The sequence below is a fragment of the Chenopodium quinoa genome, unplaced genomic scaffold, assembly GCF_001683475.1.
Source record: "Chenopodium quinoa cultivar QQ74 unplaced genomic scaffold, ASM168347v1, whole genome shotgun sequence".
Taxonomy (NCBI): Eukaryota; Viridiplantae; Streptophyta; class Magnoliopsida; order Caryophyllales; family Amaranthaceae; genus Chenopodium; species Chenopodium quinoa.
Genome location: NW_018743828.1, coordinates 592275 through 664002, shown reverse-complemented (window position 1 = coordinate 664002; position 71728 = coordinate 592275). Strand labels below are relative to the sequence as shown.

Sequence of the window (71728 nt, the reverse complement as noted above, 5' to 3'; positions counted from 1 at the left end):
GAGTACAGGATCTTCCCTCCAATCTGAGAATTTTTCTTCAACAGCATTGACCGATCCTTCATCATAGCGGGACCTCTGGTACGGTTTGAACTAATGGTCCCTCCTGGGAAAGTTGTTCCTTCTTGACGAGCGATCTAGATCGGGAGTTTTTCTTGCGTACACATCTTCTTCAAGCCTAACTTGTGCTGGCCTTAGCTTGCACATCTTCAAAGGTTGCACAGGTATACTTTGTTAATTCCTTATAGAGCTCGCTATGATCCAGCAGCCCCCTCATTAATGCTTCAATTGTTGTGGGAGCATCACATTTATGTATCCCGTTTTTCTCCCTGTTGAACCTGTTAAGATAATCCCTCAAGGATTCTCCGTGTCTCTGCACGACACGGTACAGATGTGAAGATTTGCTTCTCAATCTTTCTGCTGCTTACGAATTGGATCTTGAATAGGTTCATCATTCCTGCAAAAGATCGAATTGTTCCATTTTCTAAGTTAATAAACCAAGTTAAGGCTGGACCTGACAGAGTGGCTCCAAAGCCTTTGCACATGATAGCCTCCCTGATGTCTCTAGGGATTGAGCTGGTCATCATCTCTTGTTTGTAGAAGGACACGTGCTCACCTGGTTCTGTTGTTCCATCATACATGGGCATATTGGGTGTGCTGAACCTCTTTGGCACTTCCACCATGGTGATCTCCTCTAAGAAGGGTGACTCTATGTAGCCGTCTGCTGCCTCTTCCTCCATGGGCTTTGGCACTCCATGGATCTTTGCAATTTTGGCTTCGAACGCCTTGAGGTACTCCTTGACTACCTTCTCTATCTTTCCCTCCTCTGTTCCTTCCTGCTTGCTTTTCTTGAAGGTTCCAGCATCAATGAAATCTAAATCCACGGTGTCTTCCCTGATGTTAGAAACTTTTTCCCCGTTATTTAACGGGTACGAAAAGTTCCAGACACAAACTGCATGGCTATGCTTTCAGTGCTCTTTCGGGTGTTAACAGTTTTGGATGCAACTGACTGTATTTGGCTACGGAGGGCTTCATTCTGTCTGGTTAGGCTGGTAAACTTGGCTTCGGTTTGGACTTTTTAGGCTAACAATGTTTCGATTGGGCTTTTTGCTGGTCTAGGATTTGACGGAATGCATTCATTCCTTCATTGATTTCGGCTATAGTGAAGGCAAGTGGTTGTCCAGTCATGGTGATTGTCTTGGTTTCGATGAGTTTGGCAGGTTAATTGATTATCAGCCCCACGGTGGGCGCCAAATTGTTTAGGCAAATCTTAGTAAGGTCATTTAGAAATTTGCTTAGGGACCTAGGGGTAATAACAATCAAGCCACAAATATCAAATACAATAACCAAGAATGATAACAAAGCATTAAGTAAACGATTATATTAAAAGAGATTAAGTTTAAAGATACAATACTGAGAAAGGATAAGCTTCCTTGTTCAGCAAGGACACAGTTCTGAGAGAATAAGTAGAGTAATCAGTTTATATTGATGTATGAGTGCACGTACATGAGTATTATAATATCTAGCTATACTATTTATACCTAGGAACATATAGGGTTACAATTCTTACAAAGATATCAAATATATTCAAACGTGAGAGATCCTCTTGATTTTATTCTATTTCCCTGTTCAGCAAGTGTATTCTTGGCAAGTATCTTCGTGATTGATATTCTGATCTCGTTTGCCATACTTGTTCCAATCAGGCCGTTTTGCTTGATTTGGTGTATTCTTTGATCATAGGATGATTCCCTAATTGTATTGGGTTGCTTGATAATACGGGCCCAACAGGGTCATATGAATTTCCACCCCATCCCATGCTATCCTACAACCCCTTGGTATCCAACAAATCTAAGCTAGTTTGAATGTAAAACTCAAGAAACAAAAACAAAATAAAGATGTGGGTAAAATTTCATCATATATTCCTACGCTATAATTACTCATCTTTAATTTTTAATGAGGTTTCTTCATTTGCTTTGCACCAAAAAAAACTACACATGTATCAGAGAATGCTTCTAATGTGTGTATACATCAGAAACACTTTGTACATTTCAAGTGTTACAGATTTAGTCAGAGTCGCCGTCCCTAGAAATCTGAGATTGATTTCTCTTGGCACTCCTTTCAGATTCTTCGCCCCTCTCATCTTCAAATGGTGAATCCTCTATTTCCCGACTCTTTTTCCTTTTCTTTGACGGGTCTTTTTTCTCGTCGATCAAGGTTATAAGAGTTCTGAGTCGTTGCAAGTTGGAATTACTACCCTGAAATTCTGAAACTACTTGGTTTCTAGAAGCATGATGAAAACGGCGACAAATTCTTGTGAAGTATATACAAAGAGCAACAATACATGCTATCCCACAAAGTAGAAAGAGACCCAGGAAACTTTTTAGGTGGAGTTGGCTCGATTCGATCTCTGTGTTATCTTGGCTGCAGCTGCTTGTTGTCAACCACTTGTCATGTATTCGCTGCAGATCCCCGTTTTCAGATAGCTTCAAAATTGCAGTGGACATGTCGGGGGCTAGGGGAGAATCCCGCGGAAATGCCTATAAATACAGATTTAAGTGAGACAACTTCCATCACATTCATGACTCGACATACAGTTCAGAAGTTTTGGCTTATGTATGCGCCTAAAATTTCACCTAAAAATATCTATACGTGCATCAGACAACATTCTCGACAGGCTATCAGTTAAACTATAGACACCTGGGAGCCTGGGACAATTGTGTATCATGCTTTTGAATTCTAAAACTCAGCTGAAAACTCAAATGTCATTTAAAGTTCAAAATTAATCTTATCATTCAACTAGTACTTGATCATCTGTTAGCCTTATATTATAGGAAACACAACCTAATACTATTCACTCTGCTTAATCAAGACTGGTTATAATACTATTTCAGACATTACCATATAAGAGACTTGTGTGACTGAACTTCTCAATCCTTACCAGACTTTAACACTAATTACGAACAGAATCCCAACTAAAAGAGCTTAGCACTTCATCTAAGCTGATTAAATGATCGCTAAATTATCTTTTGAAAATAAATTGGCCATTACTATACATTTTTTTTTTGGTGTTTAGAGAGCCACAAGGGCGGGGGTGAGAATCGATCCCAGGATCTCCTGGAATCGGGAGGGAAGCTCTAACCACTTGAGCTATCCCTCACTCTCGGCCATTACTATACATGCCAAAGCGGAAACACATGAACTTTGACATAGCACCATTCAGGGGAGGGGGGGGGGGAGGGAGGATTAGGAGATACTTACAAAACCCCAGCCGCTTCTTGTGAACTCTGGACCTACAATTCTATAATCACACTGGCTCGAGAGGAAGAGCTCCACATATGGAAGTTCATCAACCAAAGCATCAATACGACCAACTCGTAGAGCTTCAGCGTATTCTTCAGGTGAAGTAAGTTCAACAAGCCTAGATTTGGATATATTCAATTCCTCTGTCAAGTACATTTGTGCAAAGGATCCAGCCTGGTATCCTATACGTTCATTACCAGCTACCAAGGAGTCAATCCCCTTGATAGCTGATGACAATTGTTGCACTGTAAGAATTGAGGTTAAGCTCGCAGTATAACTTGAGGTGAGTATCAGAACCACAAAGAGCCATATGATTACTACCATCCGACCAAGGCAGCTAATAGTATTCTCCTCTGCAATTAAGCATATGATTAGTTACACAACTAGCTTATATAACTGAAACTAGCAAATAAAATTTTAAAAAAACACAGCAGACTTACTATGAGAAAAAGTCAATGTTGAAAAACTGAACCTGAAAGTACACAAGAAGTGAGATCAGAAATTAACATTCAAATGTTCGAAGTGTGCATCCTTTTCAATGACAGACAAGATACAAGAATATCATCCTCATCAATCACAATCTCAATCCCTAACAAAGTACACCATAATTAAATAATGCATACTTTCATGCCATTAACCATAACATGTATATTATGAGTATTATGACCAAACCTATGCCCTGTAGAAAGTTATACTGTCTTCAATTATCCAGATCAATCCACAGCTACGTTGTAAATATCTTAGACTATACCTCCCCTTTTTCTTAGACACGCCTTAAAGGATTACTCGTCAAGGCCTACCTCAACTACGTAGTATATAATATATAGCAATTATGACACTACAAAACCTAATGTATATAAAAGACCAATCAAACTAACATTTCTAATATACCATGTATACATTTTTTTATCGACTCATTGGACTCACCATAGAATAGTTATGAACTGCCTTGTGGGAGAGCCTCTGAACTCATCGTTTATCCTGTGCTCTAAAATCCACACAACCACACCAACAGTAAGGAACGAGAGAACAATGACACCCCACATTAGCGGTGAAAATGGCTCTAGAAAAGCCCAAGCTCCTGAATTTAGCTTCTTGAAAGGCGCCACCACCACTAGGCCAGATGAAACAAATGGTTGCGTAAAATCAACTATTTTGGTCCTGCTTGTGACAATAGCAATATCACCAACTGCAGCATCAAATTTCTAAAGCAACAAACATAATATTAGTTATACTTGTATGTGTTAGAATGAAAATGAACTTTCAACATTAACAGAACATAATGACACTCACACCAGCTAATATCATATTCACTAGGTCCGTGTAGTTTGGGTTTTTATGACCATCCCCGAAGGAAACAAACTCGTATGGAACAGGATATGGTAGCAAATTGACAGCAGATTGAAATACATCAATGCAAAACCCCTTGAACATATCATTGGTTCCAGGCACCCGAGAAACAAACTCCTTGAAACTAACCCGAAGAGGAACACCGATTTTCAATTGTGTACCACTATTTGGGAAGACCCAGCCACGAGGTGGAGTGGTAGACCCATCTGGCCAAAATACAGGGTGTAGGTGTTGATTTGCACTTGAACGATTAGGCGGTCTGCTATAGAGACTTTCTGGTAAAGTAGTAGATAAACCTGAATAATTAGACCAATAGCCAACTACCCGATATCCAGTTCCTATTACATTGATTATATCATATGCAGGGTCAACCAGAGACCTTTCTGAATTAAACTTTAATGGACCTGTCAAGCCCGTGATATTGGTCTTCAGTATACTGCTCAACAATGCTGGTCCTCCATCAAATTTGCGCATTCCTTGAAGAAAACGTTCACTGCTATTTGATGAGTGTAATTTCGTATCACTGGAAAATGAGACATTTCCACCTTGATTTAAATATGCATCAATTGCATGTGCAAGGATCGAAACTGAATCATAAGCATATAGAGCAAATGCATTCAATCCAGGAGAACCACCAGTAATACTTTTCCACCTTGAGGCAAAGGCTTTCTTTCTATTAGAATCTCGTGTGTGAGCACGCATGACAAGGAATCCTTGCATCGAATTAATCATGTCAGAAGGAAGGGGGGAATACGAATCAAGAAGAGAAGAAAGCCAATCAGTGGATATCCAAGCATATCCATTGCCTATCATCCCCAGATAACTGGCCACGTTGAATATTATACGGCCTGAATGAGAATTTACATGCAGGATAATAACCCGAGATTCAAGCATTGCAATCTTAACGAATATGTCCATTATATCACTCCGAGTAACACTAGTGGTTGGTGGAATCGCAGCTTTATACGAGATCCTGCCAAGTTTGTCAGCAAGAGCATCATCAAGAGCTGCGATACCATTCCTTCCATAATCATCATCATCGAACACAGCAACAACCTCCCTCCACCCATAATAATCAACCAATTCAGAAATTGCTGTCATCTGATAATAATCACAAATTGTGGCTCTGACAAAAAAGGGAGAGTTTAAGGGTGTAAGAGTTGCATCAGTAGCAGCAAATGACAGCAAAGGAGTTTGAAGTTCTTTAGCTATCAAAGTCACCATATGAGCAACTGCAGAAGACTGAGGGCCTATGATTGCCACGACTTCTTTCGCCATCAGTTGCATTGCTGCAGAACCCAAAATTGTCAGATAACACAATCAGGTGAATCTCCCTAACACATCAGTCTCCAAATAATTGAAGAAACAAACTTTCAGGGGTTGAAATACCTTGAATAAAGCCCAAAAACCCGCTGCAGACGGATTCCTTCATTATCAAATTGAGCTTGGTTCCATGTAGGACACTGGAATCGGAGTTGACATCATTAACAGCTTCCTGAAGTGCAATTTTAGCAACTTTGCCAATGCTAGAGTTGAAGTTAAACAGCGCCCCAACATTGATGACAGCAGGTCTTGCTGCATCATTACCAGCGCCATTCGAAACCACAAACAACAAGTAGATGAACAGAACACGAAATCGGTATATATTCATCTTAAACAATCAGGCATTGCATAATGACCTCTTCTCCACAAATTAAGAACCTCCAGAATCCAGAAAGCAATTTACTATTGAGACATGTAACTCAAACATCTGAAAAAATATAATAATCAAACAGCTAAGCAGATGGAACATGCAATACTAAACAAAACATAAAAACAATAAAACCCCACATCTTAATCAAAGCAAATAATAACAAGCATAAATGTACCAGAAAGTTAACATATAAGCATATAAATTGAAAGCTTAAACAAAAATTAGAAATTTCCAAGAATAGTAAGAGTTTGTACATACTTTAGAACATCTTCTTCAACAGCATAGTAGATTAATTTCCACTAATTATGCTCAATTTTCTTCTGAAACCCAGATTTTCTCCAAAGTATTAATAAATACACATCAATTCAAATGACTAGATTCTGATTTAAAAGGGGGAAGAAAGGAAAAAGATGATATTTTGTCAAGAAAAAAGTGGTACCCCACATCAAATTCCTAGCCCAGAAAGAGAGTACAAGCATCTAATCTAATCTTTAATAAGAGTTTAATATAATATAGTATTAGATTTCTTGGAGCTGAAACCCAAGTGGGCAGGTAATCTAACTACTGCCCACATGAAATAAAGAACATATGACAGGAAATTTAAAATAATTATTGAAGGACAAATTACAATATGCTTCCTCTATTGTTCTTCCTATGCTACTCTATTTCAATCTTGACTATCCAAACTCCCATCATTATACCATTTTCAAAACTAGCTCTTGTTGATTGGTAAAGTCTTGGGACAATTGAACCCAAGATCGAACCTTGTATACACCCAAAAAACCAAACCCAAGACCTCTTTTCGAGTTCAATTTAGTTGTCACGTTAATTAGCAAGTGAACTTAAAATACGACAATACCTATTCAAAGTTTAATTTAGCTGTTGCCTTACATAGTTAGTGAAGTTAAATTAAAAATTGGTGAAAAAAACAAGTGGGTCAATAAAGTATACAAAGAAAACTTACCAATAGTAGCTAGTGTTATAAACGGAACTGCGGGAACAAAAACAGTAAGAACAAAGTTACCGAAAATTAGACTGAGTCGCGGACTATGTCGCTCTCTTTAGAACATTCACGGCACTGCCCTGAAAATGTGCAAGCAGTTCGTACTAAACCGGATGTTCCCCAGGATAAAACAGCCTTTCTCTATTGTAATTATACCGGTGGAACTGCACAAAACCACCGGGCAACTAAACACCAAAAAGAAAAGAAACTGCTCGAGGGTTTTTTTGTTGTGAGGAAAAATAGAGAGGAGAAGAAGATTGCTTTCTGTTTTTTTTTGTCACTTAAAAACAGGAAATCAACACGCCTTTTATAGGCAAAATTGCAACGTAACTGTTGCTGTTTAATTAGGCACTAATCACGCAATTAAAACGGTCATAAGTTGAACGTTCAAAACGGTTACAGAAGATTAATGCGTGGCAAAACGTTTAGCAAAAATCAGTGAAAACGTGGAAAAATCAAGGAACTAATCACGCAATTAGCCTTGTCCAAAAAATAAGTTTATTTAATAAACCCGACCCAACCCGGCTCGGTTTGGCGCGCGTGTGTGTGATAGATGGTTTACCATATAGGTCCTCCCTCTCCACAAAATGTGGGTAGCCCAAGGGCCACACCCCTTTAGCCCACTCTCTATATTATAAAGAGAGTAAAACTCTCATTTCCCACCAATGTGGGACTTTGAGTTTTTTCACAAAATTCACACACTACACACTTGTTGTTCCAACAGCTAGAAGTTTCAAAGGGAGCAATCCAAATTCCAAACCCAATTTGGTCCCACAAATAATAATAATTGCATGGGGTCACAAAAAATTTAATCTTTACAAAAATGACATTGGATTTGAGATTTTTGAGAGGAATGTATAAAATGAAAAATCACAAGAAAAACAAGGAAAATTAAAAAAGATAGAAAGAATAATAAGGGGTTTGAAGGAGACAGACGAAAGAGAGGAGAGGAGGGGATAGCAGGCCCCACGTGAAGGGGGAACAACAAAAAATTAAAGCGCAGGTGTAATTTCTGGTGTACTGTGGTCTGTGGATGATGATTTTTGGTGCAGCACTGATTCATTTTTGCTAGATCTATCTGCCTCATTTCTTTCTTTATCAATATTTGTTTGGTTTTTTACAATGACTAGAATAGACCTGGTCTACTGTAGACCCAGCCTTCTTGTATATCATACAAATGTTATTATATCATACGAGATGTGATGATTATATTACTACAAAAGTGATTATATCATTTTGATACTGTTATGTAAATGTATAACTCAAAAAGTGAATTTATCATTATAAAAAGTATCAAATAGTAAATTACATCATTCAAAACATGATTTTTAAATTTTTTCATCCCAAAGATAATTATATAATCTCATTAAATGGTTTAATATGAGATTATATAATTCAAAATATGACTCACGAAAAGATAATTATATCATCTAAAAAAGTGATTATATCATCCAGAATGTGATTATATTATTTGAAAGTGTCAAATTTTAGGTCTACAATAATTTATTATAGACCGGGTACATACAAGACCAATTGTTGATTTTTTACCTCACTTGACTTAACTCGACTATGACTAGTGTTGAGGTCTTGAGGACAAGGCAACAGGATGCCCGTCGTATTTCATACAAAGTACAGAGTATTGTAATTGTGGAGAATTAAATCGGGATTTATATTTACTAGACTATATTAAGTACCAAGCCCCATAAACAAAACAAACGTTTTATGAGTGCAGTTTTGTAAATAAATTAACAACATATTGTAATTTTGGGGTCGTTTATTAGGCGATTAAAATGACATTATCGTGATAAAATTTTAATAATTATGGCCTCATATTTAATGAAAAGTGTTGAATAATTTACGAAGTTGAGCTAGTAACAAAAGTTAAATAATTTTTGTAAAGGATAAGATAGAATGTTCATAGTTGTTAGCTTGTCATTCTATTACCAATGGTTAGCTAATTGTTATTGTTGGTTGTTAGTGTTACATACAATATCAATTTTTCTAATTAATTATTGTGAAAGTGTGACATTTGGGGTTTTTTTTTTTATTTTTTTTTTTATAACAAAAGCTTTGACTTCTCATTAAGAAAAGAATCCTTTGCCAAAAAGGCAAAAACCTATTTCCTTGCTTCTCCCTTCAAGAGTATGTGATTCATTTGTTCTTTGCTCTAATTTAGTCACAACTTTTTAACTTTGCACTATTCATAACAAGTAAGGGCCTATTCTCTTACGTTGAAATTAAGTTCAGTTCAATTCAGTTGAGTTCAGCTCCTAATTTCCTTCTCTTATAAAATATTCATTTCAGCTCCGCTCAGTTCAGTTCAGCTGAGTCCAGTCAATGAGAACATGCCTTAATTTTTTGTTTATTACTTTTTTTGGCTCTAATTTAGTCACAGTGTTATAACTTTGCACTATTATGAAAATGGATGTTTTGTAAAATTGTTAGATTAGTAATATACCTTCAAACTTAATGTTATTTTGTATTATTTTTATTAAATACTAACACATGGTAAACATAAATTAGCAATACGATAAATGAAAAAGGTTTAAAATGTTTCAAATTAAATAAAATAATAAGTAGATTTGATTTGTAGAATTAGTTCTTCAACGTTCATTTCGAGACATTCTGAAATCTCGACCCAAAAACCCCAACAATAAGTTAAACATGAATATACCTAAGTGTGGACTAACAAAATTTGGAGATAAATGGCTCTATCAATTAAAGAATGTGCATAAGTAAGTCAAAAAGATTTTAATAAACTCTATGCTAAGAGTTAAAAAAAGATTTATAGAGAGCAATCCAAGAGCTACTCAAAAGCCCTTGTTGTAGGGGATAGAAATGGTTCTTAAAATCATGAGTTTCTCTCTTCTTTTCAAAGAAACTCGTAGATCACTCTTTTGTGTGAACATAACCTAAAGCCAAAAAATTAAATCAGAGTCCAAAAAAGTGAATCGTATATCTGACTGTAGATAGGAGTTGGACTCAGGTATGGACCTTGGTTTTGGTCCAACTCGAGTCCATAAGAAAGATTCACATTCCCTAACAAACATGGACTCAAAATCCACCCTATCAAACTAGAATTTGATCTGAAATCCGATTTTAGAATCCAATTAATTTTTGGATTGGACTTGGATCCGATTGTTAATATTGCCAAACCTTAATCCAATCAAAAGAATTTTCTCCCCAATTTGTTCATCCCGCTCTTACTCTCCCTTGTTCAGAGTAAACCACTACCTTTCTATTCACCTCTTTCTTTCTCCTCTCTCTATAAACCCTACAATTTTCACTGTTGCCCCAAATCATGGCTCTGGTATGCTTATGCTTTCTTCTTCTTCTTCCTTGCTCTATTGTAGTTCACCATGCTCATACTAATTCCTAATCAATTAGATTGTTTTTTAATTTGATTAGGAATTAGTACTTTAACTAATTTGCTGTTTTTGGGATCCCCATTTGGGTCTATGATTGCTGATATTAGTGCTTTACTTGCTAATAATGTTGAAATTACCCAATTTTAATTACTGGGTTTTGCTGCTAATTTATGTTTTCTTATGAATTTTTAATTTGGGTAGATGATTGTTGATGTATGGGAAGCTTTTGGAATTAGATGATGACAAAAATGGGGTTTACGTGTAATGCTTCTAATATGATAATCTTGAAATTATACATTAATTTATTTTGCCAATTGAATTCACATATTTGATTGGTCTAATTTGAATGTTAATTTGGTTGCTACCAAACAAAACATGCTTGATATTTGAGTTGCTATTTCTTTTCGTGATTTAGTTTCAACTTTCAAGTATGCAATTGGCTTATAATTGCCATATTATACTATTCTTAGTTAGTCCATGATATTATGTAGTTTTCACTCACTTTCTTAAGATATTAGCTTTACTAAGTGTCCTAGTAATGTTACTATCAATACTCTTGTCCTTGTAATTTCTACGTTTTTGTGATTTGGTATGAGTAGCTTCATTTTTATCCACCATTTGCCAATGTCGAATGTCTATTCGAATACTTACTGACTTCAAAATAGTATAGATAAGAGTTTAGGTATATTGATTTAAGACTATTTTTCTCTTTTATTGGCAAAACATTACAGGGAAGATTAGTGGGCAATGGTCTTTTTCTAGTACAAGCCACTAGCTTCTGGGCCGTTTCCACTAGTAGTCCATTGTCTTTATTAAATTCAAGGACATCGTTGTAGCTTTGATGCTGTTTATGATAGGAACGATCTCCTTCTTGCTTCTCATGAGCAAGGGCTTTTACTTTGTATTGAATATGTCCACATTTCCATCAATACACGAGCAGAGCTACTTTTTTTTTTATATCATGCAAAATTTGCATAGGCTTTTTCCTGTAATGCTGTGGTTGCAAAGATTATTACTGAAAATTCTTTATTTGGTAGCTCTTTCTGTTTCAAGATCCATCCTAGATTCCTAGTGCTGATTTCTAACGATTACCTCCTTTACATGGTCAAAATCTCTAACTTTCGTTGACCTTCAATTGACAACCTCAGATTCTGAAGGAGGTTTTTTTTTTTTTTTTTTTTTTTTTTTTTTTTTAAGCTGTAGTTCCCGTTTGTTTTTTCAGTTCTTAAAGCTTCTCCATCTCTTCTTCCATATCTCAGATTGTTCCAAAATTCTGAGACCTGAATGGTTGATCCTTTGAATATTAATTCATTTCTGCAGACCAATGTGCTCCACAAATTGGAAATGAATTCCACAAGCCAATATTTGTCTTTACCATCTTGCTTCTTAAAGTGTCGCATGGATATTTTTTTTGTTAAGAAAAAAAAAAATCATACAGAGAAGCTTTTTGACAGTCTCTGATTGCTATAAGTGCCTAAAGTGCAGGATTGCAATGTTTCAAAAACAAAAAAAAAAAAAAAAAGAGTGCAGGATAGCAAAACCTTCCGCAATACCCACAGTCCCTGGATAAGTGAGCTTGAGTTTCTCTGTCCTTAGAGTGCTGATACTACTGCCTACATCTATCTTTTCTGCTCTTTTAAATAATTTGATTTTAGTCACTTCACTTTAACCTTTTTTCAACTTTGAACTTCTTTTGTATCAACTAGAGCCAAAGTAGTGAACAATGCTCACCTGATTGCTTGCTCAGTCCATTGACTCTTGGTTGGGAATTTAAGTTTATCTTTCTTATGACAAAAGTTTGTTTTTTCTCAGGTCTTGCATGCAGGGAACACAAATAAAAATGCCTACAAGGCTCTCATCGCTGCAGAATATAATGGTGTGAAAGTCGAGTTGGTCAAAGATTTTGAGATGGGTGTATCCAACAAAACGCCCGAGTTTCTTGAAATGAACCCCATTGGGAAGGTAACCTTTCTACCATGCAGAATTTTGCTTTCATTTCTCTTAAGGCCTTTCCTGATCATAGATTTACTTATTGTCATTTGGTAGGTTCCAGTCTTGGAAACTCCTGATGGCCCTATTTTTGAAAGCAATGCCATTGCAAGATATGGTAAGGTTAACGTTGCCTGTCTCTAGTTAGGGTCTTGGACTTATTTGCATGTGCTTGTTTCTTATTACTTTAATCTATATCTTGCAGTTACACGGTTGAAGGCTGATAGTCCACTCTATGGCTCCTCACTGATTGATTATGTAAGATTATTTGTGGCATGATGAATGTTTTTGTGATGCTTATGCCAAATGCGCGCATGGTGCTGCTTCAGTGCTTTGCATGGTTAATTGAAGTTATCTTCTCTTATAGTTTGTTTTTTGTCTTCTGCTTGTCAGGGCCACATTGAGCAGTGGATTGATTTTGCATCTCTAGAGATTGATGCTAATATATTGCGCTGGTTCGTTCCAAGGCTGGGATTTGCTGTATATCTTCCTCCGGTTAGTCAAGAATTTGCTTCCTCTCTCTCTCTCTCTCTCTCTCGATGTATGTGCTGTATTAGCCTGTTAGCTTATTTCATTGTTCTTTATATTGAAGGCTGAGGAAGCTGCCATTTCTGGAGTCAAGAGGGGCTTGGAAGCCTTGAACGCACATCTTGCTCTAATACCTACCTGGTTGGACACAATGTGACATTGGCTGATATAGTCATGACATGCAACTTGGTTCTTGGTTTTAGTCGGATTATGACTAAGACATTTACCTCTGAATTTCCTCACGTTGAAAGATATTTTTGGACTATGGTTAATCAACCAAATTTCAAGAAGGTTCTTGGTGAAATTAAACAAACAGAATCTGTTCCACCAGTTGCAAAGAAACCTTCTCAGTCCGTCAAGCCCAAAGAAGAACCAAAGAAAGAGGTCAAGAAAGAATCGACCAAGCCCAAAGAAGCTCATACACCTGTAGAGGAGGAAGAGGCTCCCAAACCAAAGCCAAAGAATCCTCTTGATCTTCTGCCTCCCAGTAAGATGATACTGGATGAGTGGAAAAGGCTCTACTCTAACACCAAAACCAATTTCCGTGAAGTTGCAATTAAAGGTACTGTGTCGTTCTCTGTTAAATGTTTTTTTTTTTTTGGAAATGCTTTTAAACAATCCCTCCCCCCCCCCCTCGGGGCTCTTCTTTGCTTTATTATCTCTTCATCGTTACTGTATTCTTTATAAATTCATCAACTATCCGTTCTCTTCTGCCTATAAACAATTCCCCCTCCCCTCCACCCCCCTGCAAAGTTCTATGATTAGTTCATGACCAACACTCTTTTTTGAGCTGTAAAACAATAGGATAAGATTGGTTAACTCTACCCTCTTCACAGTTAACACTCCCTTCTTTTCTTTGTTTGGTTGGCTGGTTTCATAAGCTTGAGTGGGATGCTTAATACCTGTGGACCTGTGGTTGTAGTTCTCGTGTATGAAGTCTAAACTATTTACCTGAACTTGTACTTTAAGCAAGTTCTGCCGCCACATTGGTTTTAAAATCATAATTGGTTCCATGATGCTGTGATTCCTGTGAATTAGAATAAAAGTTGTGAATCATAAATCTTTATTGCATATGGAAAACACATTTGGGGGCGTTTGGTACGGGGTCTGCAGTAAAGGGTAAGGGAATGAACTAGCTTGATTCCCTTAGTTGTTTGTTAGGTCATTTTCTGCATTCCCTTCCCCCTCTTGTATTCCCTACTTCCCTCCACCGTGATTCCCCACTCCCTCCCCCTCCCTGTTAATTCCATTGGTCCATTCCCTTTTTTTTAAGCCACCCATGCAACTCTGCACAACCACACCCATGGACACTACCACCAGCAATAACCACCGCAACTGTTCATCAACTTCCGCCACCACCACCTTTATCACCAATGCTAGTAGCCTAGTACCACCACCCTTAACAAATCAAACTGCACCCAAGTACCCAACCACCTAATACCACTTTCACCACCTCGTGACCACCCCTTTAAACCACCCAAAGCCAACCTCGCCCTCCCCAAAACCACACCCACCCACCCTCACGAAACCGCACCATCCACCCTCACGAAACTGCACCACCTTCCTCCCCCTTCCACAAAAAAAGCAACCAACAACCATCCAGAAACCCACAACCCTAAAACAATTTAAATAAAAGAAGAGGTTAAAAATGAGTAACTACCTTTTCTTATCTTCAAATATGGCTTTTAAAGGTCAAATTTCACTGTGAGAACACTAGATCTAGAGTTTTATATTTAAATTTGACCATTAAAACCTTGAATTTGAGCTTCAATGGTGGTGATGAAACAAAAAGAGAAGGGCTGCAATGGCGGCAAGAAGAGGGCAGCGAGGAATGGCGACGATGGCAGGGAGGCAGCCACAAAAGGAGGTGGCAGCATATGAATGACAGATAAGGTCTTGGTGCAATAGTGAGAGGATGAAGAGAAGTGAATGACCAAATATTACCCAAACAACAATTTAAATCAAAGGGTTTTGTTTTCCATTCTCTCTTACCCTTTCTTGATCCCATTCCATTTACCCCCTTCTCTTTCTTGATTGGTGTAACAAGGTTTTGAGCCCATCTGCTATCCTTAACCACCTGATCTACAGAGGTCCTTCCGTATAGGGTTACTGTTAGACTGAAAACTATGTAAATCTAGCCTTTTGCAATTTGCATGTTCTGATAAAAATATAGCTTTTATTTATAAATTTTTTGGCTGTTGTCGATTCTTCTTAGCGTCCGACTGTCACTCTCTCATTTCTTGCTCTGCAGTAAGCATTTTTCTGTTGTCATCATAATCTGCTCTTCTTTTACCGCCTATGTACATATCAATTAATGTTCACGTCTAGACTCCATAGCAGACGTCGTTCTAGTTTTGTGAAGAGTTAGCTTGTAGATAGGCAATTGCCATATTCAGCTTTTCATGCTCTATCTTCTGAATGTTTAAACTTGTAGACTTGTAGTAGCAGATGAGTTTGTCCAGTGCAATAAATAGCATATGGTGATTAGTTTTGTGTCATTAGTTCTCCTTTTTGTATGAGGTAAACCTGTTACATCTAAGGATTTCAGTATGTGGGCTTATGCTCAATGGTTGCCCACTAAGAGACATGTTTTAACTCTCATAGAAGTATCAGATATACAATCTGTATAAAGAACATAACATCTTAAACCACCACTGGTGAAGCCACTTTTGATTTTGTTGAAGTACGGTGAATCTTAGAACAAAAATGTCAATTCATGAATGTTCTTATCAAGAAGTTGAAGACTCGAAGCTCTATATCTTATTTGTTTCTCAGAAGAGGTGTGAAGTATGCATGGATTAATGCAATCTAACTTTAAAATCTCTATTTTTTTATTTGCAGGATTTTGGGATATGTATGATCCAGAGGGCTACTCTTTATGGTTTTGTGACTATAAGTACAATGAGGAAAATACTGTCTCATTCGTGACCATGAACAAGGTTGGTGGATTCTTACAAAGAATGGATCTTGCTAGGAAGTATGCATTTGGCAAGATGTTGGTGATTGGATCAGAACCCCCATTCAAGGTCAAGGGTTTGTGGCTCTTCCGTGGACAAGAGATCCCTCAATTTGTGCTTGATGAATGTTATGACATGGAACTTTATGAGTGGAAAAAGGTGGACATCAACGATGAGGCTCAAAAGGAGCGTGTCAGTCAAATGATTGAAGATTACGAGCCTTTTGAGGGAGAAGCTTTACTAGATGCCAAATGCTTCAAGTAATGGGTGTTTTATGGCTAGGGAGGCTATGTAGTGGTGGTTTGGTGATGCATACACATATCTGCTACCTCACACTTTCAACTTTAGAATTTGGAGGAATTAATGATTTTCCAAATATTGCTAGAGTTGTGCTTTTAGACGTTTTCGCAGGAGTCATCTGGTTGACAATACTGGCTTTTAGATGGTTTTGCAGGGTCAGGATCTTAGTCACCAGGTTAACAATACTATTCCTTACTGCTTGCTTTTCTAGGTAACCCCGAGGAAAATTTGATATGATAAACGTAATAGTGTGTGACTTTGCAGTATAACTAACATGTTATGCTTATTATTTTACCTGAGAATGGTGATACATTGGGCATTCTAGTTGCCATGTTCCAAGGACTATAGTTGATGTATACATTGATTAGCAAGTTTTAAAAATAGTTCTATAAGTAAATAATGTACAACCCAAAATGGTTTCGTGTTTGGGGTACAAGAGCAAAGAGTCGGCCACAGTCTAATGTTTGAAAATTGAGGTATAATTTAAAAAAAAAAAAAAAATTAGTTTTTTTTTGACACCAAAGTTAATAATTTCTTTTGTTACATTTGGATTTTTTATTTATTTTTATTTTTATTTATTTTTTTATTTTTTATCCAAGAAAATCAACTAAGGGTATGTTCACTTTAATTTCAATTCAGTTTAGCTCTAATCAATTCAATTCCTAATTTTCTTCTTTCATAAACAATTTATTTCAATTTAACTCCAATTAGTTCAGTAGATCATGTCCTAATTTCTAAGACATAGTTAAATTCCTATAAGACAAATTACACTGATTCCATGATAAAATTAATGTCATTTGATTAGTAAATTTATAAGTAATGGTGTTAAGAACTAGGTAATAAAATAATAATCGAGCAATACTCTAGTTTGTTTAATAACAAAAAAAAATGGCTATAATATCGAATGATGCTATAATTTGTATTTTAAAATGAAGCATGAATCAACAAACTAATTTCAAATGAAATAATTATTTAAATACAAATATTACCTCCGTTATATATTATTTACAACGATTTGATATAAAGTAGAGAGAAAAATTATCTGATCGTTGTAAATAATATATAACGGAGGTAGTAGTTATATCATTTAGACATTGTTCGTAACGATAAGAAAGAAAAAAAGGGGGTTGGTGGAAGCGGGAAACAACGAAGACCGGGTAAAGTCGTTTTCCCGCTGAGAGAAAAGAATTAACTGTCAACTTACTCCGACTATCCCTTCTTACAGCTGTCTTTTTTACACCTACACGTGTCCACCTCACACCCGTCGATATTCTCGTTCACATTAACGGCCAATAACCAACCTAACCAAACATTTTCAATTTCCTTTTTTTTTTTAAATTTCAAAAAGATCCAACGGCCAGGGACGCTTGATGTGGACCCCACACATCCTCCCCACTGTCAACGGCTACTCAACCAATCCCATTTCGACGCGTGTCATGCCTCAACCACGTCTCCTACCTCTTCCTTTTTGTCTCTGGCCTGGTTTTTTTCTCTCTCTACTTTCTCTCTCCTATTTTTGTGGCCGACCTCTCGCTTTTCCTCTCTCCTCTTCTTCTTCTCTATTTTCGATTTTCCATTTTTTTTTTGGGTTTGTTCTTCCCTTTTTAATTTTGATTTTTGTTGAATTGATTTATTTATTTATAATCATTTCTTCTAACTACCTATGATTTTCTAGGGTTTCCTTTCGATTCTATCCTTTTCCCCCTTTTTTTAAGGGGAAATTTAACTTTTCATTGTTTTTTTGATGTTTTGTGTTGAGTTTGATCATCATCAATTTCGGATTTGGAGGCTGGATTTGGTTAATTAATTTCCAATTTTGGAAAATTTGATTAGGTTTTGTGATCTATTGTTACTGATTGATTGATTCTGGGTTTGAGATTTGATTGTTGGAGTTAAGAGCTGAGTGATCGTAGTTTAATTTTTGGTGGAAATTGATAAATTGGGGGTTGATTTTTGTATGAAAGAGGAAAGAGTGAATTTATGTTCGAGAGAAGAGATCATGGCAGCAGGTGCTGAATTTTCACCAACATTTACAATTATAGAAACAAGTTATAATAAAGAAAATAATGCATCCAAAATCAAGGATGATGAGTGCTTGGATGATCTCAAGCAAACTACCAACGCTAAGCCTCCTAGGCACATCTCTGTCGTGCGCCATTCCATGAGCTCTATCACTCTTTCCCCGCCTGCCGCCCTCGAGACGGTATAATCCTTACTTTCTCTCTTATGTGCTTAGTATCATCTTATTCAATTAAGCATTTCTTGTGTATAATAATATGCTTTGTTTGTGGCTGCTCAATGTTATGCTTAGTGTGATTATGTTGGTTATTACTGCTTAAGATGCCTTTGTTTGTATCATTGAATGGATGATGTTGAATACGGAGTGATGGAACGGAAACAAGAGTCTACTAAATGTGGAATTTATTGCTAGATACCCGTATTCCCGTAATTGAACAGATGATGTTGAACTCGAAGCAATGAAATGGAGATGAGAATATACTATATGTGAAATTTAGTTATTGGAGAATAGGATGAATTTTTTCGATGGCGATGAGCACATAATTGAGTTACTTCTGTCATTAAAAAGAAGAAATACCATAGAGTTGTAAGAGACCTAGGAGTAAGATGGTGGGAATTGATTTTGAAGATTAATGGTTCTTTTGTTTTGGATAATAATGAATAAAATCAAAAACGATTGTAAAACCATTTACAGCTTCGATTTTAGATTAAGGGTCTGGATTGAGCAACCTTTGATTTTTAAATTTAGTAAAGGAGTTATTAGTATGGCTGCATTAATTGGACCCACTAAGCCACCTTCAAACAGTTTGTTTCTTTTTCCTTCCTTGAGGCATTTAGGTAATATTGATGTATATTTTGTAGTTTATGACACTATATAACAACATATACAAATGTTTGGATTTGAAGAAAGGATAGGGTATCGTGAGTTGAACTAGGGAAAAGGAGGGAATTAAAATAGGACTGAGCCTTTTCATTATTCTTTAATGAACAAAATGGTTCTATAATTGGGTAAAGTTAGAAGGAAATGGACCTGGAGTTAGAACGGTACCACCCAAATCTGATTGGTAGGAATTAAGTCTGAGGTAACTCTTTTTAATAACAGCACTTGCAAAATTGAGTAGTGGCTTTTCCCCATCTCTTCATACAATCTGCGTCATCTGATAGGCTCAAAAGGACTTGGGGGTTTCATTGTGACCAGTTGGCTGTTGATTACGATCTGAGAATGAGAACAGCATCAGGAAGCAATTACTCCATATTACAAAGTCATTTAATTGGTTAACAAGTTTAGAATCTTGATAGTCTATCTCCACTTGTAATGACAGGATTTTTGCTGCTAGAACTGATTTATATTTGTTTAGGATGTATGTAGTTCTCTATTGCTTTATCTTAAAAATGCTATATACTTGCATCACCTAGCAAAGGCATTTGTGCCTAAATAGCTCAGACCTGAATAATATATTGAAAGACAAGCTTCTTTTTATTTTATTTAATTATTGGAGGAGATACAGGGGGTAGGGGAATAGATGATTTGGGTTTGTTTAGAGATGAAAACATAAGGCGTGCCAAAGTGGGAAATATATAAACATTTTTAGCTTGAAACTAAGATTTCTGGAAGTTTTTTTTTTTTTTTTTTTTTTTTTTTTTTTTTTTTGTTATAATCTTATAGAACTCCTAACATGAACTCTATATATTTGTTCCAAATCAACATTTAATTTCTTACATTTCTGTTTATAGGACTCGGATGATGGGTCTGTTTGCAGTAAAACACCTTCCGATGAAAAACCTGGGTTTCTCCCTGTATATCGCTCTGGAAGCTGTGCTGAAATAGGGCCAAAGCAATACATGGAAGATGAGCATGTTTGTATTGATAATCTCCGCGAACATCTAGGTGCATCTGATGATTTTCCTTGTCCTGCAGCATTCTATGGGGTTAGTTGCTTTTTCAAAGCTGTAAAATTGTTAGATTTAGCATAACAAATTGTTATCAGGTTTAGAAAAGGAAAGGGTGGGTGGGGAGGCTTTGGATGATTTTAAGAACCTGTATTTCAGGTGAAAGTGGGTTTGTTGACATCGTATGAAGTCGCTTGCTGTCTGTTCCTGGTGCAGCACCTCATGTAAGAATGTGGTTCAAATTTTTGGGAGCCACCTGCTATTGGCTGCAAATGCAGCTCCTGCTTATGAAAAATGAATCAAAATTTGTTTCATAGTTAATTATATAGGTCTTTTTACATAAAGTAATTGTTCTGAAGGAAAATCTATTACCTTTTTCATGTTCTTTGAGAAAGTGTCCTTGTTGCCCATCTCAGAGTTTCGATGCATCAATAGATAAATTTTTACAGTACCACTTTGAGTTTTTTTTGCTAGAATTTGTACTCCTGAAATTTGCTGTCCGTGTTGAACTTTCATTGTGACACATGGTGTAGTCTTATCAATCGAGTTTTAAACCATCACTTGAACTCATGAAATGTGTCAGACTTGCCATAAGTATTTTAACCCTTCTACTTCTTGGATCTGTGCCTTATTGCCTTGGGTGTGTTTACATAAGAAGAACCCAATTTAAGAGACCCATGCCTTTTCGAAGTTCTTACACCGGGGACAAATGATTAATTCAAGTATTTGAACTTCTTGGAGATCTTTGTTTAAATTTAGTCCTGTTGGAGCTTGGCTTGTTCTCATTTATACAACTATCATCTTGCTATGGTATATGTTGCTGTGTTAGTGGGATTTTAGAAGTAAATCTACTCTTAAATATTATGAAATTGATAATATTTTCCTATATGAATAGGTATTTGATGGTCATGGTGGAACAGATGCAGCTTCCTTTGTTTGTAGCAACCTTCTCAAGTATATAATTGATGATCCACAGTTTTCAGTTTCTGTGGAGAAGGCTGTTAAGAGTGCCTTCATTAAAGCTGATTATGCGTTTGCTGATTCTAGTGCTCTTGACATTTCTTCTGGCACCACTGCCCTGACTGCCCTAATTTTCGGAAGGTAAGCTACATTTATGTTCTGGTACGGGGAATCGCGTATGAAATTCACTTTATCATTCTGATAAGTTATGATTGTAGAAAAAGCGGCACAAGTACTTGGTTTGTTACTTTCTATAATATGCCTGCCTTTGTGAAACTGATTTATTGTATTTATTTCTTTGTGAAGGACGATGCTAATCGCTAATGCTGGTGATTGTCGTGCTGTGTTGGGAAAACGAGGTAGGGCAGTTGAGCTATCTAAAGACCACAAACCAAATTGCTCATCAGAAAGACTTAGGATTGAGAGACTTGGCGGTGTAGTATATGATGGCTACCTCAATGGCCAGTTATCTGTAGCGCGTGCTCTTGGAGATTGGCATATGAAGGGCACGAAAGGTTCCTCTTTCCCCTTAAGTGCAGAGCCTGAATTGCAGGAACTGGTCTTGACTGAAGATGATGAATTCCTTTTATTGGCCTGTGATGGCCTTTGGGATGTGATGAGCAGCCAGTGCGCTGTAACAATTGCTCGGAGAGAACTCATGCTTCATAATGATCCTGAAAGGTGTTCTAGAGAACTTGTCAGAGAGGCACTCAAGCGCAACACGTGTGACAATTTAACTGTTGTGGTTATTTGTTTTTCGGCAGATCCTCCTAGAATTGAAATACCTCCCACTAGACGGAGAAGTATATCAGCTGAAGGGCTGAATCTATTGAAGGGTGTATTGGATGGTGTCTCTTGAGTTTTTGGGTAGAAATTGTGAAATCTTTACACAAAGAATGGAGGCTGCTTTTTATTTGAAGCAATTATAAACTGTGAAATGGATTTAGGCCTGTCTATTAAGAAGCAGGTGCAAAGAACTAAGGATATGCAGCTATACAAGCTGACGGAGGGCTGTTGAGGCAGGGCAGAGTGCTTGGGAATCTGGGAATGTTGTAGATGGGCCTATTATGAGGATGAATTGTGTTTCAATTCATTTAGAATCATAGTTATGTAGGATGTAATTATTCGGCGATCATTTTTTTGTGCACCAGGAAATAGTAGCAAGAGTTTATTTATGTTGTACGACCAGGATAATTGTTTAGTGCTTGTAGTTGAATAGAAACATTATTTCTTTTGCCCCCATTAATGTACGCAGCAGCTGGATTGGGGGGTATATCACTTGTTTACTACTCTCTTTGTACGAAAATTGCTGTTACATTCTCGTTCAACCCATTGAAATTAAGAATATAACATGATTTTCAGATTGACATATGATTCAAAAATTAAAACCAAACTCCCAAAAAAAAAAAAGAAAGAAAATATTTAATAACTTTATATTGTGTCTAAATTAAGCAATTACAGCTATACTCCTTTCCTTTTTTTTTTTTTTTTTTTTTTATAGGCTAGATATGAAATTGCGTGGAGTTTTAAGTTGTTTAATAAAATTAGCAACTTTTGTGTGTGTGGTTGGTCACACCGTATAACCAGTTAAAACATGAGTATCCCCTGACCAGGTAACCCCTAATCGGTCGAGTTACACCTGATCGAGTGACCCCTAACCGACCGAGTAACCCTTGACCAAAAGTAATCAACTATTCTTTCAAAAAAAATGTGGTTGGCCATACAGTGTCATTTTGTCATATTGCGTGGTTAATTATTACGATATGCTAAGAATTAGTTTTCTTATTCAATCAATTCTGGTGTAATATCTATCTTGAAGCCAAATATAAATTGAATAATTATCAATGACTTATCATACCTATGTACATAAGTGACACGATTAGCAATAAACTACGGGTCAAATCGGTTTGATTTGAATTCATAGCGGGTCATATTGGGTTCAGGTTGAGTTCAAGTCAGGTCAAATCGGTGTTGATAGATTTGTCTTGATTCTTAGTCTTCAATTGCGTAATTTTTGTAATGCATAGCTTGAAATATTTTACCGAACACATCCCAATGACCTCATAGGCTAATATTGTGGCTAACCCATAGTTAAAAACCTTACATCTTAATTAAATTTCTAATCGACCCCTTAATTAACACTCCAGACTCCACCATCACTACACGTGTAAACCATCATTGAAAACCTAACTCCCTTTGGGTCCAATTTTAAAAGTTGAGTCATAATAAATTATCGTGTCCACGCGAGTTGGAATTTGAATCGGATTTGTTACAACGAATTGAACGGGGTCAAAGGACTTGTTCTCTTCACCTGAAACAAGGAGGTCTTGCCTGATTTTCAGAAGGTATGATCTGAATTTGTATAACTGATCTGATTTAATAATTTAACTAAATTTTGACTGCATTTCAACACTAATTTATAAAGAAAAACATTATCGATCAAAATGGAACTTGTTAAATTCGTTTCATCCAAAAAATGTTGTTCCGAAAGTAAGTCACTCTACCCATCCCACATCATTTTCCTCCCTCCCTTTAACATATGTAGTACATGTTAATATGTTATAATATAAAAGAAAACACATTACACAACTCACCCCACTAACTCCTCCATTTATCATTGATTTCTCTCGATTCTAGAATGACAAATGTTATTGATGACGATGAGATAATGAACTGAAATTGACTAATTGAGCTTGTTAAGAGTTAATTTGTCCGGATTAATATGTTTGATTGATTTTATAGTTCCAGGTACTTTTGATGCACCTGATTCAGCATGATGGTGTTGGCGAAGTTAACATTTTAGAGGCACAATTTTTGGTGACCAGGAAATTCTGGAGGTTCGAAAACAATGACGATTATAACATTTTATATAAGTGGGTTAAAATTAAGTCAAAATTAAATAAATTATATTATAGTTAATTATAAATTAACAAAGTACATGAAACTACGTATATATTATTGACACATGCAATTATGGTTATGGCTATTAATAGATTTATCATAAATTTATATCACTCTTCTCATCATATAACTAATATATAAAACTAAACTTTTAGTACAAATTGAATTTTAATGTTATTCAAAATAAATTTTACTTCATCCGCCCACAATTATGTGCAACAAAGGAATATTTTATATCTCACAAATAATACCTCTTTGTTGCACATAATTATGGGCGGAGGAAGTAGATTATAATTCTCAAAATTATCATATAATTTTTTTTAATCATAATATGTTTTGGAGTGGTGGAAGTACTTCAAAACGTAAAATATCCATTTTTAATATATACTAATCAGTTAAAATAGTATACTTTACAATCTAATACTTCGTATAATTTTATTACTATGTAGACTTATCAATCATGGTCGAGTAAGGTCATGAGTCATTTCGGATTGGGTTACTTTAGGTTACGGGACAAGAAATGTTCAACCCTTGCCCAAAGTTTTGAGTTCGGGTCAACCCTACGGACTTTGAACATTTTTTTTTATTTAATTTACTTTTTGCTAATTTGTTTTAATGTATTTAATTGAACATTTTCACCAATATTATTATTAGTCATTACATGGCTACTAGATAGCAAATCATCACAAAAGTATATCAATTGCTAACTAATTTTGTATCAATGATATATTTTAAAATTTGACAAATTGATAAAAAATTTATATTAAATTAATAAACACAGGCATCGCACGGGGCACAAAACTAGTATTATATAATTCTATATTAAACAACTTATTATATCTTATCATTCAAATATTTGTAACAAGAATTTTTTTACAAAATAAGAGGGGTCAATTGACCCCATTATATTGAACATAGATATGCTCTTGTTCCAATAACAAGTCCTGAAATATGTTGTCAATTTGGATGCATCTGATCTCTCAAATTTTTACATTATTTGCTTACCTAAGTCATTTCACGGAGTAATTTACATAACAATTGCATAATATAAAACTTCCCACGAGGTCACCCATCCCAAGACTACTCCCAGCCAAGCACGCTAAACTTTGGAATATCTTAGTATATGAGCTCCCTAAAAAGAAGATGCATCTTGTTGATATGAGTAGTATATCAAATCTTTTTAAATCAATCATGAGGGGTATTACATGTGGTGTTTGGGTCCAATTAACTTCAATTGGGTCAATCTATAAATGTGTTAATTACAAAAGCCCAAAGCAAGGTTCAACTCTCCATTCAAGTGCAAGGTCAGTCAGAGGTCCAGTTAATGTGGCTAGCTCATTTGATTTGAGGCTCATTTATCTATTGGGTAAGGTATAAAAACCTTCACTCTTCTCTCTCTACATTCATTCACATTAAGCTTCAAGCAATTAATTCTCTTGCATAGCTTTCTCTCTCTAGAAACATTGAACTGACTTCGACATCGTAGGGGCCTTGACACAACCCTCTTTACATGTGTTTGCCCAGTCATAACCTTACATGTGTATTTCAGTGAATTATTGTGCTGCAAACTCTTTTGCATCCCATTTATGTCCTTTTTAAACTATACAATCATTGCTACAGGGCATTATGACTTATGAATATGTTATTGCTATGCAGACTCAAAGTGATGAACCACCCAGACTAGTGGCGGATCTTGGATTATTTTCTTTTGAGGGCCAATAATATTTAACATAATTGAAAGATTGTTTTCGTCATATTAAGTCAATGATATATGACAAAATCAATAAGTAGACAAATATAGTATTATATATGATTGTGATTTGTGAGAGTAGTTGTAAATAGGAAAAACGTCAGACTTTTAAAGGGATTGGAATGGGGTTTCTAGGTAAAATTAAAAGAATTCAGTTATATTTTGTAAGTAGTTTATTGGGCTTTTACATGTTCATTTATTTTATTGGACTCAGCTTATATATACTTCATGCTTTTACGTTACAAATTTTTCCCTAGACTCTAATTCAGGGAATTATTCCTACAACCCCCCCCCCCTCCCACCTTACTACATCGTTTCATCCCCCCGCCATTTTTGTAATTTTTTTTTTATCTTTCTATTCAAGCAATTATACAATGATTTCCTTAACCTAATTTCCTTTTTTATTTTCTCTCTTCTTTTACCTATTTCATTTTCTCTCTTTGTTTTCATGGAGATTTGTAGCTCAATTTCATTTGATCGTGACCATGATTCTAGCTCAATTGCTTTCGATCGTGACTGTGATTCTATTTTTCCGCCTGGAGTTGGTTAACTCGACTCTTTTACTAATCAATGTGAGTAATTTTTCATTCAATCAATCAATCAATTTTGATTATGCTCTGTTTTTCGCGTGTAATTATTCGATTACATTTTTTATTTCATTGTTTTACTAATTGTATAAATTATAATTTATGTAAGTTCTGTTTTGCTAGTTGTTATTGATGTTATTTTTTGATTCATAGTTTGGTTGCATTGTTGTTGTATATCAATTGTTATTTGTTGTATAATTTTTTGATTCATAGTTTTGGTTGCATTGTCGTGATTTTATTTTATTTTATTGTGATGTTATTGTTTTATTGATGTTTTTTCCAGTTTTGTGCATTTTATATGAATACCTATATTTTTATTCAACTAATTTCATCAGTGTTTTGCGTCATATAAAAATATTGCAAATTGATTTAATGCTCATGTATGTCAAATTATATGTTCATTTACGTTTACATATGTGTAGTAACGTAATTCATACTTATGTAATTATAAATGTTCATTTATATGTTTTATTATCAGTTTAATTATTATTTTTTGTTCAAAATAGATGTTCATTTATGTAATGATGAATAATCATTAACATTTTACATGTGGTTATTGTATTGTTATTTATTATATTCTTTAATGTAATTGAACATTATTGCTATTGTATGTGTTCATTTATTATATTTTTTATTATTACAGTGGAAAAAAAAATTAAAGGATGCTATTATTTTTCAAGAAGCAACTAGTTCTGAATTTTTTGGGAAGCAATTTCCTTTTGAAGATGTGGCTTATGAATTATTAAATGAATATGCTTTTAGAAAGGGCTTTGGAATTAGAATTGGAAAAAGTAAGAGGCGAAGAGATGATTCATTCTCTATCAAAAGATTTGTTTGTACTAATGAGGGTTTTAAAGATGATAATTGTAGGAATAAAATATCCTATGAGAGACTTGACATAAGGACTGGTTGCTTAGTTTTTATTTAGTTTAGTATTGATCATTTAGGTGTATATACATGTACAAGACATAAGATGGTCCATAATCATGAAATGATTCTTGTTGACAAGAGATATTTAATAAGGTCTCAAAAGGATATTTTAAGGAAAACATTAATTTCATTTCTACACTTAGATTGAGTGTAATTAAAGTTTCTGATTCTTTGAGAGCTTTGAAGAAGGAGGTTGGAGGTTCTCCTAACCTTTGTTTTACCGCTCCTGGTCCTTATAATGCTATTTCGGCTGAAAAGAGAGCTAAACTTGAGGGAGGGGACAACAATCAACTATGCAAAAAGACAAATTGATGAAGCAGATTTCTATTATGACTTTGAACAAGATGAAAATGGTGCATTGGTTAGTTTTTTTTGGAGAGATGGAAGGATGATGAGAGATTATCATTACTTTGGTGATTTGTTAGTCTTTGATACTACTTATAGGACCAACAAATATGGGATGAGGATTATTAGGGGGTTAAGAGGGATTTAACAAGCCTTCTATTTGTTTAGAGGGATGAGGATTATAAGGGGGTTAGGAGGGGGATAAAAAAAAAAAGGAGTTATCCCTCCAAATTAATGCAACTAAGGGGGTGATATAAGGACTGGGAATTAAATTTAATAGGTAAAAGACTTTTCTACCCTTAATGAAAGAAAAAGAAGAGAGTGAAGAGGGTTAATAAGGGTAATTTTGTATTTTTATTAATATTTTAATCTAATCCCAACCTATACCAAACAATGGAATACACTATTTTTATCCTTATCTATCTATTAATTTCACCTTATCCCATTTAATTGCATCCCTCCTACCAAATGCCCCATTAGGGTATAAATGTCCTCACACTATTTTTAAGAGTTCAAAAGAAGTGGCAATTAACATTAATAATGACAAATAAGTAAATATGCAACTTATGATCTTTTGAGGCAAATAAGTAAATGATGGCAAAGTTAACGGGTTGTCAAAGGTAATTCAAAACCATAAAACGAACTTTCACTCTATATACTAGTCAAGTACTCAAAAATTCAAATGGAGAGAAAAATACAGGCATTTGATTCTGCAAAAACACAGTGAAATGATCTGAAAGACAGTTAACATTAGGGTGTACGACCGTGACAGTACAGACATCGCTTGAATGTTTCTCTCATTAGAGGATAATGTTTCTAAGAATCCTTGTCATACAAAATTTGTACTACCTCCGTTAAATGTTATGTGTAACTTTGGAATATTTTATATCTCACAAATAATACCCCAAAATTACACATAACATTTGACGGAGGTAGTATTAAACTTTTTCTTTGGGGACCGGAGAAAAGCAAAAGGATGACACTATTTGTACCACTATCTAGCCCTATTGATGTGATGGAACTCTTGAATATAGCAGCGAGAGTTCATCGTTCACGAACGTTTGGATTGTATCAGAGTAGTAATGTGACACAAGATTAAAAACTGTGCTATAGAAGCTTGGAGATCGAAGGCTTCAAAGTTCATCCTCTATATCATCATCATCGTCACTTTCAGCTTCCTTTTTCGAGCCACTGCACAAAACAGGAAGATTAAAAAGGTTTCAGGAAGATGTAATAGAAGCACAGTTCCAGCAAATTTAGATAAGGGTTACCAAGATCTTACTGATAAAAGTCAAATATAGGTAAGTTCAGGTAATTCCTTATAGGGCCACTAAGTTCGAATATGTTCCAATAAGTTCATACAAATTTAATTTACTTTTAAACTTCAAATAATAGAATTAAACATAAATTGGGAAACGGACAGAGGAAGACTTGGTCCAAAAGTTCAATAAGCATCATGACAAACACAATAAGTTAACTAAATAAAGATGTTGACTATAATGGAAAGAAAAATTAGTTAAAAAGAAAAAACTAATTGAAAAAAAAGGGTAATCAATATTCATCTAAGATAATCAATTCAAGGATAAAGAGCAATTTGTTCTCTTTAAGTAAGAAATGTGTGAGGCGAAGAATCAAATAGCCATTTGCAATGCACCACCAAGAACCCCCAGACAGGATGTAGTGTAGTGTAGTGATTTGATTTAACAATTAGCTTCTAAAAGAAGATCAGGAGATTTTGTCGCACACCAGTCATCATCATTGCTGTTCTCTCCCTTCCTCACCTTCGGTGCCAATTACCCTGCAACCTTCCTAACCAACCGCACAGCATTTTTGTTTTACTGTATAGCCACCATTTCTACCCTTGTCATTCTTTCCTCACCCTTCTTAGGCCTCACTGCCTTCTCATGCAATGTGTTGATCTAGCACAGTGGTTTATGTCTGGAATTCTAGTGGTTCACTGTAGCCTATGAGTAGAGGTGTCAAAAGCACACCCGACCCGACCCGATTCGAAACCGATCCAAAAATTATCCGATTCAGATTTGAACTCGCATGGACATAATAATATAGTATGACTCAACTTTGAAAATTAACCCGACCTGACTTCATCAGACCCGATCCGATCATCCGAATTGACACCCCTACCTATGAGGCACACAGTTATTGGCAAGGAGATAAAATTGAACCACCAAATGCCTAGAATAGGCCATTCCAGTCTTCAGCAATGATGATGTGAGCAAGACTGGCCATGGACACACCAAGAGAGAGGCATATCAGTGACAAGAATGAGGTAAAACATGGGGAACAGGAAGGGAAGGTGCCTGCATTCTGGGTGATAAAATGTAGCTTCATAGCGAGTAGGAATAGGATGACAGAGAGAACTTGAGAATACGGTGATGATGGGTTGTGGAGGTGGGATATCCCTAGACAATGAGGGAAGTGATCAAGGAAGAGGAATAAGAAAGACCGAAAAGGGTGGGGTGTTTTTTTTTTTGTGGGGGGGGGGGGGGAGGGGGTTACCATTTCCAACTGTTACATTTGTATTTTTTTATTCAGCTACACTCCGGATGAACACGCAATATCATTATCGTCAACCATAACCTTAGGATTCTTCTTTTCCAGATATGTTTCAAATTTCCATCGATACTTTAAATAAACAATAGTACACGGTCCAAACAAGCCTATCAAATCTTCTCCCTCTTCCCTATAACAACCACCACCTGGATTATCCTAACCCCTCACATAGTCACATCTCTAGCTATGAAGCTTTTGATTGATTGCCATCATTAAGGTTTTGTCTATTCTAAAATGAAGCAATCTGGGCCTTGGCAGCTAGGCTAGTCCAGAGTTCCCATAAGAAGGAAATGGCAGTGAATTTTCAATACTCAAAATCATAATTGACTTAAGTGACGAAAAAACACAAGGAAAATCCCAGATGACTTTAGTTTAATTGTATAGACATGGTCATCTTGAAGTCTAAGTGACTCCTGCATAGTACCACAACCCTTTTATAGCTATTTGTAGGGATCTTCGATGGAAATGTTACAAAAGTCCATCAGTGTGAAAATTGTAGACTACAAAGAGCCCTAGTGACTCCATTATGCTTCTGATAGTCACCAATTTCTTAAAATAATAGTCAATCTCCACTCTCCAGGGTCATATTTATTCAGCTCTATTTACACAGAGTTGCAAATAGCTAGAATGTGCATCACTAGGGTGTATTCAACAGTCAAACTAGATACAGAACCTATCTCCAAGCAGGAAGAACCTTATTAGTTACCCGTCTAGGCTAATACAAATGTTTCTCATTAACTACTTCACAGTTCACACACATGCTGCTATAATGTTTCAGATATTGGAGGGATAAAATTATTAATGTATCATAGAAGAGTGCATGGGTACAATTGCCCAAATATAAACCACTCCAAAAGGCTGCTTAGGGGATTGATCCTTGTGGTAGCTGGCTTGCTGCTGTTATCTCCGGCATCATTGTTTTGAAATTTTACAGCAGATTCTAATCTGATAGCTAAAACACCCATTCTCATATGACTAAATGGTAGGAATATCTTCTACAATGTATTTGGCCTTAATTTTTAAAAGTCAAAAGTGTGTGAAATTTGAAGCTGGGTAGCCTTGCTAGAGATCTTCAGCTGGTGCTTGAATAGATTGAATAATATACAGTATAAGTTACTAATATCTTTATGAATAAGACCATAAGAGTAAACCTGCTGAATTTTGACCACTAGAAGACTAGAACACTGCTTGCAGCTTAGATGTTATTTGTTGTTATTGTTGCTGTTTGTGCATTAAAATTCAATGTTTTATTTCACTCCAAAGTTCTCAAATCTTATCTAAGAACAACTACACCATTCTAGTACTTGTTAAAATCTAATGCACTCAGCTTCACTTCCAGAAAACTCCAAAGTTATTTTACTTGAATGGATGAAGCTGGGCAGCCTGGCTTGAAATTGTTAACTGTTAAATAAATATATAGATAAAAATCCCTGCCCAAGGACTACACTCCAAGTTTTCCTAGAACCAGGACTAGGATATCCTACCACTATAGCAGTACACTTATCAGCACTCTTTTTGACATTCTTACCAAAAATAAATTTTACTACCTCCGTCCCATATTTCAGTGCCCGTTACTCATATTTCACAGTTTTTAATGCAAATGAAGGAAGTATAAAAAACATGTGTGAAGAACATGGAAGTAATATAAAAATTACTACATTTTGTTTTCTAGTGGAGACAATAATGAAAAAGCATGAGTGAAGTACATGTGGGCACCAACTATGAAGGGTATTTAGGAAAGTTTAGTATGCTAAAAGGTATAAAGTGGAGGAATGTAGGTAATTGTCCATAAAACAAAAACAGAAATAGGCACTCGAGTTTGGGACACTAGAAAAGGAAAACAAGCACTTAAAAATGGGACAAAGGGACTATTTACTAATGGTACAAGATATATCCAGATGACGATAGCATTTAGTTCATAATTACCTAGTCTTTCTGCAGTGTTGGCTAAGATCCTCGCATAACACCTTGCCCACAGCTCCAAGTTCAACAGACCCATTTTTTATCAACTCTGCCAACTGCAACACCAATGAAAAGTCAGAACGATCAATGTACAGATATTCCACATGAGTGGATTCAGAAAGAAGTGAACCAGAAACTTGCCTCATCTTCAGTTTGCTCCAGCAACCTACTCCATTATAATATACAGAAATTAGAAATCAATTTCCTTAATCCAACAGAAAATAGGTAAAAATGTTCGTGTCACCGGAACTAACCTTCCACAGTAGGATGATATATCTTTAGAATGTGCTCGGGCTTCTTGCTTGCCTAAAAGCACACATGAAAAATCCGGTTTCATTAATAGTAGTTTAGAGACCATATAGGACATATACTGAGATATGCAGGTTTAGTTGACATCCACAGAGGCACACACCATTGAGGGATGAGGATACATGCATAGGTCCACAAACTAATTTTATTTCATGTTTATCTAATATAGTAATTTGGCATAAGCCCACACAACCCACCCCCCTCCCCCTGGGGTTTAAAAAACACAGCCAAACAGAGAAGACAGATCCGCTAATGTGAAAACATTGCCAAATTCTTGCCCTGTATCACTCTCTTTTCCCTTTCTTCTAGACCTAGTCACAAGAATTAGAATTATATGCAAATACACTACTCAACAAAATTCTTTAACTGGGTTGAAGTACTTCAGAAATATACAAAGTACGAAAATTACATTAGATGCAGTGACAAAACATGAAAACTGCTGCTATTTTTTAATATTGTTCCTCTTGTAAAAGGTTTTGATGCTCTGTCCTTGAGGAAGATCCTGATACTATTTATTCAACTGTTGTTAAAAATGTTGATAATGAGAAAGGGGATGTAGCTCACCCCCCTTCACTCAATGGGTAGATGAAAAAGTTGGAAAGTATGGTGTCATAACTCATAATAGCCACAACAAGAATGCAGAGAAAAGGAAGTTGATTGTTGTTCATTCCAGTGGCATAGTGGTAGTTAAGACTCTTGGAGACAAAGGTTAAGGAATGGAGCTTTCATACCAATTACCAAAACCTTTGTCCTAGTTGGGGGTCAACTACCAACTATCATTGCTTAGATAGAGATAGGATACTATTAACTGTGTGGATGCTCAACATTGTCTTTTTTTTAAGTCATTTGGTGCAGGGTTTCCTCACTTCAAAAAGGGGTTGGGTCCTTCAACTCGTTTTTCTTTGGGGTGCATTTAGCCTCTTTCGCTATGGGACCTTGTAGTGACATTTAGCTTCAAAATGTCTAGGGAAAATCTATGATCCTATGAAATGGGATTTCTTAGAAGATAGATGCCTACCCAAATTCACTTGGATTATAACCATTAAAACTTCTCTTTCCATTCCATATACCAACTCTGTAAGAATTCTTCTCTGGAAATTGTGGCTTAATATAAGGTAAGGGGGCCCTCTTTCTCCCTTGTCCATTGTCATTGCTATGAAATTTTGTTTAGGCTGCTTGGATATGTTGGTGAAAATTTTTAATCTTTCTTTTCATTATAGAGAGATGTGAAGGTCTGAATTAGAGCCATTTGCACTTTGCTTATAAACCTTCAATGTTCTTCCATGGAGGCTTTAGTCTCTTTGGTGGATGCTTAGAACCACTGCTTCTTCCTTTCATGCTTCTGGTCTCTGTGCTTAAATTAACTCCAAGCCTAACATTGTTCTAATATATCTCATGAGTTGATCAATAGGGTTGTTGATAATTTGATATATTTGGAGACTCTGGGTTCTCTACCTTTTGGTTATCTCTATATCCTCTAAGCAGCTTCATGTTGCTGATTGTGATATCTTTCCTGAGAAATAATCTCTAGAATTAGAATGTGAGGTTCAAGGCACATATTTTATTAGCCTTCAGTGTTCACTCTACCTAATTGTGTGCAAACTAAAGTGGTGGCGGTCTGCAGGCAATTCCTTTGGAGTGGTAAAGTCTATTATCCTAGTTGCTTAGGAATTTATTTGTAACTTTACGATTTTTATGTGTGTGTGTGGTGGTGGTGGTTGGGGGGGGGGGGGGTATGATCTAGGTGCTTAGGGAATTGGGTATATATGTCTAATATGTTGCAGGTAACTTGATAATCTATAGGTCAAATGAGTAAGCATGTTATCTTTGAATAATTTCAATAGAAGGAATTCTTGTGCTCCCTTTGATGCCAGTTGATATTGGAAAAAAGTTGTAAGATCATATAGAGATTGTTAGAAGAAATAGGAGATAAGGAATAAGAGGGTCCGGATATATATTCTAGGCACGTAACATAGCCGCTTTCCTAATAGATTATTATCAACCCTCTACAAAACAATGGGGATATCATGATAAACCTATTGGGATACAAAGAAGAGAATTGATTTTGGTTGTTTAACAAAATCAATCAACAAAAATTTTGCATACAAGTCTTTGTCAAACCAAGGGAAAATACTCTAAAAGTATTTCACTCTAAAAAAAAGGAAGCCCCAAAATTATTTTTCTCGTAATCATCCATCATATATGTCACATAAAATCTTTATTTTAAAGAGCATATGTGAAGAGCAGTTGATAACCAACAGACATGTCTGTTCACAAAGAAAACCATTCAAAAATCACTGGTAACAGTCAAATTTGAATATTGCCCGGTCGGGCACGCAACATATCATGGAAAAACTTGTTATAAGCTGTCAACAACCCGCCCAGTCATACCGGGGGTGCGCATAATCTTAGTAAAACTAAGATGATAGGCGAAATCCTAACTTGTGCTCGCCTAACCGGACAAATCACAAATCAATTGATTTTGCCTTTTGTTGCCACATTTTGCGCAATTCTCTTTTCATTAATACTATAATTATTATACTAATCCTTCTCAACTCCTGGTAAAATACAAGTCTCATATATGAACCATAAGCACATTTATCTATATATATGTTCCAACAGAAATTTGCACCAAGTTACTTGGCAAGTTATGGATTACTTATCCTAGGGGGTGCACTATTAAAACTTTAAAGTAGATGCTATTGGCTTAAACCTCAAGTGCAAAGAGTTATCTGGCATGTTCAGGTTTGGAACAAGTTTAATGTCCCTAAGCATACACTTCATGTGTGACTGCATTTATAGTCAGCAATGTTCAACTGCTGTGGATGATAGGCTGCAGATCTGAATTGAAGTTCATGCTTTAATGATTTGAAAATATATCAAGGTATTAGAATGCCAAGAAAGTGATGCTGTATGCCATAGCTGCTATTGTTTAAATGGTTTGGAGATCTAAAAATAAGGCTTCTGGGATTTTGGTCCGACTAAGGAAGAAAGGACAGCTAAAGATGTATTATAATTTGGTCATTAATAGAATTAGAGCTATCATTCTCCATTAAAACTACAAGGGTTGACGGAGAGTGGTTTGAAATGTTGTAACATTTCCATCCTATGAAAATTTAGTCTTTTGATGTTTGAGTTGAGTTGATCCCTATCTAGTAGGTTCCTCCCCCTCTTTAATCTTGGTTTGTTTAATGCATGGTTGATTGAGAAGAAAAAAAAAATCCTATAGTGATACTTATAATAGAGCAGAGGGAGAGAAAAGGATGGAATGACACTAAGCTAGCAAGTACTGATACATACTAACTGTGAGTTTCTCCCAGTTGTTAACTTTGATCCACTCTTGTCTTTTGGAATCAACCTGCATCGAACAAAAGTAATAATTTGCAATTAGCCCTAGTCTCATTGTGCACCACGCCAAGCAAAATCATCCTCAAGATAACATACAAGTATGACTGGAAACTTTGATAAAGTGAAATAAAATAACAATAACATTGATTGCTTAATGGAGCTGAGTACACAAATCGCATTGTGGATGGATTTGTTGAAAGCAAAAAGGGTAGATTTCCAAGCCAATCCAAGACTCACCTTTTGAAGAGTGTAATCCTGCATCTTTTCACAAAGGCCATCCAGTAGTTCAACTACTCTTAGCTCGCTTACTCTAGAAGAAATTGCAAAATATAGATCATGCAGTTAGACATCACTTGCAAATATAGAGTAAATGGCTGTGAGCATAAGCATGGTCCATTAATGGAAAGAAACTTTAATCCCAAATTTCCAACCCTGGAAAAGAGGCCAATTTAATACCAAACTCAATCTAGATTGTTCATGTAGTTTGGCTACTTATGGCTCGACAATGGGTATATCTCTACTCTCTCCTCATCGCATGGGTCTATCGTTTTATCTCAATTTATCTCTCTTTCCCTAAGATACCGTGCATCCCCTCCATGTTGCAACTAAAAGAGAACAGAGGTAGTTTTTTTTTCTGAAATAATATACATAGCCTCATGAAAGTACTTAAGATAGATGATATGTTCAATAAACAATACATACATTTAGCAATTATCCTGATGAATCCTTAACCATATCCAAACTCAGTTTGTAGCACAAGCTTGAAGATAAAATTTTAAAGTACAAGGGTTAGTTTGGCAAAGAGTCTGTGGGATAATACCTGTAATCAATCACTTTTCCTCTACGTTGTCCCTTTGAATCCAAACGATTTCTCAAATCCAAATGATTCCTTGGTTTCTCCTGAATCATTTTTTTAAAAAAAACATTAAGTTTCATAAAAGTGAATATTCATTATAATTTATATTATGCAAAGCAATACTTCCAAGATATAAAAGTGTCATGACAAGCAATGAAGCTTGTATTAATATGATGTTGAATGGTGAACTCTCAACAATCAATCAATTAAACACATTTAATACTTCGTAAACCTCAAAAGTCACGATACACAAATGTACTTATTTTTTTGCAACTGAACATATTTAAATACATCTGAAGTGTTTTGATCACCAAAAAATGACAAGGAAGCAATCCAGGAGATTGGGTGGAGAGAACTAATAATTAACTACGAAAAATTCTGTACGTGCATACCATTCCATCTGAAGACTTTAAGTCAAAATAATCAAGTGGTAGAGGTGAAAGGGGATAGCAATGGTTCTGCAATTACCCAATTTTAGGTTTAATAATTTTTTATTTTAAAAAAAAAAAAAAAAAAGAGCATATTTTTGTTGTCAAACTTAGATGCAAGGAGTCAAGCAAGAAATGCATTGATAGGAATATAGGTTGCACGTGAATTATGGTGTTATGCTAAAAATTGAGTTACCACAACTGAGGATATGGATGGCCAACTTGCTTCTTTGCACCCTATATCTCATATATCTGCTCTGGAGATCTTGTAATCTGATAAAGTTCATGGAATCATATGGTTTCCAACAATAAGGGCATGCTATATCATATCATGTGTAGTCATAAAAATGCTACAGGTGTAAAGGGCACGCCTAAACATACAGTCCAAGCACTTAACACAGACAATATTAATAATATAGATAATCTCTATCAAAAATTCTTGTCCAGTTTAGAGGAATGTTTGTGCTTGGAAACCGTCTGTGCCTTATAACTTCAGCAGAGTTTTTTGCACGGATTGTAGATGCTAGGATCCTAAGCAAGAATAATTTATCTAATTTCCTAATACTCCTAAGTCCTAACCTCGCCAAGACCATGCCATGGCCAGTTTCATTAATTGACAAATGACAGCGAACATTTCATGACTTTCTTATAGGAAGCTGCAAAAGCTTCTAAGCATATAGATATGTTGTTCACTCAAACTTACAAGTTAGACAGCTGCAGTATGGGTATCCCATATTCTCTAATCTTCGGATAATATCATTAAGGAAGCTACATCTGTTTCTTTTGTCCATAAGAAACATACATCTATGACAATATTTCAAAAATGAAGCTCCAAAACACCAATCAATTACGATAGCCACCACTTGCACATATATTTCTTGAATTCATCAATACAATTTAAGACAAGGCCAACAATTTAAACTTCCTCTCCTCTCATAAGATACATCCAACATAATATATTATAATGCCAATCAAAACAGCCAAAATTCGATTATAGCAAGCTTCATAATTTCTGTTACAAATCCCTGACCGATAATTTCGCAACATGAGTAATGGCCAACTGAGATTATAGAGAATAGTATTCACATAAAACCAGAGTTGAATAATGAAATAAAATTGAAACATAATACTTTGCAACAACAAATTATGAGCACAAAAGTAAGGAATAATAAATCAAACAAACAAGAAATACAATAAAAAAAATGTGAAATTGCTGGTGCTTACATTAGCAAGCCCATGCTCCAGCTCTTCCTGCAAGATTGAAAAAAAAAACAAAATTCAGAGAACAACGAATCATTTCAATTTCTCAAATTGAAAGGAAAATTTCATTGATTGAGACGAATTATCAAATGCAGAATTGCAGATCTACAACACTATCAATTGAAAGAGATGAATGAATTGAATGAGAGAGAAAGAGACCGCAACAGCATGGCAAGCAGCGCATTTGTCGTCAATGGAAGCAGCGAAAGTTAAGATGGTGAAGAATGTGGCAAGCCATAACCAGGATGCCGCCATTGTTGTGTAAGCTTCAGATGTTCTGCTCACCAAATGCTATATTGTTGGAACTTGGAAGACGACTCGATCGACTCCACTCACTAGTCGTCTAGACTTGTACTCCGAATGCAGTGATCAAAATAATTGAAAGTTGTTGAACGGCAAAAGGGTTAGAAAGGTCCTAAATTAGATCGGACTCGAGTCGAATCTAATAGGGCCGTATACAGCCATACAGGTCCAAAACTAGACTGGACTAGATTGAATTGAAGTGAAATTGATATTGGGTAGGGAAAGAAGGTTGGAACTATTTGTCTCGATGAATTGAGGACCATATCGGCATAGTTTTCAACGGTTTGGACAATTTATCATGAAATATATTGTTAACTATCAACTTTGTTCATATTCTTTACTATTAATCATATATGTCCAATATCAAACTAATACATTGGTACGCATGTAAGTTTGACAATGTCAATTACTTAATTATTCAAAAATCGAGGAAATAGAAAATAGTTTATTTATTTTTTAAAAGAAATACAATTCTTCGACAAAATAGTAGTCTTTCGTATATTCTAAGCACAATACAAAAGCAAATGATGTATAAAACATATCCAAATTTGAAATAACCCTTAGGCCTTCATAGATCATTGAATAAGAATCGACATTAAGGTGTCATTCAAGTGATGTCATGGTGTCTTTGTCTAAGGCTAACTAGATGGTTTGGGTGACACAGCCTGACACTTAACTAACTTGTGCTTTTTAGGGACCGAGATCTCACCTTATTGTTGGAAAGACTTGCATATTTAGGTGTTGTCTCAACAACTCGTATTTTCTGAAAGTTGAGCGATCCACCATACCAAAGTTCTTAAAGATAAGCTTGTTAAGTGTCCATCATCACTTTTTCCCTACACATTTTAACAAGTATAGTCTTGTAATTATATAGCTCAAATCCTAAGGCAAACTTCGTTGTAAAGATTAATCATTAACTTGTGAAAAAAAAAAATGCTAAAGATTAATCATTAACTTGTGAAAGCAAACATATGTTGAATGTTATTACGAGTAATTTGTTATTATAGCAATCGAGATTCAAGGGATTTAAAGGCTATGTCCTCAATAATATTTCAATTGAGAAAATATTGTGTTAATAATGATTGATAATGCTTTACTTGAAGAATGAACTTCCAAATTTCAATAATATTTTATCCATTTACAACAAGGATTTCCTTTCAAAGTTTAAGAAAGCTATCTCTATAACCAAGTCTTAGTAATAATCAAACTACTTTTTGAGGTTGAAGAATTTTCATTTTGGTGGGGTAAAAATTAATGCTTCAATATTTTACTTTTTACTCAAAAATTGAAAATTGAACTTTCCACCATAAAGCATATCTATAGACTTTTGTATATAACTTAGAACCATAAATAAATCTTTAATATGTCATCTTTATGAGTTGGTCAGATGTATATATTTCTCAAAACTTCAATTCCTTATGAGATGAATAATAATGGAATTTTGTTGTATGAAGTTTAAACAATATATGTATGAAAGAATTCTAAGATAGAAATTAAGATCAACATTTAGACAAAGTGGGAATGCCACAATTAGTTGGTTTGAATTATATATATTGTGAAATGCCTTATATAGGAAGGATTGAATTTTCCAATCATGATTTGTTTGAATTTCTTCAACTACTTTTATAAAAGAACAAACAATATATGTACATGTATAACAATAATTCATGTAGTATAAGTTTTAGCAACTAAAACTTTGACTCAATTAAATACCTTAAATGCTAAAGACTAGGCCAAATGAAAAGATTTGCATTTCATAACAATAATGTTTTGAACTTGTGACATGTGAGATCAAACTCTACTAACGAGCTGAGCCTATTGGTTGGGAACAGAGTTTTAACCTATAATAAATATTACACTCAAAATCTTAATTTCAAAAAAGCCCCCAAAAGGCCCATACTTTGTACATTTAACCACATTATATGAGATCAATCAACTTGTTGATACTCAAATGTTACAAGTGTAACCACCCATAATCATAATCATGCCTTGTACCCACAAATATTTTTTTAAACAAAAAACAACACATGATCATGTCTTAATGAATATACTTTAGGAAAAAAAAAGTACATAAATCAATTAATAAATTATACATACTCCGTAACTTCATTTCATCGAAAAAGAGTTACATTTAGTATTGTCTTAAATAAGTATTGATATCAAATTTCATTTCAAAGGCGGTTGAAATTAGAGAAAATACAAGTTTATCACGTCAATAAACAAAATGACAAAATTGTAAATAAAACAATTTTTTACTCTGTATCAAATATGAGTCCATATTTGTTGATAGAAGAATTACGAAATAATCATGCTAAGTGGACGTTTTATTGATTTATTTACGATTTAGCCCATGATAATCAATGTGATAAATTGAGGCTCCGTTTTCAAATTATCAATTTAATTTATTTCGCTTTTTTAGAAAAAGTAGAGTGTGGAGAGAGAATGACATATGGGATTGGATAATGGGAAAGAGCAAAAAAAAGAGTCGCTTTTGATGTTGTTAAGCGTATTTATCAGTGTGTCCTGTCTCAATTTTTTTTACTATGTAAAGAAAACAAAACAAAAGAAATTCCACTTCCTATTATTATTATTATTATAAAAAGAAAAAGAAATTGTGTGTATTTCTACTTTTCCCACCTCCTCCCATTTATCATCTTACATCTCTTTTGGATCTTCTTCTTCAACACTGACATAACCTAATAATCTTACTCAGATTTCATCATCTTTGTCTTTTTTTTTTTAATTTTCAAATTCTCATTTTGTTTTTTCCCATAAAATTTATACACCCATTCTTTGTATTTTTATCAGAGTTGCTGATTTTTTTGCAAAATGCTTGGTAAGCTTCTCTTTTTAACTTTTTTTTTTCTTTCTTTTCTTTTCATTTGTACTGTGAATTTGTTGAGTTTTGATTTGGAAATTTGTAGTGGGTCTGTTGTTTTTAGTTGGAATTATAATGGGTTATAAGTTGAATTTCACATGCAATTTAAATTGATGATTTTTTTCACAGATCTGGTAATCATTTCTTGGTTTATTTGCTGATTTCTTATATGATTATGGTTAGATTATGTCTTCATTATTCTCATGCTAGTTATATATTGAACTTTCAAATGCCAAATTGTTTCTGGGTTTCATTCTCTTTTGAATTTTGCATTGATATGAAGAGAAAAAAGGATTGAAATTTTATTTTCCTTTTTTTTTTCTGCTGCTAATTAATTACTGTAATTTTTCTGGGATTTGATGATATGTAGATATAGTATGTTTTTTTCGAGGTTTGATGATCCCATATTACGCAATGTATTTGTAAAATGTTTCATTTATGATCTAAAGGGTTCATGTATTCAAAACTTTTATTTTTTTTTCTAGTCACTCTTAATAATGGTTCTCACATCTTCCCAATTAGGAATTTAGTAAATTATAATTCTTCTTTGAGTAATTAATCTAATATCAATTCTTTCTTATCAACATAGGTCTGTAGTCCTTGTGGCATGCTTGATGTGAATTGGGTTGAGATATAAGGGTGGGCTTAAGAAGGAGACTGATGCAAATTGGGTTATAGTAGTAGCTGGTACTTGGCATTCATCGTTGAAATGACTGCTGATAGAGATATTGTCGAAGACGGTCTTTGCCAGGATTTGGAGTCTCTGAGTGTGTCAAGAAAGCTTGTAAGAAGTGTCAGCCAGAAATTACGGAAGAAGAGAATTCACAGAAGTGCCGGGGATGAAGAGGAAACTGCTAATGGGTTTTCTTTGAGATGCCTCACTTTGTATGGAAGAGGTGGAGGTTGTAAAGTAGGGGCTGACACCAGTGAAGAGTTTGGAGACTCAAGCAATAGGAGGAGGTCAAGTGCTAGTGAAGAAGGGAAAGGATTTAAACCCATATGCGGGGCTGAGGAAACTGGAGTTGACTGCTTCTCGTATGGAAGGAAGGATCGTTTTTGGAAGCGAAGTAATAGAAAGGAGTTAGAGTACGAGGGATCTAACAGAAACAGCAGAATAAATCTATCACTTCCAGATGATATCTTAGAGATGTGTTTAATGAGACTTCCTTTATCAAGTCTCATGAATGCCCGTCTTGTGTGTAAAAGATGGAATAACTTGACAACAACTCCTCGATTTATGCAGATGCGGAGTGAGGGTCTTTATCAAACTCCATGGCTATTTGTTTTTGGTGCTGTTAAAGAAGGTTATTGCACTGGGGAGATTCACGTGCTTGATGTATCTCTTAATCAGTGGCACAACATAAATGCTGAAGTTCTCAGAGGAAGGTTCATGTATTCTGTTGCCAGCATGAGGGATGAGATTTTCATTGTTGGAGGCTGTTCCAGTCTGACTAGTTTTGGAAGGGTAGATAGAAGTTCTTTCAAGACACATAAGAGTATGTTGGTTTTTAGCCCCTCGACAAAATCTTGGCGTAAAGTTGCGTCTATGAAGTATGCTAGGTCATCCCCCATTCTTGGGATTTCTGAGGTAAGTCTAGACTGTCCAGTCGTGCATAGTCAGTCAAATCGTCAAGATCGGCGTTTTCCAAGGTCAAGGCTTGGTGGGGTCTCCGATGTATATGAGGATCCCCACCGACTCTCTGTCAGACGACAGCTGAGAAACTTGTCTGATGAAAATGCTGGTTTTTTGGCTCCAATGAAAAAACAATGCAGGCCTTTGAGACATAGGAGTGAGACTTCAAGCCTAAGGGAAAGTAAGAGGTTTGTGCTGATTGCTATTGGTGGTCTTGGTTCTTGGGATGAGCCTCTAGATTCTGGAGAGTTATATGACTCTGTATCAAATAAATGGATTGAAATTCCAAAACTTCCTGTAGATTTTGGCATTGTTTGTTCCGGAGTGGTTTGTAACGGGACATTCTTTGTCTATTCAGAGTCTGACAAGCTTGCTGGCTATGATGTAGAAAGAGGATTCTGGACTGTTGTTCAGACAACCCCTTCACCTCCTCGTGTTCATGAATATTACCCCAAACTTGTTTCTTGCAATAGCCGTTTGTTCATGCTTTCTGTTTCATGGTGTGAAGGAGATGGTCAGATAGGTAGGAGAAACAAAGCCATTCGAAAGATGTGGGAGCTCGACCTTATGTATCTTGCTTGGATTGAGGTATCAGTACATCCTGATGCCCCTATGGATTGGAATGCTGCATTTGTTGCTGATAAAAACCTCATCTTTGGAGTTGAAATGTTCAAAATATTTGGGCAAGTTTTGGACTTCTTTACCATTTGCAATGTATCCGACAAGGTCATGAAATGGAGTCATATATCAAGAAATCGTGTGGCTCTTGAACTTGATGCATCTTCGTGTGTGACGAAAACTATCATGGCTATACATCTCTGACCCTGCTTCAGAGTTCAGCCATATAAACAATGCCAGAAACATATGAAAGAATTGTGCCAAAATTGGCCCGATTTAGGTGAGTTTTATGAAAGTCTTCGATACCCTGTAGACAATTACATTGTTTGGCATGCTTAATATGCAATTTACATGCCCATGTATTGTAGTATGTTACAGTTTGATCAGGCACAGTTTTTTTTTCCCCTTACAAAAGTGTATGGTTTTTCCTATTAATACCAATCAAGCTGGATCCTTAGTGGAAATGTATGTTGGTTGAATTATGACAGAAAGTGGACAGTTGTTGGTATTAGTTTTGTTATTATGAAGGCCTCAAATCATAATTATTTACTAATTGAATGTAAGATGTCCTTTCCTGACCCACTAACTGTACCTGTTCTGATTTTAGTATTGACTGCATTTGACAGCTCAACATACTATTTCTTGCTCACTTTGTCTTATCGAAGAAACTCACAAAAACCAATTAAGGCAAATAAATTGACATTTAAATAAGCAAGCAATGAACGTGGATGAATCATGTGCATGGTACATTTTTACATTTGAATGTATAATAGACATCCACACTATTGTTGCGTACATATAGACATCCACAATATTGTTGCGTAAGACATCTGCACTTGAATAATCTAGAAACCGGGCCACGTATGAGCTTCGTTTGTGAAAGATAGAGATGCCACAACTATTCCTAGCCCTGTTCCAGCCTCTAATTTACTTGAGCACAAGGTTCGCTGGCTTGCACTGCATCACCATCTCTAAGTGTGCTCTTTAAATTTACTCAACTAACAGTCTACCACGGCTATAAATATTTAAAAGGTTGGTTCATTTGTTGGTCAGTGGTCACATATTCATAAACCCATAAATAGAGAGCGAGGGATAGCTCAATTGATTAGAGCTTGAAATCGATTCTCATCCTTACCTTTGTTGCTCTCTAGCACCAAAAAAAATAAAATAAATAAATAAATAAAAAATAAATAAAAATAATAATAATAAATGCAAAAGTAGTCTTGTAAACATTTCAAAACAAAAGATTTGACATAATGGACTTTACAACAAATGTTAAAACATACTACACACTTGTACATTTTCGCCACCCTTTCCTATAACACCCATAACGCATTGTACACACTTTGCCAATTTTCTGGAAAAAATATCGGAAGAAAATTGCAGACTATCCATTGTTGGGGAATATCCCTGAGAAGTTCGGCATTCTATCAACATGCTTCAATGCACGCTCAGCTATTTGTTTAGTGCGGTAGTCTCCATGCTGGAAGGCATCGACAAGCGCTGTTCCAACATTCTGATCATTCGAAATTTCATATGCTATTAGATCGATCCGTAGGAGCCTCTCGGTTACCCAAACCGCCCTCTTCCTCAGGTCTTCTGTTCGTTTTTCCACCAAAATATCCAAGATGGGTTTGGTTCCATCCGCCTTGTGCAATGTAATAACCCCTTCTTCAATGTTAACTCCATCATCCAACAAGGTGGATAGAGCTGCAAGCGATGCCTCGACAACATTCTCATTCGTGTGATCTAGAAGTGCCACCAACTTTTCAACAGCGTGACCCTCCACTAGACAAAATGTCTCCTTCAAAGAACAGAGACCCTGATGAACTGGGCATAATCCAGATATTGAGGGTGGTTTGCTAAAACAGCCGAAGATAATTGCCAAAATACCAGGTGAAGGAAGCTCGGGCTTTTTGGTCAAGTTTTTGGATTCCGATGAAAGGTTCTGCAAAGCCCAAGCAGAAGCTATTTGCACAATGTCAGTCCCATTGGCCTGCAGCAAGTCAGTGAATAGCCATCCAAGATGTTGCTCACGACAAAAAGCCAATATCTCGGGATCTTCATCTAACACATATGTAATCCTTGCAAGAGAACGAACCAATCCTTCTAGGTATGGAGTCATAAAACGACCACCCCTTGCCTCCCCCTGCCTTATTCTCTTTACTCTAGATATAATCAGCCCGAAAGCATCTTCTTTAAGCATTCGCCTAGTGAGTGCAAGATCTCTTTCAGGGAGTTCAGCCAATAGGCCAACAGCTGCAGCTTGCTCTTCAGTAATTCCATTGTTCTCTGATATAATTCTGATAAGAGCCCCAAGCTGGCCAGCTGCGAGTAAAGCCTCAGCTAGTTCTTGGGCCATAAAAAAAGAGAGGTTATGCAGAAGCTTCACGGCAGCTAAACGCAAATCCCGTTCCTCAATGAATTGGACCAAACTGATGGTAGCACCAGAGCTTTTGATGGCAGCAACCACATTAGGAACAGTTTTACGGTAACTGGTCAATCCAACAAGGACCTGGAGGAGTTTGCACTCAATTGATGGACCAGTGTTGCTAATTAGTTGTAGGAGGTTGTGTATTATGTCTTCAGAAACTAATGTCTGGTTTTCAGGCCCTATTATTACTGAATCAATGTCATACCCTGAATTCACCACATGTGAAAGAATAGTAGCTGAAACCTCTTTTAGTCGCATGGGAAGCTGTTTCACACCAACACCAAAAAGATCATTCACCAAAGGAGGAAGAATTCCTGCTTCAATTAATACCTTTGCACTTGCATCATACGATGATATCTGGTTCAGGGCTTTCAATGAAGCTTCTCTTGATTGTATGTCATTATTTTTCATGAGATCCACAAGTGCTGAACCAACAGTTTCAGCGACCAGAACCTTAACATCATTGTTTAAACCCAGGTCACCAAGTAATGAAGCCATGGATAATTTAGTTTCAAGAGGTCCTGCAAAGATATGCATGCAATACAAAGACTTCAGTGAGTTTAGTCTAACCATGTAGTCATCCTTATCAAGGACATAGCAGGCTAATAAACATGCTGTTGCAAATTCAACACTTCTAGGAGGTTTTTTAGGGACACTTGAAATAACAAAATCTCCGTATCAGGAAGGGTTTCCTATTGACTTTTAGATTTGCCCAGATGGGATATAGGTTGGATACTTTTTATTTCGGTGTCTGATTTTTTTAGTACTGATAGAATCAATTGATTTGATGGAATAAAATGTTTCAAGGAATTCGGTTTTTCTACAATCTTGGGGAAAAAAGGAATTTCACTCTTTTTAGCTTCAGTGTAGACTCGAATAGTCATTTTATGAACTGAATCTCCTTCATATAAATAAATATACTTAGATATTGACCGCTCTAAATGAGCCTATACATGATGACCAATGACATATAAATCAAGCAACCGACACAATTATCTATCTCAAGCCCAAATTCTCTATACAGCTTTGTCTAGTTCCTTAAAATTTCCTCAAATTGGATATAGTCTAAAAGCACCAGCTGCCAAAGACCATAATTAACGTCAACAAAGTTATTTTATGTCATAAATTGTCACGGAAAGAAGAAACTTCGTATAAGATCTACCATTCTGTTACAGCCAAATGATCCACAGGATAGCCATCAATGCATTTCGCCACAACCACCTTTTCTACTCCCTTCCAAACCCCACAATATTAGTTTGCGACCCATATGTTATACTTCTTATTCAAAGGACTTAAACAAACCCTCTTCATGCAACACAAAGAGCATGCCAGCTCGCACTACTGAATAAAATAATGTGAGCAATATTCACTGTAATCTTGGCAAAGTAAAAAAATGTCAGGTACAACACACCTCAATCTCCATTTCCTCTGTTCTTTTTATGTTACAACACTTCCCTAAATTGGATGTTTTTTTAGTTGCAACATTACTAAATTAAGCAAGTTGCAACATCTATCCATATAATTTTAATATAAGAGAAAGGTTCACTTCAAAGTTAAGATTAAATTATAGTCCATATAAATTCTAAATCAAACAATCTGATTATAATTATATAATCCATATAAATACGAAGTACTCCCTCCATCCCATAATATAGTTTATGTTTTCCTATTTTGGAGCTCCAAAATGTTGTTCCTGTTTCTATTATTGGATGGTATGTAAACACCATTATACCCTCACTTTTTTAACTTTTTTTAACTTTATTCATTGTACTCCCTAATTTACCCTTGAATTTTGCACATGTCTTGTACTTTTCTCCACTTTTTCTAACTTTTGTCTATGATTGTACTTTTCACCTTTATTAATGTACTTCATCCATTTTCTCCTCCTATTTCTTAAATATCGTGAAAAAACACATACAAGAACTATATTATGGAATGGAGGGAGTATATATTTTGTTGCATATGCTATTGTAAATAATAGCATAAAATTATGGTTTCCTTGTAGTTCCCACGGCGATATTGCAGAGCAAAGTCAACTTAGATATACTCTGACAAATTCAACAAATTGAAGCCCACTCATCTCTTATTCATTTTATTAACCACTTACGCCAACTTGATAAAGTATGCGCATGGTATATAGAGGGATTGGAGGCCAATTCCTTTCAAGAGGTGCTCAAATTATGAAAATATTAACAAGGATCCTCGGACTATTGTGTATGCTTTTGACATCAGGATAGTTATACTATTCCTTTCGCTCTTTAAAGACCTTCTTACTTAACATTTCATCGTTCCACAAATAAATCTTACTATTACTTTATTCCAAATCTGGCAGCTCCCCCTCACCCCCTTCCCCTCCCCCCCTTCTCTTTTATCCTCCTCTACTCCAAATAGGTCAACTTATTTTAATTGATAATACTCCCTACCATAAATCTAAACAACTTTCTTTTTCTAACCCAATAACAACAATATTTGCTTAAATCCCAATGATAGGATCTGCTACAAAAACCAAGAGTTTATAACTTGTATTCATCAACCAATATCCTCTCCCTCCATGCCCCTCAATCAAGTACTTGAACTCAATTTCTTTATATAATTCTTATATCCCTTCATCCAAGTCATCTTTGATATCCCTCTTCTAAAGAGAGCACATGTGCTCTCAGCAATACTTTCCTTACAATGCATCTTTGGTCTCCATCTTACATGCACAAACCAACTCAGTCGATTCTCCCTTATTCTCTTTCCTACCCTAAGAGTCTTTTTTCATTTAAATTAAAGGTATAATAGCAAGTGTAAACTAAATTTATGAAAGTATACTAACAACAAATTATTTATAGATTTAATGTAACATGTCATCATCAAATAATTAAGGCTTGGATCCTATATAGTCCATTTCATATAATAAATTGACAAGCTAATATAGTAAGCTAGGAGGTCAATTTCATAAACAATAAGTAATGGGGAAAATTTGCAACTCCTCCCCCCCCCCCCCTTTCTTTTATACTCCATACATCTAGATTAATTTTTTTACTTCTATTTCAATCAGGTCTCACTAATATTTAATACTTCCTCCGTTTTGTTTTAATTGCAACATGGAGAGGATGCACAATATTTTAGGAAGGGAAAGAGATAGAGAGAGATAAAGAAAGGCCCATGTGATAAGGAGAGAGATAGAAGGCATTATTGGTCAAATAAAGTAATTTTCCAATTAATTTGCAACGTCCCAAAAAGGAAAATGTTACTGTTAAAAGAGAACGGAGAAAGTAAATCTTTCTACTCTCACATTAAATAAACGAAGGAAACCCATTGTCTTCAATCACATCTACTTCTTTAATATTTAAATAAAACCACTACATCATACAACGTCTACTAAATCATTAAAATAGCAAGTGATAACCAAACTTGTCACCTAAAACTTTATCATGATAGATGTTTAAACTAATACGGGAAGAAGGGAGTTATTCTTTCACTAGGAATTCTTTCTTTGTGATACACTAGAAAAAGCCTCCCTAATAGTCTTGCAAACATCATGAATCTCATGTGTCAACATGATAGAACAAATTTAGGTTTTTATTTATGACCTCTGACAAAATGCAATCAATAAGATCTGTACACATGTTCAAGAGTATAATTCCAAGACACCAATTAAGTATAAAATATTGCAATTAGAAAACAAAATTGGTGAGTATGTATAGAATAACTACCAAGGACAATCATTTAACTAAGGAATAATATCACCAAAGTAGGAAGAAAGACAGCCATTCAAGGATGAAAGGAGTCTTTCAAACACAAAGACGCTTCCCAACAACAACAACAACAACAACAACAACAACAACAACAACAACAACAATAATAATAATAATAACCAAATGGCAGAATGACATCTAGGGTCACAAGGGTATGGGAGCTTCATTGACGGGGAAAAGGGGGGGCGGGGGTGAAAATATACACTCTTTTACCAGAAAGTTAGTTTTATATATTCAAAGAGGAAAGTATCCCAAACAAATCTACCTTAAATCATTTCTCAAATAATCCACAAATGTTCACCTCTTCATGAGGCAATTAGAAAGTAAGAAAACTTCATTAAAGATGACTGAAAAGCTAACACTGTTTATAATTATGATTATTTTGAAGTTTCACCATCCTCTATTTATCTCTCTACCTGATCCAACCTTCCTTTGTCCCCTAGAGCACCACAAGCTTCGTCTTAGAAAGTAGAAATTAGTTCACCACTCTAGGACACCACTGCCTCCCCTCATATTCTCCGCCCCCTCAAAAATCTTGGCCACCAGCCCACCACCACTTATCTTCATGTCAGTTAGGCTCATTTTTAGAAACCTTCAAAGACATAAGCTCATTTTGTTGCCCAAGTGTTTGATCGTTTTCACTGCATTCAAGTGATATTTTGGTGGAGCAGTCCAATTTGGCCAGATTATTATTGTTTTAGTTATTATTATTATTTTTTACCAGATTTTAGGTAAGGTTAAGTGGGGACAGTGGTTGTAGGAGGTGTTGAGGAGAGTAAAGAGAGCAGGGACTGAAGTGCATATATATATATATATATATATATATATATATATATATATATATATATATATTTAAAGTGAATAGCATGATGATGACAAGGATGAGAGATAGTAGAGAGGTATACAAGGTAAGGAGAGAATGAACCTAAAGACCGGAAACTTACAAGTAGAATCAAGACTAGTATTCTTCTTGATTTTCGTAAGGCATATCCACTTATGATTTACCTTGAGAAAAGATAAAAGAGTGGGAATAATATTGAGAAAGGACTAAAAGTACAAGTTTATGTGAAAATTCCTAAAAGTTAAATTTCTCAAGTCTACATTTGTATCTCAACAGCATGTGCAACACATATACAATCTCGTAGCAAAATATCTAAAAGTAAGAAACGTAATTTAGAAGCAAAACACATAAGTGGCTTAGTGCCCCACCTCCTTTCAGATAGTATATTCATGTCTCCAGGTTTAAGTGGACACATCAGACAAAAATAATCTAGATATATTAGAGTGAGAGCAATAACCTTCAAGAAGCAGTGTCAAAAGAGGCTGCAGTCTACCACTTTCAGCCATCAGCCGAACATTATGTTCACTCTGCGCCAGATTATCCAGGGTTTTATGAGCTTTCTCCGTAGTCAATATGTTTTCTGACTTGCTGCTGGCCATCCCAATCAAGATAAGGATTGCTCCATTGATTGAACCAATTTTTTCAGAAAGATTATGAGATTTAGAAAGCTCATATAGCAAAGAGGTAGCTTCTTCTTTTTCTTTTGGTGAGGATTTAGAGGACAAAAATTTCATTATGGTACGCACAGTGCCTCCTTCACCCATTACTTCCTGCATAGACATAAATCTTTAATTGAAACTTCAATTACATTATACCTTCCAATACTAAAAGGAAATATGAAAGCAGAATACAATCCCATGTATCACTCAGTAGGATATGTAAATGTGCAGACATAAGCTTAAAAGTTACTCTTGGCATCACCAATGCTTGACCTACTTTAGCAAAATGAGGATAGAAGACCAATATCGGAATAATCAGAAAATAATGATTCCAACAATTTTCCTTACAAAAAAAAGACTTATACAAGGAATTAATAACCAGGAAACAACCTTCATATCTGGATCCTCTTCTGCTATGACCCGTAGAGTTTCCAAAGCTTTATGTCGTACTTTCTTGCTGCTGTTTCTAAGCATTTCAACAATTGCTTGCACTATCTCTGGATTATGAACCGCTTGCTTATTTGATCTGCTACATTTTGAAATGTATTCCACATGTCTCAATGCTTGAAGTATATCCCGTTCTGATGACCCTGATGATAATGATCTACGAGCAATATCAAGCTGTGCAGCTTCATTCCTTGCAGTCCATTCTTCAATTGTGTTCCTCAGAGCTATACTCGGGTTCAAATATGTGCTTTTCAGGTTCTCCGAAGTTAATGGACACATAGGCTTCTTTCCAGTCTCTTTACATTCCCTGAACCATTTCTCAATTGCCTCCCGTTCAAAAGTGTTTCCATTTTCTATGGTTACTGGATCACGCATGACCTGCTTTGTTAAAGGACAAACAAATGGGCTAAAAATGGGCTCTACATGCAGTTTCTCAACTGGTGAGCTATCATCTGACTGGTTATCAAAGTCTCTACTTCCACCTGAACTCCCGGCCATATTACACAAAGAGCCTACAACACAATCAAATAAAAACTGATCAGTGTTAGATTTCACCCATAATGAAATAGAGAAACAGGTCACATCATAATAATCCCACATTATACAGGTATACATACCCACAAGAATTGATAAAGCTCACATATTGCTCAACCAGCACCTCCTGGACCAGAGAAAAAAATTCACATAATTCATATACTACATCATAGCCTAATAACTTCTAACGACGCTACCACTCTGAAGTCAGAAAGGAATGCTTACTCCTGTGACAACCAAAAAGTTGTTGCAGTTGACCCTACCCATTTAGTATATGGTAATAAATGTTGGTAATGGGTCATATTTTTATGAGAAATGTCCTATGCTTATGCCCATGGCCCCATGACAATGCTAGTTCATCCCAAAGTACCTCTTTTTCTTCATAAATTTTTCATTATCATCCATAACCACTTGAATGGTAGTGATGAGACATATGGAGAAGGATGGGTTTGCATTACAATAAACATTAAAATAATACTTTCTTAGCAAAATTACACTCATTCATTCCCATCACAGCCATTCAGTACCACCTTTCAAAAAGGCTAGTGAGTACATGCTGATCCACAATAATAAGAGGTTCAGCCATTTAAACAATTTAATCCAGCCCATTACAAACTAAAGTAAAAAAAACAACAAAAATTTCACTCCATTAGAAGTAGACATTAGTTTAACAAATTTCGTATATACTGGTTGGCCTCTATATCTTCATTAAGTACGCTTTGATAGTCTATTAGCAATCATTTTGATCCAATTATCCTCTTCAATTGTGTAACCTAATGCATGATGAACATACTGTGAACCTGCTGTCTGTGAATACTCTATGACTTTATAATTAACCCTTTTGTCAATTGCGGTTATAACAACCGAAGATAGACACTAAGGGAGTTGGGGGGGGGGGCAGTAGTACTAAGACTTCACCAAATACACGAGTTTGTAGTCACCCTGTCAATATTCTTCATATTAATTACCTCTTATGACCAGTGGGTAGGCAATAAACATGTGACCAAACCAGCAATGGGATGAGTTTGCGCATACTTCACTAAAGGAAAGTTCTCATGCTATTGTTTATGATAATGCAACTCCACCCAATAAAATGTTTCTCTTCATAATTTCCAATACTACTTTAGAGGTTGTATCTTGTATCAACTATCAAGTTGTGATGGAAACTTATGAGCCAAAAACATGTACTCACGGGTGGAGTTGCAAGAACATGGAAATTGGGACAAAGGTATACACAAAATCATTATTTAAACCATCATTTATCACAAACCATACAGATTCGTATAGTTGAAAAGATGGTAACTTTTCGAAAAGTTAACTTTACAAGTTAAATTTGATAGTTTTCTATGAGCACATAAATTTGTTGGTGCTCTACCTGTAATGTTACTCAATTAAAAACAAAATGCATCAGAACTTAAAATGTTTCAACCAAGGTTACCTAATATCCTATCCGCCCCATATTCCGTATTAGTACTTTCGTTCCAATACTCAATACTTTTGCGTATTAACACTCCTAAATAAGCATATTGTTCGTGTTGTATGGAGTAATCGATTGGTCCACTATTAAGACATTGTAACCAAAATTTGGACATTGGAATTCAATCAGTTTTATCTACAAGTCAGCAAAATATTTTTTTTTTTTTTTTTTTGACAAGAGCAAAATATCCTTAATATCCTACACATAAGCCAAATCAAGAAACACCCAAATTAATTAAGCATTACTAAATTCATAACATTCATCAAAACAGTAACTTTTAATAATCCAAGATATCATCACCAAATTCATAACCATAAGCCAAATTAAGAAACACCCAAAACCAAACATACAAATTCAAGCAAAATTAAAAACACCCAAAACTAAACATTAACAGATTCATACTATTAACAGTAATTTTAATTATTGAAAAGAGTAACCAAATAATGAATTGGAAAGTGAGAAAAATTATACCTAAAATTCAGGAGAAAAATCAGCGGATCACCTTAAAATATGATCCAACGCGTGAAGAAACTGCTTGAATTACAGGGTGTATAAAGAATTTTAGCCGCGGCAAGCAAACCCACAATCATCAAATAATAAATAAATGAAATATTAAAAATTTCTTCTTCTTCGAAGATGGGTAGTATTGGAAAAATGGTGGGTGAAGAAGAAAGAGAAGGGAAAAAAAAAAAGAAAAAAAGAAGAAGTGTAGAGTAATTGTAAATTGTAATAGGAATAGCAGAAGAAGAAGATTGGTTGACTAGGAAAATACTTGTATAATTTCTCGTCAGAAAAAAAAAATATAACAAAATAAATAGATAAATAAAAATACTACAGCAGTATACTTACAAACTTACAGTCATGATTGAATGCTGATGGGGCCAATCTCTCTCTTCTATAACTTTTTATTTTTTTGGGTGTTGTCATGTTGTGGGACTAAGTTGCATAATTGTGCAACACTAATCAAAAGCAGCATTTATAATCTATAATACTCTATAGATAGCCCTTAGTACTACATATAAGCATTAAATTTAAGCTTGAAATTTGTAAAAAGTTAAAAAATCATAAAAATATAAACACTAATTACACTGGTTTACGCGTGTTTTTGTCATGAATTCCTAATTTTATACAATTTTCAAGAGTGTATTTAATGCTTATAGCATTACCCTTTTTTAAATACTCGCTTCATTTCTCCATACGCAAAATTTTAGGAGAAAGTATTAAAATATGGAGGTAGTGGATTAGGTAGAAGAATATGAAATTGTAAAAAAAATAATAAAAACAAAAGTAGTTGAGAGAATTGGAGGATGGAGAATATGAAATTAATAAAATAGGATTATGTTAAGTCCACTAGCTAGAGAAATGAAATAAATATTGTAAAAACTTCTAAATAAGAATATAGAGCAAGTTTTTAAAAACGGGGGAGTATAATTTATTCTCATAGGGACAACATGTTGATGACATGTGTCGCTCCATGTCATAATAAGATTCTATAATAGTAGGAAAATTTGTCACAAAGGACATTTTATATCCACTATTTTATAAAAAGAAGGGACCAAAAATGAGTTTTGATTTGTGAGGAATGACCTTTGCCTGAAAAGTGAGCGTTGACCAAAGAAACTCATCGTTGGGCACCACAAAATGATAGCCACCACCTCGCTCTTCCACCAAAACCCCCACCCCACATCTTTCACGATATCCACCCCCTCCCACCACCCCTTTCATGTACACCGCCCCACCCCGCCCCCCACCCCGTGAAAGGCAGTCACCACTGCCACCACCACTCGAAATTCCCCAGCCAACAAAATCACAGATTTAGCCCATCAAAAATCACCCTACAACCTCAAAGCTCACCCTCAAACGTAGAAACCCACTTCGTTAAGGAGTTACGGGTGATGCGGTGATAGACGAGAAGTAAGGATGGCAATGGATCGAATTCGGGTCGTATGGACCTTCACCCGCATCCATCCACGTACTCCATCCGATCCACCCGTCATCCGCCTAATCCATCATCCATATCCTATCCACCCATTATCCGCAGGTAAAATGAGTGGATCGGGTACTTAACGAGTGATATGATAATAAAATTAACTTCTCTTAAAAATTAAAAACTATAATTAAAAAAAAAAGGGTAAAAATGACATACAACATTAAATTAGTTAAATATTCATCATTTATCTTTAGTTTGGTCTTTCACCAACTACCACTTTCTTAAACTTGTGTAAGCACTTAACAGTCCATGGCAGAGGCAAGGTTGATATATACTTTGATAGCAATTTGGCATGGAAGAGCAAAAGGTCCTTGTTCATTATCTACAATGATAGTAATAAAAGGACAAGCGGACCACTAAAAGGATTTAGACCACTAAAAGGATTTAGATGTTTGATTTATGTAGTGGAACTTTTATTTGGCTCATGGGAAATTTATTTGCATGAGCAATATACAATGCCATTATCTCTGGGTTTAGCTATGAATGTAAAAGGTTAACTCATATATATATACATGGGTGGATGACAGAACGGGTGGTAAGCGGATGAAGGATCAGGTGACGGATGGCTTGGAGCTACACCCGAATCCGATCTGATCCGTCACTCGCTTCATCCATCACCCACCCGTCATCCATTTATTTATATCGAGTTGATCAGGTTAATGAATATCCATATAAAATTGTCATCCTTAACAAGAAGGGGGTAGGGCACTGGGGTTCAAATCAGCGGTCAGGGGAAGGGGGTTGTTGGGCGGTAGGTTTCAAAGTTGGGGTGGGGGAAGGGGTTGTCGAGGAGGGAGGGAAAAGCTACCATGGAAGGGGTGGGGAATGGGGCTACGTATGTACCATGAAAGGGGTAGGGGAGGGTATTTCGAGACAGGGTGGTTGTCGTGAAAGGGTGGGGAGAGAGGGTTTTGTGGAATAGCAAGGTGATGGCTTTCATTTCGTGGTAGTCAACGTCGGATTTCTTTGGTGAATGCTAAATTTCCAAGCAATGGTTCATCCTCACCAATAAATACTTAGTTTGGGTCCCTTTTTGCCATTTTTTGTAAAAGGTTCTTTCTCACAAAATAGTGAACATAAAAGGTTCTTTTTGACAAATTTTCCATGATAATATTATTAAAACTTATAGGGACAACTTTTTGACAACATATATCACTCCATGCTATAGTAAGCCATGTCATAATAAAGTTTATTACGTGGCACCACATGAATGATGACATGACGCTACATATAGATATTTTCCTTTATACTCTATTGACTTATTGAGTACTTTGTATTTGATTTTTTATTCCATAATTAATGTCACTCTATTACTCCGTACTTAATTAATATAAATGGTAACTTTTCATTAACTTGGAGAATTTTTGTCAACAACTACCTTTTAAGTTTACCACTTTTGTGAACAACTACCTTTTACTTTAGAATTTGTGAATAACTACCTTATATTGAGTTTTTAGTTTGGTGTCACTACTGGTTGACGGATTCCATCAAAATTCACCCCAAATTGAAAATTGTAATCTAATTTGGGTGTTAAGTAGGCAAATCAAAAGTGAAAAACATTAATATGGGTTTTAAATTAACTAGGTATAACATTAAAGTGTTTATAATAGGTTTTAATGGGGTCTAATATATGTAATTAGAGTTCATTACTATCGAAAATTTTGATGGAAACCATCAAATGGTAGTGATATCAAAACAAAAAATCAATATAAGATGATTGTTCGCAAATTTTAAAGTAAAAGATAGTTGTTTGCAAAAATGATAATTTAAAAGGTAATTGTTCACAAATATTCCTTAACTTGGATTCCAAAAGTTTTAAAACATATTTTTTCATCCCCATATTTGTTTCTACTTTTTATTTTATTATTTAACCTTAAGATAACGTATTCAAGATATTTAAACAAACCCGAGGCATGCTATGTTCTTCTTCCTTCTTTTTTAATATAATGTTCTTCCCGTAATTTTCTTCTTTCCTTTTTATGATTCTTTATTATTCACTTTCATTTTTCTCTCCTATTTCTTCTTCAACATTTTTTCTCTCTTCTTTAATCTGTACCATTATAGATTTTATTGTTATATTTGAAGAGATCATTTATGCAGGTAGTGAGAGTGAGAGATTACTCAAGTGGTTAGAGCTTCCCTCCCGATTTCAGGAGATTCTAGGATTGATTCTTACCCTCGCCCTTGTAACTCTCTAAACACCAAAGAAAATAAAAACAACGCGGATTAGTTTTTGTGTTGTTGATTTTTAATTAGTTGTAATTAGGTTAGATTCTAGCTGAATTTTGTAAATTTCTGGTTTTATAATTTGATGAATTTCAATTGACTTTTTTTATTTGATGAATTTGATTAATTAGACTGTCTCAATTGAATTTTTGAATTTGTTATGACTATTGATTTTGTAATACTTTGTATTTTTATACGTATTTAAAATAAAATAAGCATTTTGAGAAGCATTTAATTAAATTGAATTACTTTATTTAAAATATTTTAATTAATTCTTTAAAATAAGTTTAGAAATTTTTATAAAAAGGAAAATTTATTTAATTAAATAATTTAAGTAAGTTGGGGTTTAAATTAAGGAAAGTTTTAGTTTAGTAAAGTTTTATTAGGGATGGGATTAAGAAAATTTAAAAGAAGAAAGTTAGGGAAAAAGGGTTTGTAGAGAAGGGGTATAAATATCCCACATATGAGGCAAATCAAACTTTGCCCAGAGTGAAGAAAACCCAAGGTAAACTTCTCTCTCCTTTCTCCTTATTTTCCTTTTTTTTTTCTTTCTCCTTTTTCCCCTTTCCCTTTCTTTTTATTTCGGCTGCTCTTCCCCCTCCACCACTGCCAGCCGCCGGCAGCTGGTGGCCGCCCCCACCAACAGCATCAGCCGCCGGCAACAAGCAGCCACCGGTGCTGGCAGTCGGCGTGTGGTGGCTGTCGCTGCCCTTTTTCCCCCTTTTTCGCATATATATATATATATATATATATATATATATATATATATATATATATTAATTCTTTATTGCTGAAAACTAATTTATTCCTAAATCTAATTATTGATTATGAATTTTGGAATTTGATTTTGATGTTTAATTATAAGTATTATGTTAATAAATTTTCAGATTTTGTTCTTGATTTATAAATTATTGAGGGGTTATGTTGTATAATGCTTTAGATATTTGATTAAAATGTTTTAAGGCTTATTTACAGCAAATTTTAATTAAAATATAGTGCTGGAATTTTTAGTAGAGCACTTAAAATCAAGTTTCTTTAAGGAATTTTAATTACCCATTAATTGGGACTAAATTATGATGTTTTAAATATAATTTCAGCATGTTTTAATTAAATTATGAGGGGTTTTATAATAGTATATACTAGATGAAAGCCCGTGCGATGCACGGTTTTTATCTATAAATCTCATGTAAGGATAATATTTTTTTTTTGTAATTACACCATACAATAATATATTGATTAAATTATTGTGCTGATTAGGAAAAGAATAATTTTTATTATTTTACATAACTTAAATAGAGATCTTATTTGTTGGTGCTAATTATGTGAAAATTGAATATATAATTAATAAAAAAAATTATAAATATAATATCTTATTTGTCGGATAATAGAAGAAAAAAAAGTTAAAATATAAGTTTTTTTTTTTTAAAAAAAAGAAATCGCTAATTAAGCTGGACCCTCCCCTAATCCTTACAAAATTCATTATCATCCGTGAAGTTTTCTTATGGGGTAATTAATTTTATTTAAAAAAATAAATTGTGAATTTTTTTTTCATTGGTTGACTCTCAAATCTCATTCGTTAATTTGTCTCAAGTGGTGATTGATTTTTTAATTTTAAATTAAAATGAATTGTAATATATTTTTTGTATCGTTTGTCATAACTTTTTATATGTTATATAATCTATCGGATATTAGAATAAGATATTAATGTTAAATAAATATAATTTAAATTATACACTGTTCTTATTTATCTAAAGACAATTAAATAAAAAGAAAATTTTTAGTTTTAAAATAATTTAAACCCTAATTGGTTACTATTCGTTTGATTATTAAATAAAATATAAATTTAATTTTTTTAATTTTTCAAGATATTATTTTGTTTTTTAAAATAATTTAAATCATAAATCCTCTTTTTTTTAACTATGATTCGTTTGTATAACGAAAGTACGTTGTTCTATACATATATAGTTATAAAATCACTATATTTTTTCACAAACAATAACTTAAACCACCATTATTCTTTTACTCCATATCAATTTTATACAATAAAAAATTAATAAAGTAAACCCAAAACTATAGGGTAAAAATAAAGATGGTGAGAGTAATAGTAAAAAGATATGACTTTATAAGTTTTTAAATATTTTAATAAAATATATACCAAGAATGTTGCATAACTGAAATTAATCTAATTGAATAAAATTAAATCTTTATAATGAAATTTATTTATCACACTACTATAATGATTTTTACAATAATAATACATATCCTATCAGAAACTATAATACACAAACCAAAATAATTAGAGACATCTCTTACAATTTTTAATTTTTTTTTCCTTCTAATAAGACTATAGTTGCAGATTTACTTTTCCAATCTACACATTCCTCTTTTGGATTTATAAGTACTTGACAAAATTTCCTTTAATTGGCGCATGTACATAATCCCTTCAAATGCAAAATAAATAATATTAAATTATAATTAAGTTGTTTAACAAAATTTAATACGATAAGTAACACAATTAGATTAGGTAGAATAAACAAAACATACACCTTAGAATATAACGAATAACGATCAATTTATTTTGTTTACCATTAGAAAGCATTGATATACTTACATTTTTTTTCAATATTATTTGTTAATCAAATAATTAGACCTGGAAAATAAAAATTCACACCATGAAAAAGATTTGATAAATAATATTCACATGTTTGCGTTTTTGTATTATATAGTTTTAATGATTAAAGCTCGTGGTGAATTAGTTGTGCGTGTGTAGTATATATATAGTGTCTATTTATAATAGAAAAATAAAAAATTATATTTTAATCTTTAACATCATCATATCTTATATTATGTATATATGTGTAGCAAATAAATCTCTTATAAAAATTTTTGTTATCTAATCATGATATGGGTTGCTAATAAGATAAAAATTGAAGATTATTGTTTTTTTTTGGTAAGTAAAAATATTCATTCTAAAATAAAACACAAATCAAATTTTATTGGGTTATTATTAAAATAAATTAAAACTACTTATCATTATTTAAAAAAAAAAAAAAACACCATAGTTGTTTCGGGGTTTTCTGATGTCCTGCGGGAGAGTTACAATTCCGAGACTGGAACCGGACGCCTGTACCTGCAAAACAAACGGATGCTCCGGATGATTGGAGATCCGCCTCCGACGGTCAAGTTAGTACTTGATTAAGGAGTAATTAATGCGGAAATAAAAGTGATTGGGTCTCTCTAGGTGAGAGTGTTAAATGTGCGTAATCCCCCTTAATGAGGATTAAGGGAGGTATTTATAGCCTTGGGAAACGTGCCAATCCTAGGTTTAGGTTAACCTAGGACTGATTGGGCTTCCCTGGGAAGTTGGGCCTAGGTGGCCGGTTTCTCCATTAGGCATGGAGGATGCCACGTGTCATGACATAATAGGTCCAGGGTGGACAAATAGACGTGTGCCACGTGGCAAACCCTGACAGCTCCAACTGGAGGACACTTGGCAGGACCTGATTGGCCCACGTGGCGCATTCCGATTGGTGGGAGAAAAATCCCCTAATCATTTGCCCCTCACAGGTGGCACGTGACTGGTCACGTGTTACCTGTGACAGGTGTCGCACTGTGACAGGCGACGACCTGCTACAGGTGTCACTCGGCGAAAGGCCGAGAGATTCTCCCGCCCAAATTTTGAATGTTGGAAGTGACCCTTCGCCTTCTTGCTTTGCCTATATAAGGGTGTGTTGACTTCCGTCATTTTCACACTTGAGAACTTTTTATAGAGAACATTCGGACCCCTGAACTTGCTATGACATTTCGGACTCTTTCTGCCTACCGCCTGCTCTGACAAGCCGACTGCACAGGATTTTCATAACTCCATCAACTTCACTCGTTCAGGTAACCGTCGGTTCTCTTACTCTTAATTTTCTCTTTATTTTATTCTTTTTTGAAATGGCACCACGGAAGCACACGACACGACCTAGGTTAGTGATCAGCCGGTCACGGGGGACGGCTGAATCTAGGACTAGGAGTGCCGCCTGCCCTTTTCCGGACCCATCTTTGCCCTTTATACAAAGTCCGACTGTCTCTGTGTCTATGCAGAACATGATGGCCAGAACAAAAAGAACTGCTAGGATTTCGAACTCAGACGGCTCCTCCCACAGGGTGCTGATTAGTGAAACATCTGACCAGGCGCCAGATGTGGAAGTGAACCAAAGCGGCTTGAAAGCCGACAGTTCTGAGGGAGGAGTCAAAGTGACCCCTTCCAATTTTACAGTTGTCAAGTCTACATTCTCTCCTGCTCCTTTTCTGGAGTAACACACTTTAAGTAGGGTTGAAGGTACCCTCTTTTGTGAAGTTCTCCCTTTATCATTTCAAAACTGGCTGCCCGTTTTTTCAGCGCTGCCGCCTGGTGATGATCATCCGGCAGGGTACCGTCTGTCAGATATGCCCTGATTGGATCCATCCAGGTTGAGCTTCTGTCTAGGATTCCAATAGGGTCTTCCTCGATGCTTCTCTTCTCCATTACTTCCCAAAAAACAGTTCGAGGAGTATCACAAGAGGCGGATGATGCTAATTTTGAAAGTGCATCCGCCTGGTTGTTTTCTGATCTCGGCACTTGAGTCAGATGAAAATCTTCAAGGGATCCGACTGCTTGTCGTACCGCCTGTAAATACTTGATCATGGCCGGATGGGTTGCTTCTTATTCGCCATTATACTGACTCACAATCAATTGTGAATCGGAACAGGCGTCTATCTTTCGTGCCCCTGCCGCCTTGCACATGCGAATTCCGGCTAGTAAAGCTTCATATTCTGCCTCATTGTTTGAGGCCCGAAAACTGAAGCGTAGAGCATACTCGTACCTGTCGCCCTCTGGAGACTGACATATGACGCCTGCTCCACAACCATTTGAAGTAGAGCTTCCGTCCACATATACCTTCCAGACTTGGTCTGGATCTCGAGAATCAGGGGGACGAGTCATTTCAACAATAAAGTCAGCAAAGGCTTGCCCCTTCACTGCTTTTCTAGGCTCGAAAGTAACTTCAAGGCTCTGTATTTCTATGGCCCATTTGATCATCCGTCCTGACGACTCCATGGTGGTCAGTGGCCGCTTGATAGGTTGATCTGTATAAACGACGACTGCATGTGCCAAAAAGTAGGGCTTCAATTTTTTAACAGCCATGAAGAGTGCAAGACCAAATTTCTCCACTAAGAGATACCTCAACTCGGCATTTTTTAGTACATGACTGACAAAGTAGACCGGGAGCTGACAGCCGTCTCTTTCAGCAAGAAGAACAGCGCTTAACGCATGATCAGAGACGGCCAGGTACATGTAGATAGGGGTGAAACAAATTCGGTTTAAAACCAAACTGAACCGAAAACCAAACCGAATAACAAATATGGTTTGGTTTTTTTTTAAGGTGGTTTGGTTTCGGTTTTGAAAAAAAAAAAAATCGGTTTTTGGTTCGGTTTCGGTTTGAGAAAGTGAAAAACCGAAAAAACCGAGCCAAACCGAAATATAGGCCCAAACCCAAAAAATAACCCTAGCCCAACAGATTTACCCTAAGTATATAAATGAAAAAAAAAAAATCCTAATTCTCTCATTTCCTCTTTTCTCTTCTCCGCGGCTCCACGCTTCACCCTTCTCTCCTCTTCTGATCTTCTCAGTCTTCTCACTCACTCTCCTTTCCTCTTCTCAAGTTCTCAGTTCTTAGTTCTCACTTCTCCCCCTTCACTCTCTCTCCTTTTCTCTTCTCACTTCTCCACCTTCCATTCGCATCACCATCGACTAACCTTTCGAGGATTTTCGAACTCCATCAAGGGCATCAACTAAAGGGCTTTCATGTCAAATTCGACCATGAAAACACTAGATCTAGTGTTTTCATGGTCTAATTAGACTTTGAAGCCCAAATTTGAGGAAAGGGCCGTTGTGTAGGGGTTTGGTATGACTGCTCTTTTGCAATTCTGTTGTTGTTCTTGTTAAAAACTTGTTCAATTATGTTGTTAAAACTTGTTTGTATGAATTGGTTGGTTTGATTTTGTTACTTTGTTGTTAAAAATTGTGTAATTATGTGTATGGATTGGTTTTGATTTGATTTTGTTAAAAGTTGAAACTTGTTGAATTAGAAGTTTTAGAACTTGTTAATGATATTATGCTACTACAGTACTGCTTTGTTGATGAATGAGGCCAAAAAAATTGCAGATTATTGGCCCAAATAAATTAGGCCCAAAAAATTCGGTTTGGTTCGGTTTCTTATTATGAAACCGAAATGAATATGGTTTGGTTTGGTTCGGATTCTAAAGTAAAGTGGTGCGGTGTGGTTTTAAAAAATACAGAAACCGAATTAAAGTGGTTCGGTTTGGGCAAAAAAACCAAACCGAAAACCGAACTTTCACCCTTACATGTAGAGTACTTCTTTGGGCAAAGGGCTGACCAGCCTCGACAAGGAATGCAAGTGAACTTTCAATTTCTGGAAGGCCGCCTCAGCATCCGGCCCCCATTCAAACCTTGCCTTCTTCTTAATGGCCTGGAAGAAGTATAAGCATTTGTCGCCTAATCGGCTTAGAAATCTTCCCAAGGCCGCCAGACAACCTGTTAACTTCTGAACCTCTCGGACGGTACGAGGCGACTGCATGTCGTTGACCGCCTGCACCTTCTCAGGGTTCGCCTCTATTCCTCTCTGATTGATAAGGAATCCGAGAAATTTCCCAGACTCAACTCCAAATACACATTTCTTGGGATTGAGCATGACATGGTGCCGCCTGAGTGTGGCGAAAGTTTCTCGGAGGTCCGACAAATGATCTATCTGAAGCTTAGACTTGACAATCATATCATCAATGTATGCCTCGACGTTTCTCCCAATCTGATCAAAGAACACAGTGTTTATCATTCGCTGGAAGGTGGCCGGGGCATTCTTAAGACCAAACGGCATGACCGTGTAACAGTATAACCCTTGATCAGTGACGAAGACCGTCTTCTCCTGATCTTTCTTCCATAAAGGGATTTGATGGAAACCAGAGTAGGCGTCCATAAAGCTCATTAAAGCATGGCCGGCTGTTGAGTCGACCAGGTTATCAATTTTAGGCAGAGGGTAACTGTCTTTGGGGCACGCCTTGTTTAAGTCTGTGTAGTCTACACACATTCGCCAGGTGCCATTCGGCTTTTTAACAAGCACCACATTTGCAACCCAGTCTGGGAAGTAACATTGCCGAATGAACCCTGCGTCAAGTAATTTTTTAACTTCGGCGGCTGCCGCCTGACTTCTTTCTTCGCCATGGTTCCGTTTCTTCTGCCTTACCGGCTTCTTTTTCGGATCCACAGCCAATTTATGTACCGCCAGGTCAGGACTAATGCCTGGCATTTCGTGGACTTCGAATGCAAAGATGTCCTTGTATTCTTTCAATAGTTTGTGAAAGTCGTCACCCAGGACTCTCAGAGCAGTCGTCCCAACTTTGACTATTCGGTCAGGACGCGAGTCGTCTAAGATCATGTCCGTATGCTCACCAGCCGGCTGAGGGCGGAATTCATCCGACCGCTCCTCTGCCAATGATTGCTATTTTTTGTCTTTTCTCGCGGCCCCCTTCTGGGCTGCCTTTCTCTTCTTGCCGCCTGCTTCTTGAACAGGCGCACTCTCCTTGACATTGTCAAGGTATGTTTTTCCACCACTTGACCCAGCGGCCATAACAGTGGGCTTGATATCCAAGAGGTAGCACTCTCGGGCCATCCTCTGATCTCCCCTTAGGGACCCGACTGTTCCATTATCCCTCTCAAACTTGAGCAACATAAGAGATGGGATTATAACAGCCTTGGAATTATTCAGGGTTGGTCGTCCCATAATCATGTTGTAGGCCGAGAGTTCTTCTACTACCAGGAACCGGACTACCATGTGTCATCCTTCCCCTTTTTCACCCAGGCGGATGGGTAAATCCACTCGTCCCACTGGGTGGACGACTCCTCCTCCAAACCCTACTAAAGGGTGGGATGCCGGATGTATGCAATCAGTCTGATATTTTAGTTTTGACAGACATTTGCTACTGATAAGATCTGAGGAGCTTCCGGTATCTATAAGGATTCGGCCAACTCTCTGGTTGGCCACTTTACATTCAATAACGATAGGGTCGTCATGCGGCCCCCTTACCCCTCCTAGATCTTCTTCAGTGATGACAATCTCAGGAAATGAATATTTGGAGGGTCGTTCTTGGTGAACGGAATTTACGTCTAGTCGCCTGATATTGTCTTTGTTGCCCCTAATAGTGGGGCCGCCTCCTGAGAAGCCGCCTGCAATGGTGTAGACGACTGCATCATCTGTATCAGAGTTGTCGGCCTGTTGACTCTTTTTGGCCGACTGTTTTTTCGAGGAAGTGTTCCCTGTAGATTTCTTGACATAAGAGTCAAGATCGCCTTGCTCAGCCAGGCGGTCCAGATACCGCATGAGACTGATGCATTCGTTGGTGTGATGACCAACATCTTCATGATAATCACAGAATTTTTCTTTGTTCCGGTTGCTCGCAGAACCCTTCATGGGGACCGGCTTCTCAATTGAGATCCGTCCCTTGATTTCCATTAGTATAGCTTGGCTATCCTTGTTAAACGCATACTTTGGGGAGTATGGTTTGAATTCTTTCTTCTTCTTCTGGGCCGGCTGTTTAGAGGAATCAGCCGCCCAGACCTCTTTTCTCTTCTTCTCATCTTTGTTCGACGATTGTTTCTGTCGTCCTTCTTTTTTGTCGAACCTTTTCCCGTCCGACTGTTTTGTACTACAAAGATCAGTCGCCTGTATATAGGCTTCCGCTTCAATCAAGGCCTCTTGAAGAGTCTCCACCCTCTTTCGGACCAAATCAACTTTGAATGTCGATCCGTCTTTGAGGCCTCCGAAAAAGTCAGTATAGGCTACCTCATCCGGTAACCCTTGAATCTGTATTCTCATCAGGTTAAACCGCCTGATGTAAGAACGAAGCCCCTCCTTCTTGCCCTGCTGAATCGTTCCTAAATCAAGGGTCGTCTTCTTCGCAGGTATGTTCATGGCAAAGTTGGAGGTGAATAAGTAAGCAAGCGTCCTGAAGTTATTTACACAACCAGTCGGCAGGTTGCCGAACCATTGTTGTGCGATTCCTTTGAGAGTCGCTGGGAAACACTTACACCAAGTGGGATCATCCAACCCTTGAAGGTACATCAGGTTGGTGAATGCCATCAAATGGTCTTCTGGGTTAGTAGTGCCGTCATAGGCGCCTACTAATACATTTTTCACTTTGGCCGGCTGAGCGGCTTCAGCAATTTCCTTGGAGAAGGCCGACGGCTGTTCCCCAAGTCTAAGAAACCGTAGCTTCCAGTCTATAGGCTGGACATTCTTTGCTGCATGGCCACCAAACAGAGGTGGCTGCAAAAAATATTGTTGTTGCGGTACAAATGGTAAGTTTGGTACCGCCTGGTCACTATGAAAGCCGGACTGACGGGAGGTGCCGCCTGACTGACTCTCATGATGCGACTGAGTATACTTCATCAAGGTATTGCGTAGACTGTCTTGGAAGTCTGAAGTAGAGGCCGACTCTGACAATCGGTCATTCTTTTTCTGCTCTAGCAATAGCCGAGCATCTGTGTATGTTTTCTTCGACCCGTCCGCCTGAATATGACGAACATGTTTCCTCTTTCCTGGAGTAGGAAAGCGGTACTTTGTGAAATCAAGGGCAGGCGGCTCCCACTTCCTAGAGTTAGGATGAGGGGTCGCCTCTCGCCCTTGGACTGGCTTCCTCTTTCCTAAAGTGGAAGGTTTCTTAGCCGACTGCTCCTTGGCCAGAGCAGGCTTCTTGTTGAGCAACTCTTGAATCTCTCCCTTGAAGCCCCTCATGAAGGTCATGAGTTCGTTTCTTGTAATGGGAGCAGACCCATCAGCCGGCTGCTGCTGAACAGGCGGTGCGCCGGCTGGATCACTGAGTCCAGTTTGAAGATGTTCCCGTTCCCTCCTTTCGGTATGACGGGTGCGTCGGGCCCTTAGGGTCCCGTCTGAAGCTGTGTGAGCTTCAACTTCAAATTCTTCCTCAGTATCATGGTCCGACTGGACTTGAGGGTCGCCTAGGGGACGCCTCTCTTCAGGAGTCGGTACAGACGTGGATGCCATCTCAGAAGTACTCTCCCCACAGACGGCGCCAAAATGTTTCGGGGTTTTCTGATGTCCTGCGGGAGAGTTACAATTCCGAGACTGGAACCGGACACCTGTACCTGCAAAACAAACGGATGCTCCGGATGATTGGAGATCCGCCTCCGACGGTCAAGTTAGTACTTGATTAAGGAGTAATTAATGCGGAAATAAAAGTGATTGGGTCTCTCTAGGTGAGAGTGTTAAATGTGCGTAATCCCCCTTAATGAGGATTAAGGGAGGTATTTATAGCCTTGGGAAACGTGCCAATCCTAGGTTTAGGTTAACCTAGGACTGATTGGGCTTCCCTGGGAAGTTGGGCCTAGGTGGCCGGTTTCTCCATTAGGCATGGAGGATGCCACGTGTCATGACATAATAGGTCCAGGGTGGACAATTAGATGTGTGCCACGTGGCAAACCCTGACAGCTCCAACTGGAGGACACTTGGCAGGACCTGATTGGCCCACGTGGCGCATTCCGATTGGTGGGAGCAAAATCCCCTAATCAATAGTTATGTTTATCAAATCCTAATATTGAATCTATTCAAAAAAAAAATATCCTAATATTGAATTAATAAGATAGATATTCATATGTAATTTACGTGGTCTGATGGTTGGGTTTTGGACTTTTGGGATTGAATTGTGGGTTTTTGTTTTATTTATTTATCTTTTTGGTGTACATGTAATTTAGCTATATAATTGGATTTTTACTTTTTTCCCATGAAAATAATTTAATTTGTTGATTTTAATCTACGTGGCATTAAAATCGGAGATATATCAAATCTAATTCGTCACTTTTATCTAGGTGGCGAGTGAATTTTTTAATTCTAAAATAAAATAAAAATCTAATTTCTTATTGGTTAAAATAATACCTTTACTTACGTGGCGCTCCGAATACTCTCCAAAAAATGCCTGTTTTATTTATATATATTAGATTGCTGAAAATTTGTGTAAAGTGGATTTTAATACTCTTCTATAATTTTAAATTGTAGGAGACTTCGAAGTGAGTGATTTTTACTAGTTGTGGCGATTCTAAGATCGTATACAAGGTACGTTCGCGTACTTAGTATAACTAGCCTTTTGGCCCGTTCGATGCACGGGTTCTTATCTAGGTTATTTTATATGTAGGTATTTTTTTAATAGTTGAAACTTTTGATATGAAATACAAAGTAATTGTTTCATTGCTAAAACTTAAAAGGGAAAAAAGAATGAGGGTAGAACTTTGGAAAAAGATAAATAAATTTAGTAACGTACATATACATGAAGATTGTAGGATATGAAATGACATATTGGTTTAAGCTATATTTTAAGTCTATAAGTTAAAAAGACAATTTTAAAATAATTTAATTCATATGTTTATTGACAGGGTAAAGTCGTATCCCCTAATAAAAAATAATACCTAAATCCTCTAACTAATGTAGATAGGAAAGTAGGGTCGAATTACACAGGGAAACAAGTCTTTTTACACCTAATTATTTATTATAATCTAAATTATCTAAGTAACCAATATTTTTTGGGAATAAATTCTATACTACGAAGAATAAGTTTAGGGAGAAAAGAAACAATAATAAGGAAGCCTAGGGTCACAGGTTCGCCAATGATTAATATTCCGGAATAAAATGAAGTAATTAATAATTAACAATGCACAAATAACATAATTAACAGGCTCTCGCAATTTATTAATCAACATAGATCTAACAGGCTCTCGCAATTTACTAGATCTAAGTTCTATTGAAAATAGCCTTTAATATTAAATTAACATCTGCTCGAATCATCAATTCAATATTGCTAAACATTCACAATCAAATTACATCTGCTCGACTCATAATCTAATTGCAAAGAATTAAAACAATTCAATCAGAAATTATCATGAAATATCAATAATCAATAATAACAAATTATCCCTTCATATTAATTATGGATCCTCATAAAGCCTAGAATGAAACTACTCACCCATCATCATAATTAAACTAATCAAATAAATAAATAAAAGCATGATCAAAGAAGTAAGTAAAATAGCTGAAATTAAAAGAGAAGAAATTATTACCAAAAAGAAATCTGAATTAATGGAAATAATTTAGAACAAAAGTTGAGAGAGAATTAAGAGAGAGAAATATTCTAAGTAGAGAGAGAAAGTCTAAGAAAGAAGGTAATCAAAATTCCGTACAAAAATCGTACTTAAACGTTTCCTAAAACAAAAATTAAAACTAAACTAATCAGGCTCCATAAAAACACGCGCCCGATTGGGCGAAGGGCCGCCCAATCGGGCCTGCCTTTTCCTTCGCGCTCCTTCTCAGCAGCATCGCCCGATCGTGCTAGACGCTCGCACGATCGGGCGCGCTATAAGCACGCACAACACCAAGCAACGCCGCGCCCGATCGTGCTAGACCTTGCCCGATTGGGCCCTTGCTTCACTTTGAGGCTCGGACTTCGATTGAGCTTGATTTCTCGGCCCAATCCGGATTTCCTCTTCGGGTCTTGAATACTCGGTCCAAATACCTCGGGATCCCAATTACCGAGCCCTTAATCACCGGCTCGATGACTCTAACCGGCCTTGGGCTTCAAAGATGGTCGTGCACCTTTAATTCCCGTAGTCGCTTCATGAAAAACCCGAGAAAATGCTCCAAAGGCGCAATTTCCTACAAAGCTCAACAAAGACTACGAAAACACTAGAAAACACAAATTAGTAATAAAAGTGGCTCGAAAGAGCCAAAAGCACTACTAATTATGACCAATAACGGGGGTAAATTAATATATAAAATGGACATATCATTTATGTGATGTATATTAATTGGTTCAACTTTATTTTATTATGATGGAAATGAAACACTTCATTTTCTTAATTGAATTTGCAAGTTATAGAATGTATAAAGACTTAAACAAAAAGATTAAAAGGGGTGACATGTGTCATATGTGGTAGTAAGTGACTTGTGATGACATGTGTCATATGAAAAATTATGGTTTGTGTTTTTAAATACTAAGTATAGATTATGTTGATGTAGTAGCATGCTAAATGTGTCTGATTGATTACAAGTAGTATCATGTTAGGTTTGGGATGGAAATTATGATTTGGATGTTATGGGTGATTGGATTATGAAGCATGATTTATTTGTGATGGATTGTTGAATGGAAAATAATAGCTTGGAATATTATTTATGAACCACATATTTATTTATGGCATAGTAGAGAGCATGTTTAATTAAACTAAATGTTTAATTTGGTTTG

At 36.0% G+C, this 71728-nt stretch overlaps 6 protein-coding genes across 8 annotated transcripts; 3 read left to right on the top strand and 3 right to left on the bottom strand.

Moving 5' to 3' along the window:
* Positions 1–1895: 1895 nt before the first annotated feature.
* LOC110685522 (glutamate receptor 3.3) lies at positions 1896–7124 on the bottom strand. The gene is made up of 7 exons (XM_021862061.1): positions 6599–7124; positions 6037–6397; positions 4591–5936; positions 4225–4502; positions 3738–3769; positions 3256–3650; positions 1896–2534 (listed from the first exon to the last, which is right to left on the bottom strand). The coding sequence occupies exons 2-7, from the start codon at positions 6296–6298 to the stop codon at positions 2061–2063; spliced, it is 2787 nt and encodes a 928-aa protein (XP_021717753.1). The 5' UTR covers positions 6299–6397; positions 6599–7124; the 3' UTR covers positions 1896–2060.
* Positions 7125–10489: 3365 nt separating this feature from the next.
* On the top strand, positions 10490–17339 carry LOC110685521 (elongation factor 1-gamma 2-like). Its single transcript, XM_021862060.1, is given in 8 exon segments — positions 10490–10653; positions 12524–12673; positions 12758–12818; positions 12906–12958; positions 13094–13195; positions 13293–13350; positions 13353–13790; positions 16070–17339. Coding segments are annotated over 8 exon segments (1251 nt in total). The 5' UTR covers positions 10490–10644; the 3' UTR covers positions 16450–17339.
* A 694-nt stretch (positions 17340–18033) lies between these two features.
* Positions 18034–22721, top strand: LOC110685520 (probable protein phosphatase 2C 27). Its single transcript, XM_021862059.1, has 4 exons — positions 18034–18688; positions 20239–20433; positions 21290–21495; positions 21661–22721. The coding sequence occupies exons 1-4, from the start codon at positions 18443–18445 to the stop codon at positions 22211–22213; spliced, it is 1200 nt and encodes a 399-aa protein (XP_021717751.1). The 5' UTR covers positions 18034–18442; the 3' UTR covers positions 22214–22721.
* Positions 22722–28525: 5804 nt separating this feature from the next.
* On the bottom strand, positions 28526–39007 carry LOC110685519 (protein seele). The gene is made up of 9 exons (XM_021862058.1): positions 38761–39007; positions 38566–38592; positions 36878–36957; positions 36295–36367; positions 36010–36067; positions 32655–32706; positions 32542–32566; positions 32365–32456; positions 28526–29058 (listed from the first exon to the last, which is right to left on the bottom strand). The coding sequence occupies exons 1-9, from the start codon at positions 38854–38856 to the stop codon at positions 29001–29003; spliced, it is 561 nt and encodes a 186-aa protein (XP_021717750.1). The 5' UTR covers positions 38857–39007; the 3' UTR covers positions 28526–29000.
* A 2359-nt stretch (positions 39008–41366) lies between these two features.
* Positions 41367–44611, top strand: LOC110685518 (F-box/kelch-repeat protein At5g42350-like). Its single transcript, XM_021862056.1, has 2 exons — positions 41367–41740; positions 42372–44611. The coding sequence occupies exon 2, from the start codon at positions 42492–42494 to the stop codon at positions 44235–44237; it is 1746 nt and encodes a 581-aa protein (XP_021717748.1). The 5' UTR covers positions 41367–41740; positions 42372–42491; the 3' UTR covers positions 44238–44611.
* A 603-nt stretch (positions 44612–45214) lies between these two features.
* LOC110685517 (U-box domain-containing protein 44-like) lies at positions 45215–55051 on the bottom strand. Of its 3 annotated transcripts, XM_021862054.1 has the most exons (5): positions 54640–55051; positions 52775–52818; positions 52101–52669; positions 51509–51821; positions 45215–46988 (listed from the first exon to the last, which is right to left on the bottom strand). In XM_021862054.1, the coding sequence occupies exons 3-5, from the start codon at positions 52653–52655 to the stop codon at positions 45421–45423; spliced, it is 2436 nt and encodes an 811-aa protein (XP_021717746.1). In that variant the 5' UTR covers positions 52656–52669; positions 52775–52818; positions 54640–55051; the 3' UTR covers positions 45215–45420. The 3 variants fall into 3 exon arrangements, with proteins under 3 accessions (XP_021717746.1, XP_021717747.1, XP_021717745.1); XM_021862055.1 differs by lacking the exon at positions 52775–52818 and having other exon boundaries at positions 54671–55051; XM_021862053.1 differs by lacking the exon at positions 52775–52818 and having other exon boundaries at positions 54640–55050.
* Positions 55052–71728: the final 16677 nt, after the last annotated feature.

Bases quoted from the DNA above. Each gene is read 5' to 3' on its own strand.
- LOC110685517 (XM_021862054.1), bottom strand. From the start codon at position 52,655: ATGGCCGGGAGTTCAGGTGGAAGTAGAGACTTTGATAACCAGTCAGAT. The intron at 51,822-52,100 runs GTTGTTTCCTGG...ATGTCTATGCAG, and splicing joins AAGAGGATCCAGATATGAAG to GAAGTAATGGGTGAAGGAGG. The intron at 46,989-51,508 runs GTTATTGCTCTC...ATATCTTTGCAG, and splicing joins TTTGACACTGCTTCTTGAAG to GACCTCTTGAAACTAAATTA.
- LOC110685522 (XM_021862061.1), bottom strand. From the start codon at position 6,298: ATGAATATATACCGATTTCGTGTTCTGTTCATCTACTTGTTGTTTGTG. The intron at 4,503-4,590 runs GTGAGTGTCATT...TTGTTGCTTTAG, and splicing joins TGAATATGATATTAGCTGGT to AAATTTGATGCTGCAGTTGG. The intron at 2,535-3,255 runs GTAAGTATCTCC...CTGTATTTATAG, and splicing joins CAAGAAGCGGCTGGGGTTTT to GCATTTCCGCGGGATTCTCC.
- LOC110685520 (XM_021862059.1), top strand. From the start codon at position 18,443: ATGAAAGAGGAAAGAGTGAATTTATGTTCGAGAGAAGAGATCATGGCA. The intron at 18,689-20,238 runs GTATAATCCTTA...TTCTGTTTATAG, and splicing joins CGCCTGCCGCCCTCGAGACG to GACTCGGATGATGGGTCTGT. The intron at 21,496-21,660 runs GTAAGCTACATT...TTCTTTGTGAAG, and splicing joins ACTGCCCTAATTTTCGGAAG to GACGATGCTAATCGCTAATG.
- LOC110685518 (XM_021862056.1), top strand. From the start codon at position 42,492: ATGACTGCTGATAGAGATATTGTCGAAGACGGTCTTTGCCAGGATTTG.
- LOC110685519 (XM_021862058.1), bottom strand. From the start codon at position 38,856: ATGGCGGCATCCTGGTTATGGCTTGCCACATTCTTCACCATCTTAACT. The intron at 32,567-32,654 runs GTTAGTTCCGGT...ATAATGGAGTAG, and splicing joins ATATCATCCTACTGTGGAAG to GTTGCTGGAGCAAACTGAAG. The intron at 32,457-32,541 runs GCAAGTTTCTGG...TTGGTGTTGCAG, and splicing joins TGGAGCAAACTGAAGATGAG to TTGGCAGAGTTGATAAAAAA.